A 72,089-nucleotide genomic window follows, 5' to 3' on the forward strand; every position below is an offset into this window, starting at 1 on the left:
TGAAATTATTTACCTAGGACAGTAAGGTCTGACATTGCGTAGACAAGTCTTGTCACTCACTCAGAATATGAAGTCATGGTGCAGTGGGAAAAGAATGAATATTTTGTATGACTCCCATGAGCTTGGAGGACTGCAGCCATACATCTCTGCAATGACTCAAATAACTTATTAATAAAGTCATCTGGAAGGGCAAAGGAAGCATTCTTGCAGGACTCCCGGAGTTCATCAAGAGTCTTTGAATTTATCTTCAATGCCCCCTCAATCATTTTACCCCAGACATGCTAAATAATGTTCGTATCTGGTGACTGGGCTGGCCAATCCTGGAGCACCTTGACCTTATTTGCTTTTAAAAACTTTTTATGTGGAGAGTGAGATATGAAAAGGAGTGCTATCCTGCTGAAGAATTTGCCCTCTCCTGTGGTTTGTAATGTAATGGTCAGCACAAATGTCTTAATACCTCAGGCTGTTGATGTTGCCACCCACTCTGCAGATCTCTCACATGCCCCCATACTGAATGTAACCTCTAACCATGATTTTTCCTTCACCAAACCTGACTGATTTCTGTGAGAATCTTGGGTCCATGTGGGTTCCAATAGGTCTTCTGCAGTATTTATGATGATTAGGATGCAGTTCAACAGATGATTCATCAGAAAACCTTTATCTACCTTCTACCACATTTTCAAATGATCAACTACATGTTGGTCAATGTTTTATTTATTGCTCTGGGATCAACAACTGGGATCGATGACAAGACTTTTGTCAGGCAGTGTACTCTATAATTTAATTTATTTATGTAATGGCAAAACTTAATTTTCGTTAGTTAGCTTTATACGCATATCTAACTGACTCAATAGGCAATTCTTCTGTTAATGCTTTCAATGTTCTGTTTTTTCCTTACTTTTTTGTGGAAACTTTCATTTTCATTTTCCCATAAGGGAACATACATTGATCATAAATAATCCACAAATGTGTGCCGTTTCTGTCAGTGTTTAAAAATAAAGATCCCAATTTTTGTCCATTTTCACAAGTATTCACAAAAACAGTACAACAGATTCATTTAAAAAAAGGTTTATTACAAATATGTACACTCGTATAAAAAGCTTGAAATTTACACAGGCATTGAAATGAACAGCAATAGCCCATACAGTGATGCCTAACAGTAATCCACCTCTTTTTTACTTAAGCATTGTTTTCAAATGTAAAAAAACATAAAACTTTCTGACCAAGTAATGTTTTGCTGTGTTTTGCTCAGTGCTCCTTTTAGTTTAAACAATCCATGTACAGTGTCTCATATAAATACACATGTATTGTCAGAAGAAAGCTTGAATGAAATGTTACTAGCAATAATCAGTGCAATCACAGTCAACAAAAAACCCATAAAACCAATGACAAAGCTTCTCCAACGACGCTTAGCTACCATAAAATGAGCCGAAAACAGTCAGACATTGAATATCTCCCTTTTAACCCTTTAACATCCACTCTTTTTGGTTAAATTGTGTTCTTGACACTGCTCTAAGTGAATTTTGAGTTTTAATGATAACCAACCAGGCAGTTATGATGCCTTTTAAAGGGTTAAATATAATTTAACCTGCTTATTGACTGTTGACTATCAAACAACCTGCCTTTGGCTTTATACAGCAGAGATGCATGCACATGCATCTCTAGTCCATTTTGTGTCATATTTACGTCTAATTCCTTCTCTCGTCTTCATTTATCAGACCAGAAGTTTGGTGTGGTTGTGGTTGGACTGCTCGAATCTTTGCGAGCCCTTTTGGGGCTGTAACCTGGTGAATGGATGAAGGTTGGACTGCTTGGTGGAGATGAAGATGACGAAGAAGAGGATGAATGACAGGATGAAGATGATGCTTTGAGCTGGAGCCATTTATCGCCTAACGCCTTGGCAAAATGGTCGTCTACAGACACGCTGATGGACGTGGCTCTGTGGTAGTTAATGCCGAGGCTCCTCTGGAAATGCTCTTCGACGTGGTCATAACTGTGTTTGCTTACAGCTGTGGAGATACAATCAGATAGAGGTGCGTATGAAATATTCATTCTGATGAGCAGAAATGTGCATGGACTTGTTAAAGGACAAGAGCCAAGATTATGCGCATCTTTGTACTTACCAGTTGAGTGATTGCAGCAGTCCTGCTTTGTTGACCTTGATGCAGAAGAGACGCAAGTGATGACAGATGGCCGCATCTGAAAAAGACAAGAGAAGGTAAGATCATTTTTGTGGACACATTTCATTGTATGTTAAGCAGTGATTCAGCTTGTGACTATTGTGTTTCGAATTATGGGCTGCACTTTCTGTTTGGGAAAATCTCACTTGTCAACCTCTGGATATTCATCTATATTTGCGCATTTGCACACTGTAAAACCCAACAGTCAACTTTATCAAATGAAATGAGTGTAGGTAACTCAACATTGACTGAAAGTTAATTCTACTCATTTGAAAAGAGTTTTGAACTCAGTGTGGAAGGTAATGAGTTAATTAAATTCCTCATTACTTCAACTTAATTGGAGTAAGTTCACAGTACTCATATTCAGTACTTTAACTTATTGGGTTTTACAGTACTCGGTTGGTTTGAGTTCTCTTGATTTTATTGGGTTTTACTGAGCTCAAATTGCTTCAGTTACTCAAATGGATTAAGTTTACATCACTCATTTGTTTTTCAAATTAAATGGTTTGTTGCAATCGGTTTTCTTAAATGGTTTGAGTTGCCATAACTTATTGGGTTTAACAGTGCATTGAATTTGTATGGAATCTACTTATGCAAATACTTAATTTAGCTTTTGATGTGAAACCAGGAATTAAAACAGCATTTTAAGTAAATTCGTTGTAATTTAAGTTGACTTGCCTTAATTTTTATATATTTAGTTTATGTCATAATTTTAAGACAACAGGTGTACTAATACTTACTAATTTACTATATTTTACTATATTTACTATAATTTACGAAGACTTTTTTATAGTGTAAGGTTGTGCTACAAATAATCCATATACAAAGTGAAAAATTAATTAGAGGTGCTTTGGGATATGTGCTTCTTTTTCATCATGAAAATAATGTTGTGCTTGACACTTTAATGTGACATAAGTATGTTCCTCGACATGATTTATTTGTATTTCCTACAGTACAGTAATAGTGGTCACAATAAGGTCCCATTAGTTCATTTCAGCCAATGTATTTACTAACATGAACTAATAATGAACAATACACTGTAAAACCCAAAAAATTAAGGTAACTCAAACCGTTTGAGGAAACCAATTGCTACAAACCATTTAAAGTTAAAAACTATTCTATATGAGTAATGTGAACTAACTCCAATTAAGTTGAAGTAATGAGGTATTTAATTAACTCATTACTTTCCACAGTGAGTTCAAAACTCTTTTCAAATGAGAAACTTTCAGTCAATTTTGAGTTAACTACTCTCATTTCATTTGATTAAGTCAACGACTTCTACCATTCTACCATTTATTATTCCTCGTTCAACATTTACTAAAATCCAAAGTAGTGTTTGTTAACATTATTTAATGCACTGTAAGTTAACATGGACTAACAATGAATGACTATATTTCCATTATCAACATTAACAAAGAAGAATAAATACTGTAATAAATGGATTCATTATGTTTTTATGTTAGTTAACTTATGTTAGTAACTTTATGTTAACGTTAACTTAACTCTCGCATTCAATCTGCCCAGTTGGTGGAATGAACTCCCTAACTGCATCAGAACGGCAGAGTCACTCGCTGTCTTCAAGAAACGACTTAAAAGTCAACTATTTAGTCTCCACTTTCCTTATTAATCTGCAATTTCCTCGCTGGCTCCACCACTAATTACTACAAAAAATAAAAAATGTACTAATGTTTTGCTTCTTACACTTTCTTTACATACCTGAAACTTGTCTACAGCGCTTATTCATTGTTGCTTTTATTGTTGTGTAAATTGCTTCCCTTTCCTCATTTGTAAGTCGCTTTGGATAAAAGTGTCTGCTAAATGACTAAATGTAAATGTAAACTTATGGACTCTTATTGTATAGTGTTGCAGTAATATTCAATATATGCCTGCAGTGGATAAACTCATCTCAAGTTTTGGGTCATTGATGATCTGCTAATGGAAATTCATATATGATTTAATACAGTAGTTAAAATTAGAAGTGTATCATTTCATCAAAGTTGTCTTAAAGCAATTGAACACCTATCTTGTCCTAGGACAGTTTTGAAAAACATTTTTGATTCCCTACTGTTACCTTCTAATATCAGATGGATGAACTATGAGGAGAATAATGGCACCTCTTTGTAATCAGTTTTTTTAAATACTTCACTGATTGTTTACAGTTGAACTGAAGTTACTCCCATAATTTACACAAAGCATGATGGGCAAAGAAAAAAAAAAAATTGGATAAAGGAGCTTTCGACATGGCAAATGAATAAGATGAATAAGGAGCTGGGGGTTTAAGACGATTTCTCCATCAACCCTGATGCCGCTATCAGGTCAACAACAGCACTGGTTTGGTGTGTTGAGACTTGTTGACAACATTCCTCCACCCATTGCTCACATTTTCTCCCTGAATCCGGCTGGATTGCATATCTGAGGCAGGCATAGGCCTGTCCGCAGTCTAAAGAGCCACTCTCTCAGGAACACAGAAGTGTTGTGTCTGAGATGGTAAGTGAGGAAGAACAGGCTGCTGTGGCCTGGGGACAGATTCTCAGCGGTGGACGGTTTAATACACCAAACATGTCATTCAGCACGTACTGATGAAGGAGAGGATGAGAGGACACAAATTGGTCTTTTATTATGGATTATCATGTAGCTTTAAACACTGTTTCGTAATATTTACAGATTTTGATACAATAATATTGTTAATTAATATTATTTGTAATCATATTAAATAATAATTATTTTTATTACATTCAAAACATGTACAACACAATATAATAATTATATTTAAATTGTATACTATTAAAGATAATACTGATGTTGAATATACTGATAAAATCTATCATACGTTTTAATTTTTTTGTTAGTATTGAAATGACAATAAATTAATCATATAATCTAAATTTGAAATTTATATATATATATGAGATATGTAATATCATAAAATATAATAGTAAGAGTAGTTATAATCACCTGTATTTGTGTTGTGGCTTTGTTTTGGCTCTCTGTTTTCTCTGGTTCTGGTCGTGGTTTCTTGATCAGAGCCAGAGGCTCGTCCATGACTGGGCTGGAGAACACTGGGCTGGGGATCAGGTGAGTGGGGCTCGCTGTCGGGCTCCATGTGGATGTGGGGCTTTCAGGAATACTGAACCCAGATGACCTGCGGGCACTGTTGGCCACACACTTACTGAGGGCCCTTTCTCTTCTGAAACACAAAGTTCAAGAATTCATGACCAAACTAACCTTTATTATATTTAGCATCACATGTCATAGTTTCTGGGTCTTTACACTGTAACAAATGTTGGAAGCCAATACAAAATGGTACTAATATACGCAAAAAGTGTTCGGTAACACTTTTGAAAAACATGATCATAATGTTTATATCCGTTCCTAATATCAGAATGTCAGACATGAAGTGATTCGTCTTTTATAAATGGCTACCTGTTAGTGACTCGGAAGTAGCAATTCCAGAGAGGGAACGACGGGATATTGTAAATGATTGTCTTCAATGTGTGATACATCTAAACCGTGGTCATGAATGGCTAATTAAGTTTTCTTAATTCAAATGAGTAGAGGCTTGGACCTGGAAATTGTTTTCAATATGTCAAAGCTTAACATGAAATGTTCAGATATTTTCTTTTTAGATTTTATGTGTACGGTCCATATTAAATTCCAGCTAAGTTGCTTTGCTCTCACCACTAACCAGAACATTTTGTTTTATTCTTGCTCTTCTCTAAAGGCCACCTACTGGCAGAGAGTGAATTTGCATTTTTATTCAGCATCTCTACTGTTTTTTTGGGGGGGTATATTTTAATGTAGCATATTTTTCACAAAGCATCTTTCTGCTTATGGCGTCGCAGTGGCATATTAGGTAGTGCTGTTGCCTCACAGCATGAAGGTCGCTGGTTGGCGTTTCTGTGTGGAGTTTGCATTTGCGTGGGTTTCCTCTGGGTGCTCCGGTTTCCCCCACAGTCCAAAGATATGTGGTATAGTTGAATTGGGAAGGCTAAATTGTGAGTGTGTATGGATGTTTCCCAGAGATGGGTTGCAGCTGGAAGAACATCCGCTGCGTAAAACATATGCTGGATATGTTGGCGGTTCATTCCGCTGTGGCGACCCTGAATTAATAAAGGGACTAAGCCGAAAAGAAAATGAATGAATGAATCTCTGCTTTGTTTTGAAGTTATACAATCTAATTTGATTGCAAAAACATTTTAAAAATATATCAGAAATAGGTAGCTAATTCGAATCAGTCAACTTACTAGTTCAAAAAAGTAATCTAAAAGTAAATAAATAGCGGTGCATCACTACTTCACTGCAGCATATCTGTGGTGGACGGTACACAGTGACAGGATATTAATTTACCTCTCCTCAAGCGTCCGTCCTCTGTCTGAACTGTGCTTGCGCTTCATGGGGTGTGCGGGGCGCATGCGCACTCTGTCGCTGGTCATGTGCCGAAATCTGTCTTCGCTCCTCAGATTGGGCTGTCCTGTGAAAAGATGAGCGTGTGACTTCAGTTATGATGAATGGCATCGCTTCAGGGCGCTCACACGGTCACTGCCAGTCACCAACTCGCTTGCTTGTGAAAAGGTGTGGCAAACAAGTAAACAACTAACTCTTAATCCTTGGAATTGCATCACTGCGTGTGTATCTTAATTGTGGGAAAAAACGTTGTCGGGCCACCGTTAAATGTAAACTCCGTTAAGTGGCAAAGCGAGCCCGACCGGCTCTGTCAGTATTACTGGAGAACTACCCAGCTGATTCACCGCTAACGGTAAATGTCATTCACATTTGGAAAACATACAAGGCAAAAAAAAAAAAAAAAAAAAAAAACGACGACATCAGTGAAAAAAACAAATGATGATATCGCTGGCTTGTTATTCACACTGCGTTGAGGGGCAAAACAGGCTTTGTAGGTTAAAGCATGTGGTTCACAGCATGTTTACCCAACATAACGATAGTAACAGACTAATCCAAACTGAAATACACTTTGGCATTCACATGCTAATATAGTCAACAGTGTCATGCAAAGGTTGCCATTATTGTTGTCACAGTGTATCTGTCACATGTTGAGACTGAAAACACTTATTAAGTGCTCAACTTTTAGTCTCTAAAATTATTTGCTATGTAGGATTTGATTCTTATTGAATATTCAATGATACATAAGAAAACATATTAATACTGTTTTGCAGACTAATTTACAATGTGTAAACTTTTTTGCTACTTTATGCACCCTAACTTATCCATTGTTTATTACCTCACAACATTACCTATACATAATTAGTACAATATTATACTAAAGACAATGCTTTAAAGATAATATTTAACATATATTTATGTATTGTTTAATGTTTATAATGAAATGTTAATTGTATAATTTAAATTCAAGATGCTATTAAATATTTTAAAAATATTATATTAAATGTTTTATATTTATATTTTAATATAAAACAGCTCATATTATTTATATGTCTGTATTTTAATGACTATATTTAAAAAAAAAATTATTATTATTTTTAATTATGTTAAAATTATATTTACAGTATAGGTAAAATTTTGCCAAATAATTTCACTAATATGTTGCAAATCTTGGTTTTGAAGTATTTGCAACAAACCATTTTTACCAGGCTGATTATTATTCATGTATAAAACATGTTTGCAAAATTATGACAAAAATTGTAAAAATTATGTATTTATTTGAGGTTCTTGTTTTAAGCCTGGTTTAAGTTGCCGAGTTTGAAACTTTTATGAAACATGCATGCATCTGACATCTGACATCCTGAAATTAATTTTAAATGACTAATTAATAAATGATAAACCATGGTAAAAATGCTTAATTGTCAACATTTTAATGTCGTTCTTTTTTATTAGTTATAAAATATATTTAATGTTTAAGTATAAAACGTATAAAGTGTTTATAATGACTCATTATTTGCTCTTAAGAAATTTCAAAGCATCTTTAGAAGATTTCCTAACAACAATTAACATCAGAATAAAGTTAGAAATTTGTGCAACTTCCAGTAACTCACTAATGAGTCATTCATTACCATTGTCATTGTCAGATTTTACACGTGAATGTTTGCTACACACAACTCTTAACTTTCTAAAGTAGTGCTGAAACAAGGCTCATAGTCTGTGAATATCAAATCAAACACAAATATATTCGACCAGTCAGGACCTGTGTCGATTTGATAGCTGATTAGCATCTTGAGGTATTGCAGCCTTGAATGAAGTGTAGCGGTAGGCGCTATCGGACTTCAAGCGGATAACGTTCACTAAATGCTCAAATGGCTCGGGCGATGAGGGGGCATTGTTGGCACAGCCTTCATACACACTCACAGATCTGCAGAGCGCTGGACTGTGACAAGGCAGCTTGACTCTGCATGACAGTGGATGGGGGATTGAGTGTAAACCACACCTTAAACCTTGACTGATGACTGATTTTTAGTGCCTCAGGGAGGGATATTTTTCTAGGGGAGATTAAAAACCAAAAAAAGAAGAAAAGAAAACCCACATCCTTTTCGTTATCTCTTATTATCTCTTTCATTTAAAGTCTAAAAACACACATCAAGTCCTCATCTCAACTGACATTTAAAATATGAAAATATTTGAATACTTTCAAAATTATTTAATTTATATAGACTTTACACTTCAAAATGCTGCATTGTTTTAACTCAAATTTGAGACAAACATGGTTAAAAGTTTAATTAAAAATTTAACCCAACATTTTGACTTGCTCATATTTGACCCAAAGTTGGGTTAAAACAACAAAGCATTTTTAGAGTGCACTATTTAAGCTGCATAAATAGTCATGTATAACATAATTGCCACAATACATTTTCTTCTATTGCTCTGTTCATTAATCTAATAATAATGATAATTAAACAATTATTACAGATAGCATGCACACACAATGTTCTTAAACTGGCATTAGGTAACCAAAAAAGTGATAATTACCCTCTAAGATGTATACTTTGAAACCACTGCTCATCCTGGTTATGTAGTGGAAATTAGTGACCGCCATTCCTGAATCTTCAGCGCACAATTCTTCTAAATCTGAGTTGAGTTGTGAATTGTTCCTCGCTCAGCGTTTGAATTGTCAGTGAGCTGCACTGCTCTGTGCTTTCCATCAACATGCCTCTGCGGCTTCTTATTGGCTGGCTGAAGGCCAAGCCCATCCCTCTGCTTTTGTTAGCATGAGGCGACCTTCTAACACAGGTGCCTTATGGGAGGAGGCAAACCAAAAGCTGTGAATTGCCTGTTGTCCATCAACCCCCCCCCCCGCCCCCAATATTTAAAAAAGAAATGACATCCGAATTTCATTTGAATATAAAATTAGCAAAATGAAAATGCGTGTTATATTAGTTTAATAATTTATGATCAGACACAACAAACAAATTCTAGGCGAGATGAGATTTCATAAATATATAAAGAAATGTGTATCTGTTTATGTGACCTCATAGGATTACTGTGGCAGGCAGGTTGTTCGAAATAAAACAATAAGGTCGTACATTGGACCTTTTTCTCCAAGTATCAACACGCCAGGGAGCAATGAATGGTTTCCCTGTTATGTTATGATTCTTCTTGAGAAACAGATTTCCTGGCATTACAAACTTAAAATTCCACGATTTCGATGATATTTACTGACTAATGCACTTCTATAAGGGTGATTGTATACATAATATATATAATATAATATAATATAATATAATATAATATAATATAATATAATATAATATAATATAATATAATATAATATAATATAATATAATATAATATAATATAGATATTAATGTAAAACTGATAAAAAATTATATTCAATTCAAAGGATTGGTGATTTTGCTTTAGCATATAATGACAATGTTTTTGATCATTTGAATTCAAAGCTACATTGCCACATAGCTGCCAGTACTTTAGACTTTTTAGTGTGACACAATCCTTTAGAAATGTGTCATTTACATTCAATATAGTGCATACAACTCAAGGCACTCATATGCTAATGTGTTGCACAAGAAACATTTCCTGGGCTTATTAATGAAGTGTTGTGCTGCTTCTTTTTTGGTGATGTTTTATTGAATGAAGAGTTTGAAAAGACAGATTATAATTATTTAAATTATAACATTATTTTAGTATATAAATGTCTTTATCATCATTCGTTCATTTAATGTATGCATTCTGTGATTTCCCCCCTGTCAAATATGTCAAATATAGTATTTTGAAAATATTTTGCAAGTATAAATGCAAGTAGGCATGGGCTGGTTTAAGATTGTGATAGTATGATAACCTTGCATAAAATATCATGTATTATGGTTTCACAGTACTTTGATTACTGCTCTAAAATAAGTTCTTTGTAAATGTCTGGGTACAAAACAATAACTTTTTCCACATTGAACACAGTATATTTTCTTTAAAAAAAACAATAAAAATATTTTGAACAGTAGCTTTTGATGTGAAGGGTCCTTTTCTGCTGGAGGTACTGTTGCCCTAAAAAACTAATTAAAATAGTCAAGAAAACAAAAACAAACCAAAAAAAAAAAAAAAAAGTCAGAACATAACAGAACATTCTGGCGTTTTTTTAAACCATGACATTTTCCAAAATGTGCACTTCAGTGAACTGAGCTTCTTTTATCCACTAAACTTCAATTGTAATAATGTCACATCATCATGCAGAATGTGATCATCATTTTAGTAACTTTTTTAGTACTATTTCAGTAACTTAAGAAGTGACATTATTAAAATCCACTTTTTTTTATATACATTATTCTGGCGATAAACTCATATGGAATTATAAAAATGTTAAACACTACTCAAAACCACTAGCTTTCCAAATCCTTTTGGAACTTCACCATCCCACTTTTCCTTCCCTGGATCCTTTCAGAATCCACAAACAAGTCCTGCTCTGTCTTTTGTTTCCTCTCTAGGAGTCAGCACCTGTCGACAACCCCTCCCCGGCCCTGATCTAAAATCTCACCCGACTGCATTTTTCAGAGTGTTTAGCCCACCTGAGCTGCAGTCATTCCACCCATCTTGCCCATACATGCACTTATGTTGTGTGAGTTTTCAACCTTTATGCATTGGGCCTTTTCTTTCCACAGATCTGTTTCTCCTATTTCTGTTTTGGCAGAAGGACAAAGACTTGAGAGTGTTGAAGAGAGCTTTGTACGGCGTGATCCTGCCTGAGCATGCTAAAGCCACAAATGCTTACATACATGACTGAAACACACTCCCTCTGGACACACAGTTAACCACATTTCCATTACAAGGAAATCATTTAGAGTGTTGCTGACTACACAAGGACAACCTTTGAACATATATTTTTTTAACCCCTTAAGTGTCGCGTTAACTAAATTTAATTATTCATTTTTATAACTACACATTTTGAGCCCACTTTATAAAGTATGTGATATAGCTCATAAGTGATATATGCATATTATATAAAATTTCTTCAAGGTGTATATAAAAATGAAGAATTTGAATGCAAATATTTCTAAGTGCCATCTAGAATTATGCTCTTAAATGAACAATTTGCAGGCTCTTGTGTGTAGGTTCAGTATTTTCACTGAATAGGACAATGAATAGGTTCTTTTGGTTGTCTTTACAGTGGATTCATTGAACATAAACTCGTGCTCATTTTAGAAGAAAAATTCAGATTGCACTTAAAGGTCTTTGCATTCGAACTCTTCAAATATATATTAACTGAAAAACCGTCCCACATTAGGGTGTTAAAACAGTTAAAGGGATAGTTAGATTTTTATCATCGTGCTTTAAACTCTTCTGAGATTCTTTCTCATGTTGAACACAAAATATATTATTAGAAGAATGTTGAAGACCGGTAGCCATTGATTTGAATGATTATTTTTATTTTAGCTATGGATGTCAGTTCCTGTTTATAACATTCTTCATCTTATATTTTCAGCTGAAAATTTTTAATTATTTGAAAGCGAGTAATTTTGGGTGAACTGTTTCTCAATTTCTAGAATACAGACAATATAGGTACAGCAATTTACTTAGAACCATGTGTACAGTGTGAATTCTCTTTGCTCACACTGTTTATTTTGTAACATTCTCTGTGAGTCTGCTGTGATTGATTGCCTCTCACTACCTGCGATTTAGCATTGTAATCAACTACTGTAAATATTTACTGTACTTAATCCCCATCATTATTGGATTGTCATCTGTTTTGAAACCGCATTTCCCATGATGCCACACACAACTCAATACAGACCGGTGAGAAAGTTTCTCACAATTATTCCAGTGCTGAGGTTTCCAATTTGGTTAAATGGGACACTATGGACCTCTTTGTGGAAGGCTATGTATATCTGAAGGTCAAATTGTGACTATATTTTGTGCTGAGTCTGACTGAAAGAAGTACCAAACACGCTTTCATTGTTGTTTGGCGTCACATAGGGAGTGGCGACATCTTGTGGTTGAAATTCGGCATTTTGTCACCACCATAAACTGTAAAATATAGGTCACCACCGATTTATTCATCGCGTTTAACCCAAAAAATACGGTTCACACAACGTGCTTTGCGTATATTCAATTGTCAACCAAATAAGAAAATAAGAATTTCACTCAAAACAGTTTTTTTTGGCTTGAGATTGGTGTCATGTGGGAAAATTTGGCGGGAAGTAAATGTTGCGATAGAAGCTGTTTCGGTAAAACGGAATGCATATGCTTTTTAACAGTTGAACAGGCACGTTAAATACAGCAATATTTATTTGACTACATGTCTATATAACATATAAAGCACTTTTAAATATGGCTTTTAGTCACATTGCTATATTGGCACTTGCTCTTGAAGAGGCTTGTTACATTATGTAATTTTTAGACAACAGCCCAATACAATATTGATTTAATTAAAAATATTTGAATATCAAAAATATTGGGTGGAATAACACTTAAAACAGTTGTTACCTTTAAATAAAAACGAAAGAGTTTATCAGATTAAAATGACACAATTTTACCAAAGTAGGCTACAAATATATAAAAAGTCATTTAATTGAAACTTAAAACTAAACTAAAATTTCCAATCTTTAGACACATTTAAAATGTTTTCCCAGATAAACTAGGTCTTTATACAAGAAACTGATGCCTTTTACTTTAGGATCCCCCTGATGGCGATCATATTTAGGATTTTATAATCAAAAAGAATAAAAATATAAAAATTGTTAAAACATTATGTAGCCATAAACTCATATAGACTTTGAAGAATATGTTTATTTATTTATTTAATTAAATATGCAGATAGTGGCATGCTGGCTGTTTTCATATGTATGTTAGGTGTATTTGTAAATGGTGTCTGTTGTCATGAATAACACTGACTGTCAGAGCCAGTCATGAGTTTGTTTATGAATAGTTTTTCTCATTCACTAATGGAAGAGCTTTGTGAAGCTGGGTCTAAGCTTCCTTTGTTAAATTAATGGCTCAGAATTAGGGTCAACACCAAAAATTGACACTTCAATTCATGTCATGCATACTGTATGGACAGACTTGAGCAACTGGTTCCTATTAATGTATCAACTATTTTCTGAAAGAAAGGTACATTTTCCCTGTAAAACAGCTCACTAACAATTAGAAAAAGATATAATAATAATTGAGTTTTATTGTATACCACTGCAGTTTGTACCAAAAAAAAACAAAAAAAAAAAAAAAAACAAAGAACAGCAAACACTGAAAAATCTGGAAAAAAGCAACAAAACAAATGAGACATACCAAAAGTTACAACTATTACTGTTTTAAATCAGGTTTGAGGGCAGAAAAATATAAATCTGTTTAGTGAATGAATGAATAAATGCATAAATAAAATGAATAGCAAATAAAAATAGCTGTTTAAACAAACAAACAAACAAATTAATTAATTAAGCAAAGATGTGTTAAATTGAACAAAATCATTTTAATAAATGATTAATAAAAAGCAAAATTGTATTAATATAGGAAAATTAAATACAAAATACATTACAAATATACTTAAAAAAAAAAATATATATATATATATATATATATATATATATATATATATATATATATATATATATATATATATATATATATATATATATATATATATATACAAAAAGCAAAATGTTATTTTGTATTTAAAAATAGCAAAATGGATGTGTTGCATTTATCAAAATGGTCAATTTGTGTTTCTGTTTCAAATTAATGCTATTCCTCTTAACTTTTGAAATCCAAAAAATAATAAGTTGATTAACACTACATATTTGTATTAAAGTAAATTACATATAGAAATATAGAAAATATTTGTTTTAATTTGTTCTTGTAATATGTCGGGTCACACTTTATTTTGATGGTCTGTTTGTTGAATTAAGTTACATTGCATCTACATGTCAACTAATTCTCATTAGATTTTAAGTAGACTGTTAGGTTGGGGTTAGGGGTTAGGGTTAGGGTTCGTGTAAGTTGACATGTACTATACTTGCAAAGTTTCCTATAGTCAGTTAAATGTCTGTTGAAGGAGCAGTATCAGCGGATATTAAGCAGACAGTCTCGTACTCATATGGACCAACAAAATAAGGTGTTACCATATGTTATGGTTTCATTATATATATATATATATATATATATATATATATATATATATATATATATATATATATATATATTTTTTTTTTGTAATAACATTTCAAAATATTACAGTTTTCAACATAATTCTTTTATAAGCAGATATGGAATACAGTAGGAGACCACTTTAAAAGTATTTCTCTGGATGTACCTGTATTTATTAGGTATGGATTTGAGTAAACTTTTAACATTTGTTTTAATCCATAAGTCTAAAAATATTTCTATTGTCATTATGAGCCATTGAAAATCAGGGTTATTTAATCAAATATTGATTTCTTAACTCTGCTAAAGTTCTGACCTCTATACTTTTTATCTTATTATCCAAAAATGTACTGAAATCCAATACAGCCACTTGAAATGGCTATTTAGTGTCAGAGTAAGCCAAGCTAGAACGGACTGCTAAACAAATAAATGAATAAATGTGATAATAAATTATTTGACAATAAAAAATGCAAATCAAAATAGACAACATCCTATTAGATAATTAGCCCCTTTGGTAAAATGTAACACAAAGTATGCTTTTAAGATTTTAACTAAATATATTGCATCCTCAAACAGCAAATAAATAATTTAACATTTTTAATAATGTATGACTTTGCGTTTTCCTTTAACAATTCTTTATAGTTTTCATTAGGCAAAGATTGTGTTGAGAAAGAAACATTTTTTTCCCTCGTTGCAGACACTGAGCTTGACGGTACAGGAGGGGAAAGCCATTACAGACTGCAGTCCTCCTGTAATCTCTAGTGTAAAGCAGCTCTTGGATTGTATTGTGTGCCTGAAGGTGTCTGCAGCATTTTCTGCTAATGTGGGTGTTAACTGATTCACCACTCAAGGAAAGCACAAGAACAATGCTTTGTTTATTGATAGGGTCTGCCGTCTGTGCAAGGTAATTCATTATCAAACAAACATGGTCATATCAAAAGCTATAGCACGACAAAGGCTATGAATTCGAAATAGTTGAATATTCAAATAGAGTACGAACTCTTAGAAACACAAAGGCTGTAAATGTTTTGTGTTTAACGGGTGGAGCCTCTAAACATGATGTTCCTCCAGGAAAGACAATTAAGGGCTACTTGCCACACAGGCAGTGTGACAGTATAACATTTAGGTCACTTTTGTTCCTGCACAAAATCAATCATAAGTGTCCATTTTCCGAAATTGAGACTCAAACATTACCTGAAAGCTAAATAAGCTTCCATTGGTGTATGGTTTATAAGGATTGGACAATATGTGGCCAAGATATAATTATTTGAAAATCTGGAATCTGTGGATTAAAAAAAATGAAATAAAATAAATAAACAGAAATACTGAGAAAATCACCTTTAACACTATACAACTATATTTACGGTCACCCTTAAAACTGTATATAACTACAAAATATTTGCGGTTTATGATTAATGATTTGAACATTTTATTGAATTTTCCTAATTTCAAATGCACATGAATATCAAATAAAGATAAAAGCAGAACAATACAAAATAAATAAATACAATAAAAATAGTATATAAATTATGTAAACCAAACCAACACACATACAAGGAAAAAACAAAGAAAATAAAAAAAAAGTGGGAGTGGGGGTTGTGTGTCACAATGAAATTTTAAAATTTTCCACATTTATCAAAATAGATTTAAATTCATCCCTATTTATTATCATTTTTTTTTTTTGCAGAAAAGAAAAAAGTATGATTTTGACTATGTATCTTTGCAACATAAAACTGTTTTTATGTAACAGAATCACAAATATTTAACAAATTTAAATATTAACGTCTCATCCGTCTTTTGGATGAGACGTTAAACCGAGGTCCTAACTCTCTGTGGTCATTAAAAATCCCATGGCACTTCTCGTGAAAGAGTAGGGGTGTAACCCCGGTGTCCTGGCCAAAGTCCCTCTATCGGCCCATACGATCATGGCTTCCCAATCATCCCCTGCCACCGTATTGGCTCTATCACTGTCTCTCCACTCCACCAATAGCTGGTGTGTGGTGAGCGCACTGGCGCCGTTGTCCTGTGGCTGCCGTCGCATCATCCAAGTGGATGCTGCACACTGGTGATGGTGTGGAGAGACCCCCCCTCATGATTGTGAAGCGCTTTGGGTGTATGGCCATACACAATAAATGCGCTATATAAATACACATTACATTACATTACATTACATTACAAATTAACACTTATACTCAAACACTTAATTCAAAAGTGGTCCCAAGTTACAGTAAAAAACTGTAGAAATGCTATAGTAAAAATCCCTATATCCTGGTTAACAATAAGGTTCCTTAATTCAGTCAAATCCAGAATGATTCCCCTGGGTAAGAATAATTTTGGGCTTGATTGTATCTGGTGAAGTACTGTAAATCGATTTCCCAGATTTCTTGTTTTTATTTCATCATAAGTCATGTACATTTGAGTTTTTTTACTCTAATGTACGGGCTAAAGTTGATAAATCATTTTTATTCACTTAAATTTGATGTGTGTTATCATGGTGGTATTTAGTAGTTGTGTAAATGACACTGAGTCATTAGTTTGTTTCTCTGTGTGGGAAATGTAGTTTGTAATGAACACTGGTTCATTATATCACTTTCTCATTCACACTTATGTCTGTGTTTTTGTCTTTGTAACAAAGCTATGATGTGTAGATGTTAGTACTTCAAATCACTGGTGTATTAAAACTACAAATGCTGAAGTACGGTAATTTGCCATTAAATGAGATTTAATGTGTTGTAGAAATTAGAGTAGAAATATCTTTTACAGTTTGGACCATCAATTTAACTTTTTATCTGACAACCACTGATGCCATTTTTTTACCCATTTTTTTCTCCACATTTGTTACATGATCAGTTTTTAGTAACTTATTTTTTTATACATTCAAAAAATTGATAATTGAATTTCTTTATCTTTAAGGTGATGCTACAAAAGATATTGTTAATAATAATAAAATATAGGGCAACATGGTGGCTCAGTAATTAGCATGATCGATGGTTTGAGCCTCGGCTGGGTCAGTTGGCATTCCTGTGTGGAGTTTGCATGTTCTTCCTGTGTTGGCATGGGTTTCCTCCGGGTGCTCCGATTTCCCCCACAAGTCCAAGCACATGTGGTATAGTTGAATTGAATAAGCTAAATTAGCCGTAGTGTATGTGTGTGAATGAGAGTGTATGGGTATTTCCCAGTAATGGGTTGCAGCTGCCGGTTCATTTTGCTGTGGCGACCCCTGATTAATAAAGGGACTAAGCCAAAAAGAAAATGAATGAATTTATGTCTTCTTGAAACATAATTATTTAATATAATTTTTTTGCATAAAATAGGAAATATATAAACATGTATTTCCAAACTTTTTTACGTACAGAAATTTGTGTAATTTTTTGTACAGAAATTATTGTTTTTAGATATATAGCTGGTGTTGATGTTGGTTTTAAACACTTTGTTCAAAGTAGTCCAAAGTAAGTTGCAGTAAAAAAAACAAAACAGCAAAACACAGTAAAAATCTGTAACCTGGTTGAGAGTAAATTTCTTAATTAATATATATGATGAATAAGTGTAAATTGACTTTCTTTCCCTGCGTGACACTTTGCGTTTTATGCTTTATATTTCATGCGTATGATTGTTTTTGTCTGTGTAACAAAGGTATGATGTGCAGATGTTAGTACTTAAAATAATGAAATATGATAATTTACCGTAAAAATTTGAAATATCTTTTACAGTTTGTACCATAACTTTTACTAGATAATATACTGGCAACCACATCTGTCATTTTTTTAAATTGTAAATTGTACTGATTTCTTTTACAGTGTACTATCTCAGGTTTTGCTAAACATTCAGTTCTTAATAAATCAATTTATTGTTTTATACATTTTTTAATTGATAATTGAATAGTAGAAAATTTAATAGTATTGTTTTTGGTCCCACTTTAAATTAAGTGTCCTTAACTACTATGTACTTACATCAAAAAATAAATACAATGTACTTACTGTGTTTATAATGTGTTTAAGAACACTTGTGGTGCTTTTGAGTTGGTATAGAGGTTAGGTTATGGACAGGTTAGGTGGCATGGGTAGGTTTAAGGGAGGGTTAAGGTGTAAGGGATGGTCAACAGTGTATTTACAAATGTAATTACAAAAGTTAATTACAGATGTAATTACATGTATTTAATCAAGCATAAGTACACAGTGAATACATGTATTTACACAATAAGTACATTGTAACAAACTATTAATTCCTTTGTAAGTACATATTAGTTAAGGCCACTTAAGATAGTGAGACCCAACTGATAAACCAACAGACTTGTTGTGAGCTCTGAGGCTCTTAATCAGTTGTTCATTTTTGTTGCTGCATTTTTAAGCCATCTGTTTGCATTCATTCAACTTGTTTAAAAACAATAACATAATATGTTCAGACAAATGACCCATGTTGCTGTGTAAAAAAAAACTTCCACCAATCAGTGTCACAGCAAGCAAAGCACCCTTAGAATAAATCTTCAGCTCCGCCCAAACACATGAACTAAAGTAAATGATGTTTCCAATCTTATGACACTTCTGCACATTGTAAATTAATTTGAAATATATTATTAGCAAACCAACAACTTTAAAATAATTGTTTAATATTTCTGCATCCTTGTTAAATTGGCTGTGTCCTTCAAATTGCTTCATGCAATTGTAAAAAATTCTCTCATTATAAAGCCATTAAGTGTACAGTCTTGTATGGTTTTTTGGTCTGATTTTCATTCCTTTGCTTTTAATCATCATAATATAAACCTCTCTTTATTTTGTTGATTTTGTTCTCTGCTTGTAATGTTCTAATAAAATCTTTATAGGAAAAAATGCTTCTGGACCCCACTCTGCTGAAAAATGCTGCTGGGTGTGCACTTATGCACTCTATTGTCAGAAAGCAGCATGCTTTATACAAACTCAATGACACGTACATCACCAGAGAGAAGTCTGAAATTTCTGCGGAAGGCTAAAATTCTGACATTTTCATTAAACATTACAAGCTCTACAAAAACAAAATGTCAAAAAAAAAAAAATCTATAATATGCACTTTTACCAGAGTTTTCATTCTATTCCAACTTTCGAGTATGTGCCTATAGACATTTACTCTCAACAAAATTTAGAGAAAGAGAAACTAGAAAAAAAGGTGTGACCATTAGCCCTAGACTTATATTAACATGAACATATAGATCCTCTGTCCGTGGTGCTGAAATCACAGATAGGAAGCAGCATTGCATAGTAACTGTCCAAACTACTGAAAACCCATCCTCACTTCACAGAGAATCAAAATGCTTTTAAAAAAATCAACACTAAAGGGAAAACTTAATTAATTCATTAATTTATTCATTAAATGTTATTATTATTACAGCTAGGCATGGGTCGGTATAAGATTCTTATGGTATGCTAACCTTGGACAAAAAATGTTGTGGTTTCGGAGTATTTACTGCTCTAAATATGTTCTTTTAAATGAAAAAAAACACAATGTGCTTTATTTTAAGAAACATTTCAAATATTTTGGAACAGTAAACATGTCAGGCTAAATAATTCAAATAAATCATTGACTTCTGCTATCTTTATCAGTTGCAAGGGCATCTAGAAAAAAGGGCATCTATGGATATTTTTATTTTCTTTGGATATAACGTCACTGCACTGTTCAGGTCTATAGCATGCTTGGATGTTGGTTCATAAACTATTTGTTTTTTCAAATGATTGCTGAATCATGGGCTGACCAATAGCTTTTGATGTTGTTGAGTCTTTGCTGCTGGAGAACTGTGAATGTGACTTTTCCTAACCGTAAACATTGAAACAGGTTATAGTCCCATGCCTATAGTACACATTTTAAAACTATATATTTATTTATGATTTTTGTAATGAATATCCAAATGTTGTTAAATAATAAGGTGACACTGGGGTCAATAAAAAATCTTTTCTGACACTGCTTCAATACAGGCCTGTATTGATAAAATGTAGTATATAAATGCAATTTTAATATAAATAATAATTGTTAAAATTGTATTATGTTGTAATCTATTAAAACTATATAAAATAAATGACACAAACACAATAGAAAGAAATCGACATTTGCATTATATTTTATAGAACAATCATCAATTCAAAATGCATAATCGTGAGAGGTCTACTGCAAAACTTTACCTAAATTATTTTTGTTTGTTATTTTTGTTTGTATAGTTTTTTTTGTAAAATACATGAAAGATAAAAAAAAATAAACATGTATCACATGATGTCATAACACTTTATAATGTACAAGGACAGTCCTGCGGGATTTTATGTGTGTTGCTGAAGGGCACCATGGTGACAGTTCAGCATCTTCACCTGCAGAAGCTCTTTAATCACTGACAGCACCACCCACTGTCAATGATGCTCAGTCGAAGCCCCTCGCTTCTTTAAAACCAACACGAGCTCACGCTAAAGCAGTCTTTCCTCCCCATTCATCACTAAACACCATCCCGGAGCTGTCCCGTGCGTAAAGAACGTGCGCACCAGGAGAAACAGTTGATGGGTCAGGAGAAATGACGAGGGAAAACACTGGGCGGATTACCAGGATTGGATGGCACTAGTGATGCAATCCCTGCATCCTCCGAACCCCCAACCGGATCACGGAGAACCTGGCCGGAGATTTTGCCTCACCGACTTTCATTTATGACAGTTGTACCGTCACCGAGCGAGCAGCACACTTTTAACAAGTGCCTCTTCATTAGGGTCGTGTTTGTCTCCACGCCCGTGGAATAACATCTAAACATCAACATAAATGGAAGGAGAGCCTGATACCAATTGTTGAACGAGCTTTCCGGTGATGTAAGTGAATCAAGCATAATTATTTCTCCATGCATATTTATCGTGACCGTGATTAAAGCGTTAATTTGGTTTCTTTTATGTGTTGCAGTGCAAGTGTGAAGCACGATCTTTGCTTTGAGGTGCACCCTGGAGAATTGCGTATATCGACTCTTTTTCGCGTCTCATTTTTTGAACTGAAACACACGGCTGCATCCTAGGTATTGGACAGTTTATTGGTTTCCCATTCTTCTTGGATATTTTATTCGTGGTGCAAAACCTCTAGAGGGATAATTCACCGTCGCATCCCTTTTAATCTTCACAATGAATTACCTGCGACGTCGACTATCGGACAGTAATTTCATGTCCAACTTGCCCAATGGCTACATGGGCGATCTCCAGCGGCCCGATCCGCCGCAGCAGAGCCCAGCCCCGGTGCTCTCGCCCGGCTCTCAGGAGAGGCGTCAACCCGCCCCCAGCCAGTCCACCGGCGCCGGCTTCTTCTCCTCCATTTCGAACGCCGTCAAACAGACCACCGCCGCGGCCGCCGCCACCTTCAACGAGGCCACCGAGAGAGGCATCGGCTCGGGCAATGCTAAAATCCTCCTGGTCATTGACGACCAGCAGACCGACTGGTAAGTCGCATGAATAAAGAAATATGCGCTTTTTCAGTGAGCGTAAAGCCGGTTCACGAACAGATAATTGGAGCATTAGTGGTGTTTCTTTCATGTTTCTGCCTCACACCTGAGGTGCAGCTTGTGTTAATACAGGCCAAAAGGAGTCACTACATTAATGTCGTGACTCATTAGTCTGTGGGCCTTTTTTCTGGCACGCGCGCCCGTGTAGTTGTGGGTGTGCCCGCGCGTGTGTTTGTGCGCATTTCACTATTCAGTCTGGGCCGGTTAATGGAGGTGCAGACCCTACGGCAAATTTCCATTAGCCGTATAGTCCAGATTAAAAAGGAATGCTTTGTTGGGTTCAAGAGTAGACTTGCGCTGGTTGGAAAATAAGTAGTGGTTTGAAATAATGATGTAATTGAAGCTGTTTTGGAATTCTGAAAGGTGAATACAACTAGGATCAAATGTCCTATATTATATACCCAAAGAACTATATGCATTTCAATATGTATTATGACTATCAGAATGTCCTGTATAGAAGGGTTAATGGGTTGTCAGTTTATGGGTTCCTCAGAGAACTGTCCTTTTTTCATGGATGCAACAACCTCTGTGGTCTCCAGAGGTTTTCCCTGGTACGGGGATCTGAGGAACCCCACACTCTGCCTCAAGAATCTTTACCATATTAAAGTGTGTGATGTTGCTCTCACTTTTCCCATGAGGGCTAGTGACACATTTACTGGACTATTAACTTAACTGGAAAGAACATTTCAAATGCATATGGTGGAAACATTTATATCCATCCAGATCTATCTATCTATCTATCTATCTATCTATCTATCTATCTATCTATCTATCTATCTATCTATCTATCTATCTATCTGTCTGTCTGTCTGTCTGTCTGTCTGTCTGTCTGTCTGTCTGTCTGTCTGTCTGTCTGTCTGTCTGTCTGTCTGTCTGTCTGTCTGTCTGTCTGTCTGTCTGTCTGTCTGTCTGTCTGTCTGTCTGTCTGTCTGTCGAAAAAATGAACCAACGCATTATTTTAAATATGACCACTGTTTTGACATGAATTTGTATCTCTGCACTTGTATCTCTGTAACATACTTACAAAAGAACATTTGACAATAGTTGCACATACATTATTAAGTAAAATACATTAAAGTCACATAGTTCCAGTTTGCAGACACTGAAAAGCCTCCCCTGCACAAAGAATTCCTATTTGATGAAAATTCGAAATACACAATTTTCACACCATTTCAGTGTTGCATAATCTAGTTTGGATGCAGTTTAAGTGTTTTTGTTAACCATGACTCACAAGAGTGCAAAATGATGTTCTTTCTTATGGGTCTTTCTTCTTTCAGGGCAAAGGTGTTCAAAGGCAAAAAGGTTCATGGTGATTGTGACATCAAAGTAGAACAGGTGGGAGTTTTTCTTTATTCTTCTTAACCAGCATGGATGGCATCTTAACAGCATGTTTGTGTAATGAATTAAATGTCAGCAAAACATGCACTGGATAGATAATTCTGCTGTAAGTCTGAAAGGAAATTGCAAGGGTTTTTTCTGTTTCTTCAGTGCCAATTATTTTCATGTTTGTAACATGCCCCTAGTTTAATGAAATGCAAGATGTAATCTATTCTAGATGAGGATAAAGAAAATGAATTTGCTTTGTCAATGAAAAATATCCTATAATACAATTAGTCTTGCACAAAGCAGATTTAACGACAGCTTAACAAGAAGCCCAAAGTACTTTCTACCAGAAGAAATATTTTGCTATCGAACAACTGCTTGTTTGGTTAGAGTTTTACATGTAATACTAATAAGAACACCATAATCTTAGGATTTAGAAGACTTTGGCGATATTATGAAATACCAGACACAGAAAAACAAATGTCTTTTTTAAAAATTTCATTTCATGTTTTGATTTTTTTTAATGAAATGTCAGCTAAAATCCCTATAGTAGTTTATTCACAGCCACAATGGCAACCAGCAGGCCTCAGGTGCTGTTTTAGCGTATATACTTTAATGACATCACTTTACTGACGAAATGCATTGATCCATTCATTCCATCTGGTGATTTCTATTGATTTTTAAGGCTGATTTTTCTGAGGTGAATCTGGTGGCTCATGCAACGGGAAGCTATAGTGTGGATATTGAGGCCATCCGCAGTGGCAACAAAATCACAAAGTAGGTTTAACATCTGTTTTGCAACTCTCCCAGAACGTTTTTCCCATTTCACAGATGATTAATGAATTCAGCAGCTAATTACGCAAATGTTAAAGTGAGGATAATTAAAGATTTTTTTGACAATATTACTGTATAAAATTTCAAGCAGCAACCATGATTTAATCAAAGCAAAAATATGTAATGTATATATTACTGTATGTATAGACAAATTGACAGACAGACAGACAAACAGATAGATAGATAGATAGATAGATAGATAGATAGATAGATAGATAGATAGATAGATAGATAGATAGATAGATAGATAGATGGATAGATGGATAGATAGATAAATGTAATTGACTGATCATTGTATTTGATGAATTCTCTGGTCATTTAGGTGTATCAAGCCAGATTTTGTGCTGGTGCGACAGCATGCGTTCAGTATGGCCAAGAACGGCGACCACAGGAACATTGTGATTGGACTTCAGTATGCTGGTCTGCCAAGTGTCAACTCTCTTCACTCAGTCTACAACTTCTGTGACAAACCATGGGTGGTGAGCATTACACACATCAGCAAATACTGTACAACTGAGAATGTTCTGCTATCCAATAGAATGATATAATAAATAAAAAGGGAAGAGATAGAATGGGGCAAAGGCCTTTATATGATTCACGAGATTTAAATTGGATCAGATTTTTTCAGATTTATTTGTTTCAGAATTCATACTAACAAATCCCCCTGTGTCCTTCTTTGTTTTAAAAAGCAGACGACATTCGAAGGCAATTGTCATTTTAATTTGTAAGCAAAGCTGGTTCTGTAATCAGTAGTAAATCTCCACTGTTTGGTTTCAGATGAAGCAGCATTTACTATACAGTAATTTAATTCATTCATTTTCTTTTCGGCTTAGTCCCTTTATTAATCCGGGGTCGCCACAGCAGAATGAACCACCAACTTATCCAGCTATGTTTTACGATGCTCTTCCAGCTGCAAACCACCACTGGGAAACATTTATAGACGCTCATTTACACACCCTCACTACAGCCAATTTAGCTTACCTAATTCACCTGTACCACCTGTATGTATTTGGACTTGGGGGGGAACTACAGTAGCAGGAGGAAACCCATGCGAACACAGCGAGAACTTGCAAACTCCACACAGAAACGCCAAATGACCCAGCCGAGGCTCGAACCAGCGATCTTCTTGCTGTGAGGTGAACGTGCTACCTACTGCGTCATCGCGTCGCCCCTATACAGTAATTTGTACACATATATAGTTTTTCTGATCGAAGTCACTAGCTACGTTTCCATCCAGCTATTTTTTAAGTGCATTTTGGAGATGCGAATGAAACTAATGGATGGGAACACCTAGATGCTCATCATCTTTGAAAATGCACATAAAAAACTTATGCGCATAACTGATTAGGGTACACTTTTTATTCGATAAGAAAAGATGCGCATAAACTACGATTAAAACACTTTTACTGAACAAATTCCAAAATATTAATTAAACAAGGTCATGTTATTTCGTTATAATTGTTCATGTGATGCTGAAAATGTGTGTAAATGGACAAACCAGCAGGCTGAGCACATTGTAAAACATATGAAATGTTGTTTTGGCCATTCTAAAATGCTGTAACCATTTCAGTATTAGTGTTGTTATATTATTAATGACCTCCAGAACTGTCAAGAGCTTCTGTGTCTCACGCTTTCAAACGCCACCACGCAATCATTGCATGTCGGCATCGTCTTTTGAGGTGCAAGTCAAATATTGAATAAAGAAAAGATTCACGCAGCTTCTATTACCTCAGCAAATTTAGTTTTTACTTTTGATATTTGGCACCAGTTAATCAGGAAGTGATGATTTTGTTCTCGTTGACTCGTTGGATGGAAACGCTGCTTTATTTGCACGTTTTTTTATGCGATATTCCAGTTTATCACATAAATTTATTTCACAATTTCGGATAAAAACAAAGCCAATGATTACAGGTTTTTCAGCTTTCTTTAAAATATGGTGTTTTTAACAGATAAAAGAAACGAGTAAATAAAATTTTTTGTGTGAACTATCTCTTTAAAACTGAAGATTTAAGCAGACAATAATGAAATTAAAGATAATCAATCTGTGATAAAGACAGATGTTTGCGTTGCTTCTCCATAAAATAGAACTCTGTGTTGCTGCTCATCTGAAAACATGTAAAAATACAACATTTAAAAACACGTTTTTACTCCAAGCTCTTTTCAATCTTCAGGCAAGCATTTGAAATAAATCATTCTAGGAAATGTTCTCCTTGACTATTTCAATAATACTGAATCAATGAGGCAGTAAATTTTTCTGTTCGTTCAATAATCACTGTAGGAATTTCTTGGGTTTCTTCTTCATATAATAGGGGAATTGTAATTTTGCATAATGGAGATTTACCACAGATTACAGAACTATGCTTGACAATCACAGCGTTTGCTTAATCGTAAATGTAATTCCATTTTGATTTATCATGCGGCCATAATTTTGGGAGATGATGGCAATATAACGCTTTGGGCTGCATTGCCTGTGCTTATCAGCATAAAAAATGCCTTCAACTTTCAACAAAACATTTTAAATGTCATTCGTAGTTTCACCAGTTCAGTTTCAATTCAGTCAAGTGTTTACATTTTCTCAACATTGGATGAGAAAAAAAATCACCCCTTATAATTGAAATTTAATTTAGATCGAGCTAAGTCTGATCCATAAATGTGTTAACATTAAGCCCTTTCAGTCCAATTGAGCTATCAATCCAATTACTACTGAATTATTTGATTGCATGTAAATGTTGACTATAGTTTATTGTTGCTCTTGTTTAGAGAGGAATGCATAAATCAAGTCTTTGACTTAAATGGATCGCTTTCTTTAGTCAATTCTTTCTAATGATTTGAGCCAAAAAGGTTCACAATTGATTTGCAAGTCTGTCTGAATTAAAATTTTTAACAACAGAAATTCTCATTGAAAGCATTTTAGAGGAGCATATTGGCCTTTCAAATAAAGAATGAAAAATATAACGATAAAGTTCTATGTTCTGCAAGTCCACATCACAACTGTAAAGACAACGACATACAAGGAAATCTTTTTTCTTATCTAATTAGCAATTTTAGAATTGACAGCCAATCATACTTCATATATTCTTCATCCACATTACATTAAAATGCACCAACATAATATTACATAATTGTAATAGGATGTAATAAGAAGTTTTGGAAATTTTCCAATTAAACTTTGCCTCTTGTTAACCCAATGCACAATGTAATTAGGCTCATAATTGTAGTAATCATAATTGCATTAAACTCTGTGTCATACACAGATTTTAATCACAGTAAACATGCATGCAATTAAAGATTAACCACATTATTACCATTAAGACCAAAGAGTAAGTGTTGTTTTGCAATTCCATTTTTAATACCTTTTTAAGAAGTCTTTGCTCCACTTTAAATAAAAAAATGGCAATACAAATCCATAAATATTTGCTTTGCATTTGATGTAAGAAAAGCTATGGTTAGTAATCATGGTTATGTGGATAATGGCGGTAAAATGTCCACACTTCTTAGCAAATATAGGATACTAATTTAGAATAATAAAATTTACATGTAAATGAGAGCGAAGAGGTTTGCTCATGTAAGCATCTTAGTGTGATTGAATCCTTTGATAATTGAAAATAAATGCATTATCGGTGCTGCACATATAAAACGCTGTATGCATGCTACATTAGTAATTGACGATGCTACTTTGTAAAGTAACAATACTTGCCTCTGCACATACAGTCTACCATTAATGTTTTGGCTAAACATTTTGCAATTTACAAAATTACAATGGTTTCTTTTTTAAAATCTTGAAACCTGTATTTATTTGCATTTTCAGGTTGTTGGAATATTTAATCAATTTCATACTTGTTCAATAACAAAAGGTCATGAGAGGGTTTTCTTCAAGGTTTAACATATTATCAATTTATTGGCTACAAATGATTAATTTTATTCACAGAATTCTGTTATCCTCAATGCAATGCAAGAGTTACTTTCAGCTGTATGCACAGTTTTCATCAACTTTAACTTATATAGGCAGCTTTAGTGGAATTCGTCACTTGTCAATCATTCCCCAGTCCTCTATTGGCCGCACCCATATATACCTCCTTTTTTTCTACTAATTCTTTGCACAAGACTTCTCACTGCAAATTCTTTGCTGACAGGAAGTTTCGTTGCAGAGCTCAAGTTCATTTTAGACAAGCTTCATCTACCTCTGCAAAAATGCTTCATTAGTATACAAAACATATCACACTCGAGGAGAAGTTCAGTTCATATGTCACATTTAAGCAAAACAAACACCATTGTTTAATGAAAAGAAAAAGAGAAAAAAATATGTAAAAAAATTCCTTTGTAATTATATATATATATATATATATATATATATATATATATATATATATATATATATATTTAATTATTATTTTTATCATAAAAATTTTTAAGTTTTGACTGTTTTAAAAAAAGCAGGGATAAAAAACACGTGACGGTTCATTTCGCTGTGGCGACTCCTGATCAACAAAGGGACTAAGCCGGAAAGAAAGTGAATGAATGAAATAACACATGTACTATGTAATTTTAGCAGGTTTATTGCTGCATTATTTAGATGTTCTAATGTTCAGTAATATAATATATTGTGATAGTGAACATGCTTAATATTATTATCGCACTTTAATATACCGTGAATAATTATTTTTTAAAAAATTAGAATGCCTTTTAAGAATATTCAGTGGTTATCTGTTGATTCCTAATAAAACATATAATAATTGTTTTAATAAATGCAATTGATAACAATAAGTTGTATGTATTTTTTACTATTAAACTTGTAACTGTAAAAAATATGGTTATTTCATACTGTTGATTTTAATGCATTAACTAAAGTTTATTGATCTTAGTAAAAATGTTACCTATTGTACTTTTTAAAATTATAATCCTTTTGAATAACGTTTTTTAAACTTTTGTTTACTCTGAACATTTATATACAATAAAGCAGGGATGCCCATACTAGGGCTCGCCAACCAATCAGAGAAGAGATGGAAAATGATGGGGAAAGTTGGGGCAAATCCTGCAAACTGAGATCATCATTTCTAAATTAACATAACCATTTGTTTGTTTGTTTGTTTGTTTGTTTGTTTGTTTGTTTAATTGCTGAACTACAAAAAAACCAAACTGAAATGAAAATTTTCAATTAAATGTGAATTAAATTTTTTTTTAGTTGTTGACAGAAATATATGTGAGGCAAATATTTTGGTGTGATCTTTTCTTTTTTGTTAAGAAGAGTACGAATATTGCATTGGAATAATTTTATTTTTTATTTTTTATGAGAATACAGTTGACTTCAAAATTTGGTATATTGTTAATTTGTTCATTATATATGGATTTTCTTATTCATAAATGTAAATGGACAGTAAAAAAAACAAAACTAATTTTACTCACTTTAAAATAGAAATAGGTCATTACCTATTTGTACCTATGTATGTTAAAAGAAACAAGAAATACAAAGCAAAAAGACCTGTTAATTATCTTAAAGCCTTAGACCTTTTCTTTGAAAGATTATAAATTTTTTTCTTTTTTTATACATTGTATTTATTATGATGTCAATTTGATGTTAATATTTAGTTTAATATTACCCTTGTTTTTTGTTTGTTTTAAAATTGCAATAAAAAAAGATATATGTGTGTGGCACTAAAACTCTTTTAGGGCACATTGTGATATAAATGAGATATTTATAATTTTATTCTAAGTACATTATAATATTATTAATACAATTCAAGCATTTTTTTCTGTATGTCTCAAATATTAAATTAGGAAGTTATCATGGCAACTTTAATGTAATACAGTTCGAAATATTTAGGCCCACCACCCCTCAAACAAGTTTGGGCACCCCTGCTATAAAGCAACACATACACACACTTATACTTGTTAAAGCAACTTTTTCTGCAGCTTAGATCAATAATGGAATAATACTGTATAAAAGCTTTTAGGAAAATTTGATACCATCACAAGCCTGGAATTATTTCTTAAACATGAATTCAACAGGTTGACAACATTCTCTGATGCATCTCCAGTTATAGTTGCACCTATATTATTCCTTATTGCTCTATAATATATGTCTCGATGTGATTGTTTGTTCTTTCAGTTCTCTCAGTTGTCCAGATTGTACAAGCAGTTGGGTCCAGAGGAGTTCCCACTGATCGACCAGGTTTACTACCCCAACCACAAGGAGATGGTGAGTGTTAACCATCTGTCCCTCTCCTCGCTAGTAAACCCTGAGCTATAGGACACTAGACGGTCCCTCTGGACCCAATACAAAGCCTTCATCCGTGGAAGGGACAGCGGTGCCTGGACTTCGTACACAGTAAAATCTAAAAGGTTCATGCATATACAGTGCCCCAGTGAAGTGCTGCTCCACTCAACTTAGCACAGTCCTGTCTAGACCGGAAATTTTATAACCCCCAGACTGGTATAATTGCTTGGTGCATCATAGTCCTTATAGACACAGTTCAGGTTTTATTAGGAGAGGAAGCCTTACTGCAGTGCCACCACCTCCTCCTATTTCTCCACTGCAGGCATCTTCACACATAAATGATCCCAGACACAGTCTCCGGCAGAATGTTTTCCTCTCTCACTGGCCTTTTTTTTAAGATAAAGTGCAGCAGACTCAGACACAATTCTGGAGGCTCATTTTGTGCCTGAGCGGATGAATTTAGCTCTCGCATTTCTCTTACTGCAGCAGAATTGATGCCTATCAAGCACCATTGAGGCTGCAAATACAACATGTTCTCCTGATGATAAACAGTTTAAAGACTGACAACTTGTTGTAGCTGTCATATTTGGTATAAATAATTCATTTGGATTTGATATCAAATCCAAATGAATTTTTTATATATATTTAAAATAAATATATTTAAAATTGTAGTATAAATATTTTTTACACATTATGATTATAATTTTAACCTTATTTATAGAATATTAAAATGTTTAATCATTTAATACATTTTATTAAATGCTTAATAATTAAATGTTTAAATGATTAAACATTTACCAAACGACTCAAATAAACTTTACTATACACTTGAAAAGAACAAAATAAACTGGCTGCAAAACATTTGTACACCATTAGAAATGGTTAACCAACTAATTTGCCTTCATTAAATCTAAACTTTTTATTCTAGTAATTATTATAATTTTTAGCATTGTATATTTTTAATCCTTGTTTTTTTGTTATTTATTTCTCATTTGCTGTGTATTTTATTTTTTTTATGATGTCATTATATTACATACTTTAAAGGGCCATGACACCCCCCCACTTTCGGTTAAAGTCTACTTCAGAATTTTTTCAAAAGATGCATGATTAATGGGCGTGGAGCTCCGCGAGCATCGGGCAGGAGTGGGCGTGGCCAGCAGGGGAGAAGGGGAGTGAATAACTGTTGTTGTCAGTTAGCTCACAAAATGAGACACAAAGAGGAGACGCATGAGTTTATAGTTTACAAAGTTAAAATGCAAAGAAATGAACAGTGATTTAATGCCCTGCTATATGTGTTATTCGTAATTTCATATACAGACAACCACAATTTATATCATTATAAAGATAAGTGTGTTCATGTAAACACTATAAATGAGGACTTCTCCCTCAATCCCCGTATCCAGCAGACTCAGTGCAGCAGGTCTCCTGACCTGTCTATTTTAACCATTAACCCTGCTGGTAATCTGGAGGATTTAGGCAAACACAGCAGCACGGCGATGTGTCTGAATGTGAACGAACTCCTGATAAAAGACAGCGTCCGCCATTCTCTAATTCTCGTGCTGCTTTCCCGACAAAAATGCTAGCAGCACACACACAGCTTTGCTGTATGATCGGCCCTGATAAGATCGTGGGGGAAAACATGCAACAAACCCCGTGGATCATGGAAACAAACGCATATGAGCCTTCATGAACGGCTAAATACTGTGCTGTGGTTTCTGTGTCTCTCAGCTCGGGCTTGACACTGGCAGGTCTGGCAGGTCTCATAAATAATTAAGCAGCCGGCTGTTCTCATAGGATAAGAAAACTCCGCTATGAATAATAATGAGAAACCGACGCGTCATCATTGCACTTGCAGTACTGCGCTACGTCGCCGATTTTGATCCCGCCCCTCATTTTAAACCCGGAAGCTGAAATTAGCTGACAAAAGCTCAAAATTATCCAGTTTTCCCCACAATTAAAGCTGACAGGTGCTAACATTGTCTTAACTGATGCTCAACACGCACAAATCTGTTAATATAAAAAAAAAAAAGTTCTCCGGGGTGTCCTGAACCTTTAAACATATCAAAAATGCTTCTGCAATAATGTCATGCCAATATAGCAACTTGAGAGAGAGCGAGAGAGAGGTAATAGGTGCTGTGGGTAATAAGTGTTTCAATCCGGCTTTACCACCGCAAGTATATTTCAAACCTGTGGGAAACACTGTGTGTCTCTAAATACTTTTAAAATAAATTGCTCTCTTGTCATTAGATTACTACACCTGGCTTTCCTGTGGTAGTGAAGATGGGTCATGCTCATTCTGGCATGGGAAAGGTATGAATGAAATAATTTCTTTAATGTTTATATTAACTGCTGTTTAGATATATATGACCAGTTACATTATTGATTTCATTAATTACATTTGCACATAAATCAAAGCACAAACTATCTATATTACCATATGACTAGTTCAGTCTTTTTCCTGTACAGGTCAAAGTAGACAATCAGTATGATTTCCAAGACATTGCTAGTGTTGTGGCTTTGACAAAGACGTATGCCACATCTGAGCCTTTTATTGATGCCAAGTATGACATCCGAATCCAGAAAATTGGGGAAAATTACAAGGCCTACATGTAAGAGATTTTAGCCACTATATTATTCTGGTTTCAAACATCATCTTTTGCACTTGCATTATAATTGGAACGGATTGTGAGACACTGTGTCATTCCTGCTGTTGTGTTATTGGACAGGAGGACATCCATATCTGGCAACTGGAAGACCAACACAGGATCAGCCATGCTGGAGCAGGTGGCCATGTCTGACAGGTACATACATCTTATAAAAATCTTATTCTGCCATTATGCAAAACTTCTGTAATATAACATTAGATAGGCCTTTTAGACATTTGGTTGTCTAAAAAAACATATTTAGTGTAATTTAACATTAGTAACACATACTATATGATCATTTCTCTTTTTTTTTGACATGCTTCCTCTCATGACAGCTAACTGCAGGTTAATTCTATAGCAGCATCACATTATCATTCAAAATAAAAAATGAAGTTAAAAAAATGACATGCACGCTAATAATATAGTTAATTATTACCTCATTAACGGGCTATATGCAATGTTCTATATGCATGGCGAACTGTCATGCCTTTGTAAACTCACTGCATGTAAGATCTGTTCTTTTAATGAACAATAATCCTCACTGCCTGAAAAGAAACTCTGTTTTAAGTTTTATTGTTCCACGCCATGTCCTAAAAACATGGAAATAAATTTTACTAAAGTTTTTCAATGGATTTTCTACGATTGCTTGCTAGACCTAACGACGATTGCATTTAAAAAGCCTTTCATCTTGAACAACTAAATAAATGCTCATTTCTATTTAGCTGACTATATTTTAATTAAATGACATTATGGAGGCTGTTATGACATTAAAAATAGCCACATCAACCTTTCCCTGGAAGTTTAATGGCGTCTGAAAAACACTTTTGAAAATATAGCCCATTATTCACCCAGTACTAAAATCTGCATTTGCATTTCCTGTATTGAACCAGTTGGGGTCTCGAGTGTGACTTCATACATTTCCCATTCCAAATAATGTGTCCCAAATCAGCTATTTACTATTATAAATAAGTTTAATAAGGATGCAGATTTCTGTCTTTTTAGGCAATTCAATTGGTTTTGCAATGTAATTGTATGAAACTACAATGCAATTAACTAAAGTTAATTAATTCAGTTGATTGGACATGATTTGAAAAGGCATACACTTGTCTATATAAGGTCCCAGGGTTGACAGTGCATGCCAAAGCACAAACCAAGCATGAAGACAAAGGAATTGGCTATAGACCTCCATGACAGGATTGACTTGAGGCACGAGGTTGGGAAAGTTACAGAAAAATTTCTGCTGCTCTGAAAGTTCCAATAAGCACAATGGCCTCCTTCATCTGTAAGTGTAAGATGTTTGGAACCAGGACTCTTCCTAGAGCTGGCAGGCCATCTAAGCTGAGTGATCGAGGAGAAGGGCCTTAGTCAGGGAGGTGATCAATAACCTGATGGTCACGCTGTCTGAGCTCCAGCATTCCTCTGTGGAGAGAGGAGTACCTTACAGAAGGACAACCATCTGTGCAGCAATCCACCAATCAGGCCTATATGGTAAAGTGGCCAGACGGAGGCCAATCCGAACCTGGAATTTGCCAAAAGGCATCTGAAGTACTCATAGGAAATTAAACTTTCTGGTCTGATGAGGCTAAAATTGAACTCTTTGGAGTGAATGTCAGGCGTTACGTTTGGAGAAAACCAGGCAGCGTTCATCACCAGGCTAATACTATCCCTAACTGGAACTGGAAGACTAGTCAGGATAGAGGGAAAGATAATTGCAGCAATGTACAAAGAATGAACACCTGATTTAGAGTGCTCTTGACCTCAGACTAGGGCGACGGTTCATATTCCAGCAGGGAAATGACCCAAGGCACAACATCAAAATATCAATAGACTGGTTTGACAACAACTCGTTGAATGTCCTCGATTGGCCCAGCCAGAGCCCAAACCTAAATCCTTTTGAAAATCTCTGGTGAGATCTGAAAATGACTGTACACCATCGCTTCCCATCCAACCTGATAGAGCTTGAGAGGTGCCGCAAAGAGAAATGGGCAAAAATTCCCAAAGACGGGTGTGCCACGCTTGAGGCATCATATTCAAAAGGACTTGAGGCTGTAATTGCTGCCAAAGGTGCATCAACAAAGTATTGAGCAAAGGCTGTGAATACTTATGTACATGTGAGTTTTCAGGTTTTTTATTTTTAATACATTTGCAACAATTTCAAAATATCTTTTTTCACATTGTCATTATGGGGTATTGTGTGTAGAATTTTCAAGAAATAAATTAATTTAATCTATTTTGGAATAAGGCTGTAACAAAAAATATTTTGGAAAAAGTGAAGCACCATGAATACTTTCTGGATGCATTGTATATTACGATATTAAAACTTAGATTACTTGAAAAGTTCTGTGTGGAAAGAATTTTTATTTAAAAAGATTTTATGTGGGGAGTGCAACTTTAGAAAACATACATTCTTTGTGGCAAGTCTGACAGTTTTTATGTGCATATTTAATTATCAAATGCAAAATAACACTGAACAGTCTTCTTCACTGTGTAAATTAAAAACAATTTGTCTTTGTTAAAGCTTAAATATTGGAGGGTTTAAACTTGACTGGAGAGTTTAACCTTGTAATAATGTTAAATTCTACTATGTTTAAACTCTAGAAATACTAGAATAAGTAAGAAAATTGGCACTGACACTTTAGCTTTCAAAGTGAAAGTGTGTGAAATCAAAGCAGAACTGGAACAGGTGGGTCTGTGTGGTGCATGACAGGATTTTAGTCCATATCGTGACAGAATTGTAGTCAGAGTAAAAGTGAATGTTTTCCAGCGATCTATGATCTTAGATCACTGGTTATCGTGACAGTATAGGAATAGCCCATAACTAGGTTAGTCATCAAATACACAGGAATAAGTGAACACGTAAAGTGCGTCCAGGGCCGGAGTGGGACTCCTTTTCAGCCCTGGAGTTTCAAGCCTTAGACCAGCCCACCTCAGTTCATGAGTAACTATTAAAATAACGTAATTTCCAAATCAATTTCTAATAATAATATCATGTCTTTTTCAAGGAAACAGCTGGGTTTTTCATAAATATGAGAACATTAAAGGGAAGCTAAATCTCCAACACTATTCTTTAAAACATCACAATGTCTGCATTATCTGAATATATATTCTGTGCAAAATTCTTTGTTGATATCCAGTCCTTTGTATTGGTGGTCACACACACACACACGCGCACACGCACACGCACACACACACACACACACACACACACACGCACGCACGCACGCACGCACGCACACACACACACACACACACACACACACACACACACACACACACACACACACACAAATAATATTTACACCTACATAAGTAACTCAAACAGTATTATATGTCTTAACACTAAAAATGAAAAAATAAACAAATTAGGTAATATATGAACTTGAGGCGGCGGCGTTGTAATGCAACGTGCTGACCACTGGACCACAGTGGCTTAATCAAAGCTCTTGATGTAGTGAATCCTCAGATTTTTATTGTGTGTGATATTCATTAATATTAATTATTCGAATTCTTATATTCACTAAGGTGTCTATGTTTGTTTTCGAATGATAATTACATCATCATTAACCTTTTGCTCACGGGGCTGCAAAAAAAATAAATAAAAAGAGTGGAGCTGCGGCAAAATAATGAATAAAAAGAGTGAGGCTATGGTCAAATAAATACATAAATGAAAAAAGTGCACCTGCTGAAAGTGCAAGCAGCTAGGGACACTGGCCCTCGCGGCCAAAAATAGACTGACACACCGGGAATTCTCCCGATCCTCCCGATTAGCCAATCCGGGCCTGAGTGGGTCTATTCAATCATTAGCCTAACTTTGTGCTATTCTTAGACGTCTATTAGATCTTGACTGACAGCCCCCAAAATCAGCCTTGTTTTAGCCAAGACATCCACGCTAGACGTCTATTTGATTTCTAATAAACACAAAATGAATTGTCACATCTGATGTTTTAAACAGATATATCCCACATTTAAATCAGGTCAGTTTGTTCCATGTTTAGATTACATTTAAATCTAAACAGTCAATGACCCCTAGTCAAATATTAGTGTCTTGCACTGCAGTGATCCTGATTCCCTTGTTTGCTCTGGGTAGTGTACTGTTGGTGTGGGTGGCTGCTTTTAGTGGAATACACAAGGTCATCATTTGCACTTTTTCCCCTGCAGGTATCGTATGTGGGTGGATGTGTGCTCGGAGGTCTTTGGGGGTCTCGATATATGCGCTGTTGAAGCACTGCATGGTAAAGACGGTCGAGATTACATAATAGAGGTAATGACATCTGCAAAAACAGGCAGCTTTTAAAAGAATTAAACATATGCTTAGTGCCCTAGGCAAGCGCTCATTTCTGTCTCTTTCTGTGTTTGTTTATTAGGTGGTGGGCTGCTCAATGCCTCTGATTGGAGACCAGCAGGATGAGGACCGGGCTCTCATGGCTGACCTTGTTGTGGCTAAAATGAACGAGACAGTGCCACGCACTTCAGCTCCCACTACAGTCCGTTCTCAGGTTAACACTCTCACTTCAAAACATGCTCAAACTAAGCTCACTGGATATATGTGCATTCTAAATTATATCATGTTGTTTTTTGGAACATTTTGTGATGCAAACAAAGTAAAATGCTTAATTGTAGGCTCTAAATGCAAAATTTATAAGAAAGTTTTAATGTTAAGTTTTATTAGAAACAAATGAATGTAAATCTGGAATGCTTTCTTATGTTTGTTGCACTTAAAGATACAGTCAGAAAGAACAGTCATCAATCTAAGACGCATTTAGCTCATAGCATGCCTTGATAATAAAACCAGAAACCATTTTGGACATTTTCCAGAGGTGGCAATGAGGTGGCAGTTGTCGCACTGATTGTGCCATCAGGTTCAGTGTTCCTATTCGTTTTTGGCTTGACATTTGTCATACTGCAGGAAAGTGTTTGAAAACTACTGACACTGCCAGAATTTCATTGGAGGGAAATTTGGATAATAACAGCTTTCAAATCAACGATCAAAGGCAAAAGATTTAAGCCTTAGATTATAAGAGTCTTTTAGAATTTCTAAAATTGGTCTTAGATGCCCAAATTGTGGCTAAAATCACACAATGTTAGCAATTGCTACCATAAACCTAATCAACAGTGTTGGCTATGGCAAAAAAGTGTGATTTGTCATGCCATTTAAGCTTGTTTTTACACATTTCAACTCTATTTCAAAGGCTGAAAAATTGAACAAAAAAACATAAAATCAAGATAATAAAAAATGATTCAAGCTGACAATAATTAATAGGCTATAATAATTATTACAATACTGCACTAATGGTAAATGCAAAAAAATTGAAATAATATATATTGAGCTGAATTATTATCTCCCTTAATTATTAGCCTCCCTGTTTTTTTCACCAACTTCTGTTTAAGGAAGAGAAGATTTTTTCAACACATTTCTAAACATAATAGTTCTCATTTCTCATCTACTCATTTCTAATAACTGATTTTCTTTTATCTTTGCCCTGATGACCGTAAATAATAGTTGACTAGATATTTTTAAAAACACTTCTAAACAGCTTAAAGTGTCCTTTCAAGGCTTAACTAGCTTAATTAGGTTAACTAGGCAGGTTAGGGTAATTAGGCAAGTTATTGTAAAACAATGGTTTGTTCTGTAGACTATTGAAAGGGGCTAATAATTTTGACCTTAAAATTGACCTTAAAACTGCTTATATTCTAGCCAAAATAAAACAAATAAGACTTTCTCCAGAAGAAAAAATACTATCAGACAAACTGTGAAAATTTATTTGCTCTGTTAATCATTATTTGGGAAATATATAACAAAAAAAAATTCAAAGGGGGGCTAATAATTCTGAAATCAACTAGATATTTTTATATATAATATGAATTAAGCCAAATGTATTATAAATTCAATGTATTTCTGCCTACAATATCATGATAAGTGTTAGTTGTAAATCCATGGTAAATGTAATTGATTTGTGTACTAAAATGCCTTTTAAGTGAATCAATAGCTATGTTTCCATTTTTTTTTTGCACATTTTAGAGATGTGCATAAAAATTGGTTTATGAAAACGGAAATTTGGAAAATGTACATAAATAAAGTTTGTGCATAACTGAGTAGGATAAACTTTTTATTCGATAAGAAAAAAATTGCACAAACTATGATGGAAACACTTTTACTGAACAAATTCCAGTATGCGCATTAAAGATCATGTGATTTTGCTATACGAGAGAGAACATGTGATGATAAAAATGTGTGTGAATGGACAAACCAGCAGGCTGAACACCTTGTAAAACATCTGAAATTTTGTTTTGGTTATTTTAAAACACCCTTTACCTTTTCAGTATTAGTGTTATTATATCATTAATGACCTTTAGAATAGTCAAGAGGCCTGACGCCTGAAGCCTTCAAACGCCACCACGTGTTCATTGCGTGTCAGCATTGTCTTCTGAGGCGCAAGTCATTTATTAAATAAGGAAAAGATTCACGCAGCTTCTCCTACCTCAATAAATTCCATTTTTACTGTAATTTTTGGCACCAGTTATTTAGGAATTGATGGTTTTGTTCTCTTTGACTGATTGGATGGAAATGCTGCTTTATTCGCTCTTCGTTTATTCGATATTCACGTTTTGTGCATAAATGTCATTTGCATCTTTAAATAGAATCACTGTGCACAATGCTTTTTTTTTACATCAGTTCTTTTAAGAATCTCTGCAATATTTCATCTTGCTTTGAACTAATTAAAAACACAGAGACATTTGTGCTGAGTATGTATAAAACTAAATCTGTGCCAAACAAAACACTTCTAGCTGAATCTTGCTGCACACTTTTTGGCCAAGTTAATAAATGGTCAGTGCAGTTTGAGATTCAAACGAATACCATGGTTTCATTAAGTTTTTTTTTTTTTTTTAGTGTTTAATGTTTCTCATACACTACAGAAATGTCCATGATTATCAGTAATTCGTTATAGCTCCAGCATGACCTCTAAAAAAAGTCACTCAGACAGGAAACATTTCACAAAATGTTTTATCACAAATAATACAGAAGCCATACGTATAGTGCCCATTACGTGCTAAAAAATTATGTGGTATACCGTCAAAATGTTCCAAAACATAAAAAAGAGAATTTATTAAACTACAATTTTGCCAATGATAATTTACTTGAAATGAATAATAGTTGTACAATCTTATGCGAGACTTTAAATAACCTCAGCATATCAAATGATCAAATGATCAAATTTTAATGAGCTGCTCAGTTTGAACCAGCATGTTTGGAGCTCAGAAATACTGCTATCGCTTTACAGTATATCTGAGTTTAAAACATGCATACAAAAAAACTTCAATTTTTGCTTGTGCATCATAAAATAGTGTAATGCTCTACATAATACAGTAAAGCTCTGTACTTTCTACCCACCAGTCAGTATATATTGTCCGTTTAGATGCTCAGCAGAAAAAATATATGAATGCTGAACTTACACTCATAGCATGAGTCTGAGATCCTTTTTTGATTGCAGCGCAGAGACTGACATTCTCCATTATTCCCAAAGCTGTGATTGTAATGATGCATAGTCACACAGATGGGAGAGAATTGGGAGGAGAAACTGCCTTTAATACATAAGCCAGAGAGACTCAAACATCTTCTCTCATCACTACTCTGAATCAAATCACTTATTGGTTTAATTCTCTCCGCTTTTATGCTAAACTGACTGCCTGAAGATTAATGACTATATGCGTTGTCATTTATGTTTCAAGAGTGATGTTCAGCAGTTTTGGAGGATGCAGCTGTTTAAATGTCTTATCTAAGGCAGAAATTTTCATTTTTTGAAGGAAAGCGATTAATCGTGATCTTGAAATATACTTTATTTTACACAGAAAACTTTTGGGGACAGTGTTTTATTTATTTGAGGATATTGCTTGTTAATATCAATATCTGATATTGTTTTTACTATTTTATGTCGGTTTTAGGGCCCAGCTGTTTCTCCTCAGCCCATCTCTCAGTCTAGAGTCCCACAGGCACAACAGCGCCCTCCTCCACAGGGTAAGGCATTACATTACTGCAATAATAAAGATAAAGCACACCAGGAATTATAACCCAGAAATCATTTACTTGTTTTTGTATCAGTCTAAATACGTATCACTTTCTTTCTTGTGTTTCCAAAAATGTTAAGATGTTATTGTAAATCTAGGAAAGTGATTTATACTGTCAAATTGCAAAAAAAACAAAAAACAAAAAAAACAATATATATCATATATGCACTACAGGAAAAGTATATAAAAGGCAATACAATAGATTTTTTTGTCCCCATAGCCTTTATATTTGCAAGCCACATGAAGGTTTGACATTATTAATTCAATATTATTTATATTTCAATAGGCATTTTTTGAGTAAATAAGGGCTATTTTACCTGTTAGAAGTAAGTAGTTTTGAAATAGCTTTTATTTGACTTGAGGCATTTTTATGTAAATTTGTTGAAATATGTGCATACGATTTGTCTGTTCAGATCAATGCAGAAAAGGAAATGACAGATGGGCTTATTGAAAATGCTAATTCACTCTCTGACAGTGAAGGCTGCATATTGAAAGCCAAATGACTCCAGTTACTTTTCTCTAAACAGAGTCTTCCAATTTTCCATTTCTGACAGACTTTACCGCAGAGTGAAATACAAACGCCAAGAAGTATTATTTAACTATGATGTTACCTATGATGAACCAGATGTTGCAACTTTACCTCAGAAGTGTGATGTATTTTCATTAATTTATGACCCTCATGTTGGTTAAATCCTCAGAGACATCTTTAGAACACAAATTAAGATATTTCAGATGAAATCCGAGAGCTCTTTGAGCCTCCATGGACAGTGACGATCCAGAGATGTTCAATGTTCGAGAAAATGAGCCAAATGTGTTGAATATGTTTTTCCAAACAATTGAATGTGTTTTCAGTGGTTCAACTATAATCCTCCAAAGCTCCAAGAAACTTTTTGTGCACCAAAAATCTGTTTAAATTATTTTGTTTATCTATGTCTTCTGCATCAGATCAAAGTACACATTTACTGTAGAATTACAATATACTGCCATTAAATTCAGCAGCGCAAGAAAATATCTTAATTTGTGCTTCTTAGTTAAACTACTGTCTCAGGGGTTGAAACAACATGGTGGGTGAGAAATTAATATAAGAATTTACATTTTTGAGGATGTTAGGCATTATATCACATTATTATTCTAGAGGTGAAGCAGAGTTTAAGATTTTATCTAAAGATTACAAAAACAGGACTAACTCCATCCAAGGATTCTTTTGTTTTCATATTTATTTTAATTCAGTATCATGAATCACTTGTTCTTTTACTGCACCTGTTATCTTTTCCTATTTTTACAGTGATGGAAATAAATATTCAACATCACTCTTTTTCCTCAGAAAACGTATTTCTAAAGGGGCTGTTAGCTTGAAATTTTCACCAACTGTGTGTAACAATCAAAGAAATCCTTATATGCAAAGAAAGTCTACGGAATTACTAAACTTACTATTTTACAAATTAAGTTATGTGTAATAAAATGAAATGACTCAGGGAAAAAGTATTGAACATATGAAGAAATGGAGGTGTAGAAAGTCAGTGAAGGTTCAGACAGCAGCTGAACTCTTTCAGTAGTTTTTTAGCAACCCTCTGCCCTTTCTCATTGTAAATTAATGTTTGCTGCTCCTGTCCGTCATCTACATTAGCAGGATGATCAAGATAAAACCAGAGTGGACATTTCAGCAAGAAACTCTCAAATGGCTTCAGAGAAAGAAAGTCAAGCTGTACAACTAACTGACTTGAATTTTATATAAAGTATTAAATGTGTTTCAGTAGTTCATTACTCTCTCCTTGTGTCATTTTATTGTCATCACACATTACTAATTTTTCAGATTTTTAATTTTTTTTTTTTTGTTATATTTTTATGTTTTTGTTGTTTGGAATTTAACCAGAATCTTGTTCATTTCCATGTTAACAGCTCCTTTAAAAATATTATTCCCTGGAAAAAAACATGACATGTTCAATCCGCTTGTTAAGTGTGACGTCACGCGAAGCAGCTTCCGGGTCTAAGTGCTCTATTCAACTGAATGTGGAGACTCATGAAATGGTAATAATACAAAGCGTTTTAATGCTTTCGAAAATCACGATCGCAGTACATATGTCCATGCCTAATATCCGATGTCCAGAAAGTGATAAATTTTTTTATAAATTGTAAATTTTTTGGTATTTGTTATGCAGCAAGCCCAGAGATTGTTGTGTACACTTTGGTTTTATATAAAAGTAACTTTAATGTGTGATAGGAATAAAACGTGGTCATATACGAATGATTTCTCCACTCAATGAATGGCGGCTTGGACCCGGAAACAGTATTACATACGTCACAAACACGTCACCACTTAACAAGCGGATACTTGCTACCCCCACTCTTTATTCTCTGCTGAATTGCAGAAGTCATTTGTAATATTATAAATGTCCTTATTTATCGTATATTTGACGAAAGCTGTTTACTTCACCAGCAAAATGAAGCAGATATTCCAACTATATTTTGCCCTGTAAGAATGAGCTCTTGTTTTAGGAGGCCCTCAACAAGCTGCTGCTAGCACTGCTGCTACCCGTCAAGGAGCACCACCACAGCAGCGGCCCTCTCCTCAAGGCCAGCCTCCTGCCCAATCCCAGTCTGTGACCAGCCCTATTGCTCAGAATCCACCTGCTCAACAACCGCGGCCCAATCAACCGCCCCAGCGACAGGCCAGTCAAGGTTCAGCAGCTCCACAGAGGCCTCCTGCAGCACAGATACCTGCTCAGCGTGGCTCTCCTCAGTCACAGAGGCAAGGCGGACCCCAACAAGGTGGTCCTCAAACTGGTGGTCAGAGTCCCAAACCAGCCGGTCAGCCCCAACAGAGGCCTCAGCAGCCAAGACAAGGCCAGCCAACCAGGCAGCCTACCCAGGGTGGCCCACAGCAGACCCAGGACGCCCCACAGCCAGCCCCGCAAGGCAGTCCTCGTCCTCCTACCACACAACAACCACGGCCTACTGCACCGGGACAGGGAGGCCCAGGAGGCACACGCCCTCCCTTGCAGCAGAAACCCCAACCTCCACAGAAACCCAGTCCTGATCACCCTGCCTTGAGTGGATCACCGCAGCTTAAGTAAGATGTTTTTTGTCCTCTGTGTAATCGGCTTGAAAATGATAGGTTCCACTCACTGGATGTGAAGGTTTCGATGATTCATAAGCATTTGGACATGTTTTTCTATTGATTGATGTTGTTTCGTAACCCATGCGAGTGAATACACCAGATGGTGCCCATTTTTCTCAGCTGTGCCTCAAATTGCATGACAAGATGATGGTATGATTGACAGTGGCTGTGTGAATTAGAGTAAAGCTATTAAGGTTAAATACAAACTTCAAAAATAGATGTATTCAGATTTAATTGCACTGAGCGCCTAATTTTGGGATCGGAACAACCAAAAATGTCATTTTGGGGTGGAGGAGAGATGATGTGAAATGGGACACAGAGGTCAGTTATGGCTAAATATATAGGTCTCCTCTTGTGCTAATTATTTGGATTATACCTGAACTTGGATCTCCTGACCTTGGTTAAATAAGCTTCATTTACAGTGTGGTTCACAAGCTCTCTATTTAATTTGATTTAATATTCAGTTGGTTCTAGTATCAGTTGGTAATATCCTATTTTACTCGCCTGTTTAAAGGTTAAAGCCAGTTAGACTGAAAATCTAACTCTAAAGCTGCAGCCACACTAGACTTTTCTCCCCATAGACTTCCATTCATACGCACACGAATGCAGCAGACCAAAAACGTAAGCTCATGCGACAAGTTTCGCAGTTTGCTGCATTGGATAGTTCAAGCTTGGTGAACTCTGACCTGAAATCGCATCACGTGAATGCGTGAGACCAATCAAAGATCAAAACATGACCTCTCTGTAGAGAAATTTAAAACAGACCAATCGCTCGCTTTTTTATGTCTAATCATCTTGTTTAATCTTGCCTCTTTTCGCAGCACCGTATGACAGATTTTCACACGCACAAACTCTAATGTGACCGCGGCATAAGTGAAGTTTAACAAACTGATTTCCAGAGGAGCACATGATATATATGATCGTAGCTGGTCTCCCATCCATAATCATTAACAAGCCAATCGGATTAATTCAAACTCACTCTAGCCTGTCTAGTATTTCTCCCTTATCTTGCTTTTTGAAGAATCCCCCCATCCATGCCATCTCCTCCTTTACCAGAGGGAGCTATTGAGAACTACCTGATCTTGTACTTCCTTTAGGGCTGCACGATATTGGAAAAAACTGACATTGCAATGTTTTATTTTTATGCAGTATTTATTGTGATATTCTATATAATTTCACTAGATGAAATGAATAGCTCTATTTGGAAAAAATTGACATAATTTTACATTGATTATGATGATTTTGTAGAACGGATCTGCATCAAATACAACATACCAATTAAAAAGTATTGATAAAAACAGACCAAAGATATAAATGAAAAACACCAACAGATGCTTTTTGTATCTCTCTGGAAGTCTACCAGTATTCAGGTGCACAAAATGAGTTATCAAATGTAAAATAACAGTGAAGTTTTCATTTTGTATATACATACAGTGAAATGCAAACTTTCTTAAACTTATAAACATTATAATTTCTTGTTTGTGAATGCTTTAAATGTTTACATAATCACACACCCTAAAACACAAACACCATCAACTGTGGTTCTTGGTCAACTGTAATCTTGATTCGACATTGCAGTTCCAGCGATGTGACTATTGCAGATGCGCACATTGCGATATCGATTTTTAAACAATATATTGTGCAGTCCTAACCCCTTACATGCTTATCTCAGAGCTCAGGGTTCTCTCCCGGGACAGCATGCCAAACCTGTTAATATTATATTATAAGTGAAAATTATAAAGAAAAATCTTTTGTAATATTATTAATGTACTAGCTTTCAATTTTTATCAATTTAATGCATCACAGAAGAAGAAATTAAAATTTTTTTAAGTAAAAAATTAATTTTCTTTAAAAAATCTTACCAATCCTAAACTTTTCAGTAAACAATAATTATACAGCATTAAGACTTAATAAATATTAATAATAAAAACAAATCTAGCTACACTGATTGTGCTATATGAAGTAAAAAAACAATTATGATACATTTACATCTCAATAATGTATTAGCAATGCCTGTTTTAAAGTGCAATAATAAAGCAATAAAACGGTCAAATCAATCCCAGTAAAATAACTAAAACTAATGTATAATGAATGCCAGATTAGCAGTTGGCAATGTGTCACTTTGTAAAAACCTGCATTACTTTCTTCAACTTCTTCAAATAAAGTAATTCACACAGCCATCCATCTTTTTCAAAATAGGAAACGTTCAAGCTGTAGAAATTGGATACAGCCTAATCAAATGGGACTTGGTCTGAAATAATTTGGCCATGGGTATTAAATACGAAACATCAATTGAATTGATTTACATGTCCAAAAGCTCTTGAACAGATTCTAGAAATCATACTATGGTGATCTTAATAATGATAATGACATTTGACTATAATGATGATAACAATAAATGTGGCTTATACATATAGGCAAACGTAAAATTAAAACAAAGGAGATACAGAAGTATGCACACTAGATCTGGTATTTTGCATGCCAAAGATGGCTTCCTTCAGTCCTACACCCACACCATTCATGCACTTGATTGTGGAAATTGCATTTTTTCTGAACGGAAATGTGCATTCAATCTATTTTCACCTTCAAAGCATTTGTCAGCAAGTATGAATGTGATCATCTTATTCCCACTGCTCCTCAATGAAGACTAACAGGAGAAAATGTTTCACAATACTCTAAAATTTACATCACTGAGATATGCTTACGCACTTGTTTCTTCATTTAGGAATAGTGTTCCAGAATAAATAATGACGATAAGTGCATGTATCTACATCCAGAGATGCCATTTCCCATAAGGGCTGATGTAAACATTGCACTTGAGTCATGATTGCTTCAATGATCGACACAAAAGACAGCACATGGATTTCATTCTCTCTCTTTCTCTCACAGCTTCTTTATTTTTATCTCTGCCATACCTCTATAAAGCCATCATCATCATGGGTTTGCTGCATGACTTTAATAGCCTCTTCCTCTCCTTTATTGCCACTTCTTCTCTTTGTAGCAAATCCCAGTCTCTTACCAATACATTCAACATTCCAGAAACGCCGGCCGCCCAGCACCAAAGTCCTAGTCAGGACGAAGCCAAGGCTGAGACCATCCGCAACCTTCGGAAATCCTTTGCAAGCCTCTTCTCCGTGGAATAAACACACACACACACTCACACATACACACACACACACACACACACATACACAGAGAGTCTTACTGACAAAAAACACACAAATATATTAACAAATACACAAAGAAAGGACCAATCGCACATTGCCGTGCATGTCAATTTGCAACGCAACACTGATCAAACACTGCCTGCACTGCTGAAGATTGCAATATGAAGTGAGATATCACAACATTATTGCAATAAAATCTTTTAAGACGACTTAATTCTGTAGACACATTCCCAGTTTTGGAGTCCAACTGATAGAGGGAGGTGTGAAAATGAAATAACACACACTGAACACACTCGCACACACACTTTTACACTACCTACACAGTGACTGGACACGTGCTAATACTTGCCTATTCATTCCGGTCTCCTATGATTAACTTGTCGCTGGTAATCTTAGATTCTTTTTGCAAATGAAATGTTTTTGGTGGACATTTTGTTGTAGAATCATCCCCCGCCACGCTTTCTCAGATATATAAGATATCTGAAATATGTCTGCTAACTGTCAGAAGCATGTTCTGTTACAACAAGGGGCACCATCTAATGAGTTTACCTGTCGTGTGCCACATTGTAACGTAAGCAGTTTATCGTACCCGCTTAAGATTTGGATTTTTGCAATGATTGTGACCCATTGTGTGAAAATTTGCACAAGCTTCCATCGTCAAAAACAAACCCCCGCGGCTGTAAGCTCTACTTTGAAACTGCATGTCACTTAAGGAGAACGTAGTCGCACAATGTGGGTGGTCTTGCTTTGTGTCGTGTCGTTGCGCCTAGATTAGGTAGTTGTAGTAAAAAACGTTTCATTTTCGTGAGCAAACTGTCGCTGCTTCCCCGACGTCCCTCTTCCTGACTAAATACACACCCTTTGACGTGTTGCCTTAGCCAGACAGGCAAACATAAAGAGATTGGTTTCGTGCAATCGCATATGTCTCAGGGATGTCCTGAAGAGAAAGGCGCAACTGTTTAGGCGTCATTGATCAGGTCTTCCAACCCATTACTGAAGAGAGTCATCGCCTGCGAAAGCCAGTAACGGGAGGAATCTGTCGAATGTATTCGTTTGCTACATATACATGTTTGCACACTAATACTGTAACACTTGAGAACATATGAGATGTGTGGACAGCTCAGGAAGGTTTGTTGCATTAAGAGAAGGTCTATTTTGCATGCCTGGATGAGCATGTAGGTGTTTGAAGCTGCTTGTCCATTGCGCTTGTGGCCCTATGAAACCGCAAAGCCAAACTATAAAGCCAAGGATGCAAACGTCTTCATAAAATGATCATCTTAAGTTGAGAAGATGCTCATCTTGTGTTGGGTTTTAGACTAAACCGCAGCTAGTAGTGTGATCGTAGTTACACAATGTGGTACACACTCCTGAAACTTTCGCCATACCCAAGGAGTTTAGAGCTCAATCGGCAGTGTCTTCCACAAGTGAGGATGAAACGTCCCAACACTGGTGTGTTTTAGGCAATATATTTAGTCAAGGTCATTCCAGGAGTCCCGACCCATCCCGAAACCTGCCCCGCTTCCCGCTCACCAGCCTGTTGTGTATTCACAGTGATCCTTTTGTGACAAATGGTGCGTTAATTTGTATATATATATATGTATAATGTAATGTTGTACCGTAAACTGTCTAAACCAAATAGAAGTGTTGTACAGATCTTAACTCAACAAACGATGCAAATGTCCTGTATTTGATTTTACTCCCAAAAAGGTGATTGTTGTGGATCTTGTGTGACTGGATTTTCCTCAATCAGATAAGAATTAGGTTGTGCAGTATGTCCTCTGTAAACTTAACCTAACAGGTACGTGTTCTTTATTTCATCCATTTTGTGACAATTGCAGTTGTCAATCTTCAGCGTGTCCATTGATATGATTGTAAGTGGCTTGATTGGTTCACATATGTGGTAATGTAGATGGTCCACCATGATTTTTATGTGGCTCAGGCAAACTTTCAGTGCTCTTCTATGTGGTTTATGTTTTTTAGTATAATATGTATGTTAAATGATGGCTTTAATGAATGTCTAATGAATAGCTGTTTCACTGATTTAATCAAGTTTGGAGGCAAATGAAATGTGGATGATTTATCTGAATGTTGCAGTACCTGCGGGGAACCCATGCCTGAGGTTTGTAGTTCATACTTTGATTTTTTGTGGCATTTACATTTGTGTACCTTTTTTATATACAAAGGAACAGCGTCCTTTTAATGAAAATGTGTTGAAATGAGTTATAATTTCTAAATAGGTTTATCCTGTTCTGACTGTTTGAAACTCAGTGAATTTTATTGTCTGTTTCATGCCTGCCAGTTGTATAAAGAAAGGAAGATATAAAATGAAATCACAGATCTATATATATATATAGAGAGAGAGATTAAGTCTTAAATCCTATTAAAATGAGAAATATTGTTAAACATTGTGTAGTATTACACAAACAGATGCAACTTTGATGTGATTTTCAATGTAGCTTAATAATGGTGTCAAATTACTATGCTAAAATGTGCACATAATCAATAAAGTCTATCAAATAAATATGCATCACTTTTTTGTTACAGGCTCAGTTCGGAATATTAATGAAGTTGAAAGTCAAAGTACAAAGGCAGCACATTACATTGATTGCAGTTTTAAAGGGGTGACAGTCTACAGAGTTTCATTGTGAGTCCTTTAAAAGATAAAAGACTAATGAGGATCTCTGTCTGAATATATAAATGTTAAAATTGTATATTATTGATTTCACAATTAATAATTGATATATTACGCTTCTGTTAAGCAAATAAATAATGCATGTCCATCCTTTTGGTGTATGCAATATTATTTTCTAGCAGTCAAATGCTAATATTTAAATGGTGTAGTGATGTTGTGAAAGGACACACAGGGCCCTATCATACACCTGGCACAATGTGGCGCAAGGCGCAACACAATTGTTGTTTGCTAGTTTCAGCTGGAAGCAAGAGTCTTTTTGACGATCTGCACCATACTGTTTAAATAGCAAATGCATTTGCGCTCATATGTGCTCCCATTGCATTCCTGGCACATTGCTATTTTGAGGAACTAAAATAGACTGCGCAATAGACCAGCTGAGGGGAGGTCTAAAGTCCAGTGCAGAGCGCGTTAGTTGTGTGCCTCGCTTACATATTGCTTAATAAACATGCAGGAAGTACAGCAATACACAAGTATCTTTACAAGTGAAAAAGAACTAATGGAATAAAATATTACAAAAAAATATTATTTTCTACATAAACATAAAAACCACTTCATTCATCTCGGGGGATGGGGGGCTTTTTCTGTTATTATATGCATATTTATATTTGTTTTATTAAACACAAGCACATTTACATTTAAATAAACACATTTGCCACCTGTCAGGTTTTAGACATTTATTTGTTTGCTGGAAATTAGAACTGAATTTAGAAATAGTTTTGAAACAAGTCTTTGCACTTAATAAACTAAATTAATTATGTAGGCTAATTGATGTTGGTGCATAGGTCTACAACATGTTTCCTTATCCACGAAAGAGAATGAAAGTGAAAATAAAGAATGAGGAGGCTCATTCTCTCATTCTCGCGCTGGAGATGCTCTGTTTGACTGTTTTCTCTCTAGTAAAGCATTCAGTTTTTCCACTTACAAAGTCTGCCATGTAAATAGCAAATGTGCCATGGAGCCATGCAATTGACTCTTAAAGGGAATTGGAGAGGAGACTCTGATTGGTTTATTCTCAAAACACACCTATAACACTATAAAAGAATAAGCTCAACCCTGTTAGACCATGCGCCGCAGCCCAGAGCGGATTTTTCCATCCTTAAAATAGCATGAGTGGATTCGGACACACCCTTGATGCTTTTCCGCCCTGTGCTTTGGAGTTTTTGCGCCTATCGTTAAAATAAAGCTCAAAGAATGAGGAGGCTCATTCTCTCATTCTTGTGCTGCAGATGTTCTGTTTAACTGTTTTCTCATTGGTGAAGGATTTAGTTTTTCCACTTACAAAGTCTGCCATGTAAAAAGCAAATGCGCCATGGCACGACGCAACTGACTCTTAAAGGGTATTGGAGATGAGACTGATTCGCATTTTTCCGTCCTTAAAATAGCAAACTGTATCTTTAGCGCCCTGTGCTTTTCACTTTGCGCCTATCGTTAAAATAGAGTCCATAAAGTGAGTCAAATTAGTAGCAGCTCTGATGGATTTGTGAGTTGATTCAGTTAAGGATTGATCAAACTGATTGAAAACAAGAAACTTACTTTACTTTTGTCTGATCCCATGATGAATTTCAATCAGGCTGCTTTACATACTGTTTGTTGTTTTTAAGAAAGATACCATGGACGTCAAACTGGTAGTTTACCAATCCAAAGGATACCTGGACCATGATCAATTTAGTCCCTCGACACATGGCACGCTGGTGTGCAATGACCTGAGTTAAATTCCCACCTCCTATGCTTATCCTTCCTCTCTCTCTGCTCTTCACACTTTCCTGTCTGTACTCTCTACTGTCCTATCAATAAAAGGTGAAAACCCCTAAAAATCATATTAAAAAAATACAGGGTAAATTCAGTAATGTTGATCCTGGACGATCATCATTATTGAAATACAGGGTAAATTATTGACGCCAATGGTGTAGTGGTTAGTGTATCAACACAAGACACTCTGATGTTCACTGTTATCTGAGTTCAATTTCCACCTTGAGGTTCTATGCTGATCCTTTCCTTCTCTCTGTTTTCCTGTCTCTACTGTCCTATCAATTAAAGATGAAAACCCCCCAAAAATAGTAGTTATAACTAAAAGTTTAATTTCAGCATTGTTGATCCTGGACCATCATAAACATTTAAATACAATGTAAATTTGCTAATGTTGATCCTGGACCATCATCATTTAAATACAGTGTAATTTGTTGATGCCATTGGTGTGATGGTTAGTGCGGTGACACATGGCACGCCAGTGTTCATGACAACTTGAGTTAAATTCCACTTTGAGGTCCAATGCTGATCCTTCCTCTGGTGCCCCACACTTTCCTGTCTGTACTATCTACTGTCTTATCAATAAAATGTTAAACGCTCAAAAATAAATAAATAAATAAAATAAAATAAATACATACAGTGTAAATTCACTAATGTTGATTCTGGACCATCATCATCTTTTAAATACAGTGTGAATTGTCAGCGTCTAGGCGTAGTGGTTAGTGCGTCGACACATGACACTGTGAGTTCAATTCCCACCACAAGGTCTTATGCCGATCCTTCCACTCTCTGTGCTCCCTACACTTAGCTGTCTGTACTCTCTACTGTCTTATGAATTAAATGTGAAAACCCCCAAAATAATAATTAATAAACCATACAGTGTGAATTTACTAATGTTGATCCTGGACCAGGTGACGCAGTGGTGCAGTAGGTAGTGCTGTCGCCTCACAGCAAGAAGGTCACTGGTTTGAGCCTTGGCTGGGTCAACTGGCGTTTCTGTGTGGATTTTACATGTTCTCCTTGCGTTCATGTGGGTTTTTGTCTGGGTGCTCCAGTTTACCCCACAGTCCAAAGACATGCAGTACAAGGGAATTGGGTTGGCTAAATTGTAGTGTATGAGTGTGTGTATAAAAGTTTCCCAGGGAGATGGGTTGCAGATGGAAAGACATCTGCTGCGTAAAACATATGCTGGATAAGATGGCGGTTCATTTTGCTATGTTGACCCCAGAATAATAAAAGGACTAAGCCGAAAAGAAAATGAATGATCCTGGACCATCATCACTTAAATACAGAGTAAATTCACTAGTGTTGATCCTGCACCATCATCATCACTTAAATACAGTGTAAATTCACTAGTGTTGATCCTGCACCATCATCATCATTTAAATACAGTGTGAATTACCAGAGCCAATGATGTAGTGGGTGGTGTGTTGACACATGGCATGGGGTGTACATTGAGACCTAAGAATGAGACCTGAATGATCCTGGACCATCATCACTTAAATACAGTGCAAATTCACTATTGTTGATCCTGGACGATTATCATTTAAATAAAGTGTAAATTCAGTATTGTTGACCCTGGACCATCATTATTTAAATACAGTGTAAATTCACTATTGTTGATCCTGGACCACCTTAAACAGTTAATTACAGTGTAAACTGGCTAAAGTTGATTCTAGACCATCACTATCATTTATGTACAGTGTAAATAGGCACTCCAAGTGGCATAGTGGTTAGTGTGCCAACGCTTGGCACTCTTGTATTCATGGCAACTTGAGTTTGAATCAATCTTCCAAGTCTTTTAGCGACCCTTCCACTGTTTCAGCTTTAATAACTTTCCACTCTATAGTCTCTACTCTCCTGTCAACGAAAGTCAAAAATTTAATGAAAAAATACAGTGTAAATCCACAAATTTTAATCCTGGACGATTATCATTTTAATACAGTTGAAATTCACTAATGTTGATCCTGGACCAGCGAAGCAATGGCGCAATAGGTAGTGCTGTCGCCTCACAGCAAGAAGGTCGCTGGTTCGAACCTCGGCTCAGTTGGTGTTTCTGTGTGGAGTTTGCATGTTCTCCCTGCCTTCGTGTGGGTTTCCTCCAGGTGCTCCGGTTTCCCGCACAGTCCTAAGACATGTGGTACAGGTGAATTAGGTAGGCTAAATTGTCTGTAGTGTAATTGTGTATGAGAGTGAATGTGTGTGTGGATGTTTCCCAGAAATGGGTTGTGGCTGGAAGGGCATCCGCTGCGTAAAAACTTGCTGTATAAGTTGGTGGTTCATTCTGCTGTGGCGACCCTGGATTAATTGATTAAAGGGACTAAACTGACAAGAAAATGAATGAATGATCCTTGACCATCATAAACATTTAAATACAGTGTAAATTCAATTTTGTTGATCCTGGACCATCATCATTTAAATACAGTGTAAATTCACTATTGTTGATCCTGGACCATCATAAACATTTAAATACAGTTTAAATTCCCTATTGTTTATCCTGGATCATCATGAACATTTAAATACAGAGTAAATTCACTATTGTTGATCCTGGACCATCATCATTTAAATACAGAGTAAATTCACTATTGTTGATCCTGGACCATCATCATTTAAATACAGAGTAAATTCACTATTGTTGATCCTGGACCATCATCATTTAAATACAGTGTAAATTCACTATTGTTGATCCTGGACCATCATCATCTTCATTTAAATCTAATGTAAATTCACTAATGTTGATCCTGGATCATCATCAATTAAATACAGTGTAAATTCAATAATGTTTATCCTGAACCATCATAAACATTTAAATACAATGTAAATTCACTAATGCTGATCCTGGACCATCATCATTTAAATACAGTGTAAATTCACTATTGTTTATCCTGGACCATCATCATTAAAATACAGAGTAAATTCACTAATGTTTATCCTGGACCATCATCATTTAAATGCAGTGTAAATTCACTATTGTTGATCCTGGACCATCATCATTTAATAACAGTGTAAATTCACTATTGTTAATCCTGAATAATTATCATTTAATAACAGTGTAAATTCACTATTGTTGATCCTGGACCACCTTAAACTGTTAATTACAGTATAAACTTTCTAAAGTTGATTCTAGACCATCACTACAATTTATGTACATTATAAATCGTATGTTCCAGTGGTGTAGTGGGTAGTGCGCCAATGCTTGGCGCTCTTGTATTCATGGCAACCTGGGGTTGAATCCACTTTCCAAGTCCTTTGGTGACCCTTTCTCTGCTTCAAAATCTTTCCTAACCATAGTCTCAACTCTCCTGTCAACTAAAGTAAAACAACAATTGAAATTTATTTGAAAAAATACAATGTAAATTCACTAATGTTGATCCTGGACCATCATCATAAAAATACAGAGTAAATTCACTAATGTTGATCCTGGACCATCATAAAAATTTAAATACAGAGTAAATTCGCTCTTGTTGATCCTGGACCACCATCATTTAAGTACAGTGTAAATTTACTATTGTTGATCCTGGACTATCATCATTTAAATACAGTGTAAATTCACTAATGTTGAACCTGGACCATCATCATTTAAATACAGTGTAAATTCACTAATGTTGATCCTGGACCATCATCATTTAAATACAGTGTAAATTCACTATTGTTGATCCTGGACGATCATCATTTAAATACAGTGTAAATTCTTTAATGTTGATCCTGGACCATCATCATTTAAATACAGTGTAAATTCACTTTTGTTGATTCTGGACCATCATCATTTAATTACAGTGTAAATTCACTATTGTTGATCCTGGACCATCATCATTTAAATGCAGTTTAAATTCACTATTGTTGATCCCGGACGATCATCATTTAAATACAGTGTAATTTCACTATTGTTAATCCTGGACCATCATCATTTAAATACAGTGTAATTTCACTATTGTTAATCCTGGACCATCATCATTTAAATACAGTGTAATTTCACTATTGTTGATGCTGGACCACCATCATTTAAATACAGTGTAAATTCACTATTGTTGATCCTGGACGATCATCATTTAAATACAGTGTAATTTCACTATTGTTGATGCTGGACCACCATCATTTAAATACAGTGTAAATTCACTAATGTTGATCCTGGACCATCATCATTTAAATACAGTGTAAATTCACTATTGTTGATCCCGGATGATCATCATTTAAATACAGTGTAATTTCACTATTGTTAATCCTGGACCATCATCATTTAAATACTGTGTAATTTCACTATTGTTGATGCTGGACCACCATCATTTAAATACAGTGTAAATTCACTATCGTTGATCCTGGACCACCTTAAACTGTTAATTACAGTATAAACTTTCTAAAGTTGATTCTGGACCATCACTACAATTTATGTACTTAACAAATCGTATGTTTCAGTGGTGTAGTGGTTAGTGCGCCAACGCTTGTCGCTCTTGTGTTCATGCCAACATGGGTTTGAATCCACTTACTAAATCCTTTGGTGACCCTTCCTCTATCTCTGCTTCAAAATCTTTCCTCACCATAGTCTCAACTCTCAACTAAAGTAAAAAACAATCGAAATTTAATTGAAAGAATACAAATGTAAATTTACTAATGTTGATCCTGAACCATCACCATTTAAATACAGTGTAAATTCAATATTGTTGATCCTGGACCATCATTATTTAAATACAGTGTAAGTTCACTAGTGTTGATCCTGGACCATCTTCATTTAAATACGGTGTAAATTCATTATTGTTGATACTGGACCATCATAAAAATTTAAATGCAGAGTAAATTCGCTCTTGTTGATCCTGGACCACCATCATTTAAATACAGTGTAAACTCACCAATGTTGATCCTGAACCATCATCATTAAAATACAGAGTAAATTCACTATTGTTGATCCTGGACGAAAATCATTTCAAGAGTTCACACTTAGCTGATGATTAATTATAAAGCTTGTTTGGCATGCTGTCCCGGGAGAGAGCCCTGAGCTCATGAGATCCTCGAGCCCAGGGTTCCCTCCCGTTGCAAAGCGGGAGGGGAGTTTGAGCTCAGGTAGATCTCGAGAACTCCCCTGCTGTAGCAAGTGAATACTCTTGAAACTAATTACTAGCTAGGAGCTGGTCTATGTTGACAATTTGGATTGTTCAATTGACTTAATTGCATGTTTTTAGGCGGTGGGAGGAAACCGGGTAACCCGGGAGAAACCCACGTGAGCACGGGGAGAAGTGCAAAACTCCGCACTGAAATGTCTGCTAGTTTTGGTAAAGCCAGGAACCAGAGACATTCTTGCTGGCGACAGTGCTACGCACTGGGCCACCGTGTCACCCGTCTAAGAAGGAGGCGTAGGGGAGAAAGGGGGGACTCTTCAAAACGAAGATAGCAATGGAATAAACCCCAGGGTATTTATAGTAGTTTAGGAGTCATCTGATTGGATCGTAGTGAATTGGATAATGCGGGTCAGCTGCTAGCAATCATAAGCACGTGATCCTCTCGAAATTTGTTTATACATAAACTTCACTTCAAGAGTTCACACTTAGCTGATGATTAATTATAAAGCTTGTTTGGCATGCTGTCCCGGGAGAGAGCCCTGAGCTCATGAGATCCTCGAGCCCAGGGCTCCCTCCCGTTGCAAAGCGGGAGGGGAGTTTGAGCTCAGGTAGATCTCGAGAACTCCCCAAAATGCCTTTGTATAGCTCGGGACAGCAGCCGCGTATTGAAGAGCCCCCCAAAAAGCAGGTGTAACAAAGCCATATCCGGCTACTGGATATAGCGTTGATAGCTTAGGAAGAGAAGCTCCTACGGGAGCAGAGCAAAGTAGACTGCTAGAGCCTAGGCGGGGTGAGGGCAGGGCTGGATTGACTCCGCGGGAGTCAAGGCTCAAACATATACACCCCTGCAGGGGTGGGAGCTGGGGTTAGATTGCTCAAGCAAGAGTCGGGAAGATTTGGGCGGTGGAGACTCTTGCATGAGAGGGTGGGAGGTGGCTAGGGCCTGAACTCCTGCGGGAGTTGAAGCTCGTTTTAGTCGCCCCTGTGGGAGCTAGAGCTGAGGATTGAGGGCCTAAGCGAAAGGAAGAACATAGCGAAAGATTGACGCTGAAAGAAAGACAGTTAGCGGAGAACTCAACGCTGGAAAAGAAATTGAGGAAATAGGAGGGTAAGGAGATAAGGGGGGAGATCAGAGAAGGGTAAAAGTAGCGGGAGCACTCACGCTGTAAGGAAGAAAGAAGGGGCAGATAATTGCCAGGCGGAGAATCTCGACGCCTGAAAGAAGAAAAGGAGAATATAGGAGTATATATGCATATATAAATATATATATGAATATATATGGTTATTATATGGTAAGGGCCGGGCATGGGCAGTGATTGACTCTTGCGAGAGTCGAAGCTCGGGGCGACCCCTGCAGGGGTCAGAGCTGCTTGTGGGCATTTCTCCTGCTGAAGTCTGGGAAAGGGAGGGTGCGGTGGAGACTGCAGCAGGAGGTGGCCGAGGCGGGACTCTTGCGAGAGTCGAAGCTCGTTTTAGTCACTCCTGCAGGAGTTAGAGCTGAGGATTGATGGCCTATGAGAAAGGAAGAAAAGAGAGGGCGGAGGAACTCGACGCCAAAGGAAGAAAAGGAGAGAGGGAATAACCTGCGTGCGTGAGCATGCACGTGCGTCTATTCCTGTTTCGGCATGTGCATGAACACGCATCGGAACAGGTATACATCGGATGTATGCGTATAACATGCGTGTACATACCATTTCTAAAGGCCTGGCGCAACTGGTGACTCTTGCGAGAGTCGAAGCTCAGCGCGACCCCTGCGGGGGTCAGAGCTATGGGTGGGGGGGGGGGGGGGGCAGTAAGAGTCGGGAAGAGGGAGGGGGTAGTGCTTGGATTGGACCCCTGTGGGGGTCAGAGCATGGTGAGGGAAGGAGCATAGTAGGTTTGAAAGGGAAGTTAAGAGCATACATGCAACCTGCACAACATGTAATGCCCCTAGGCTCACATACTCATTTGCTTGCACGTGCATATGCATACCTAGATGTACGCCCACACCCATATACATATCCACGTGCAAATAAGCATGTATACGTGTGCAAACGCACGCTGTATCTGCGCGAGCAACCACACACATTCCCATGCGCACCCATACACAAGCACACACACACGCGTACTCCAGCCTACTTAGGGTCGAGCTCGTACCCCTAGTTGGAGTTTGGAATTTAGCTGATTAGGGCTAGCTGGGCTGTCTTGAGGTGGGATCGGCTGAGGCGAATGTAAGCTTTGAAGGCATCGGAGGACCAGCGGCCTAGGGTCTGGATTTGGTGCGAGGATAGACCTTTGTGAGCTGCTGTGGTGGCTGCGCCAATTCTAAATGAATGGCTGGAATACAATTCGGGGGAAACGAATTCGGGATACAATTCGGGAGACTTCTTTCAGATGTTTTTGAAACCAAAAACGGGTTACTGGACGGTTAGCGTCATCAGTAAAAAGTGGGGCATGTGGGTCGGACTCCTTTGCTCTCCTTGAATGGAGAAAAGCTAGGAGAGTTTGGAATGGCTGTGTGGGGGAAAAAAAAATGTAATGTAAATAAAATGCCCTTTGCTTGTCTGATCTGTTTTGCTTTGCTTAATGAAAGAGGCGAGTGTTTCAGCATTCAGCAGTGTTAGATCAGATATAGTGGGGTGTATTGCGGGATTGAAATTGGATGTGATAGCCATTTCTGAACACCTCAGGAAGCCAAAAAAAGCCAGGGTAAACATGGCGTCTAGTGTACGGGCTGTGTGCAGTGAGAGGTATCCTTTGCGCAGTGTGCGTATGCACTTTGCTAAAATATTGAGTGTAATGGGTAGTCTAGTGTCAGTAAGGGGGGGGGGGGTGATTTCTGGATACCTTTAATGAGGAGGGAAGTTTGAGCGTTAGAAATGGCTTCTGAGGTGGCCCCGTAAATCAATTTATGAAAAAATTGGACCCCACTAAGGTAGCTTTTAATGGAGCTTGCCTGGATATTTTTGGCTGTATGGAGTTGGGAAATAGATGAGGTGATGGTAAGCAATGAAAAATCTGGGAACTGTATTTGATACAGGGTATGGAAATATTTATAAGATTTCCATGCTGTGAGATACGACTCAAGGGTCCTTGGTGCGACAGCGTGAAGGATCAGAGAAATGGAAGTTTTATGGCAATATAATTTGTGAATAGAGTGGAACAGGTGTTGGATGCTGGTCTGCTTCCGGTACCAAGAGCCGAAATTTCTGGAAAAGAAAGCGAGAGAGAGAATCAGCAATTTGATTTTTGCAAACTGGAACATGTCTAGCAGTCATAATGAATTGCTTTTTGGCTGCCGTCCAAACGAGGCATCTTAGTAAGGGCATAATTGGAAGTGTGTGCGAGCGTCCTTTATTAACGCAATAAACGGTGGCTTCATTGTCGCAATGAACGAGAATGCTAGAGGCGGACCATTCATCTCCCCATAAAAGCCCTGCTGCGACTATGGGGTAGAGTTCGAAAGTGCAGATGATTGCTGATTTCTGGGTAGACTAAACATCTGCGGGGGCCACGTTGAAGCAAACCAGTGACCTTGGTAAAAGCTGCCGAACCCGACTGAGGGGGCAGCGTCAGTGAATAAATTAATATGCACCGGGGAAGAAATTAGGTTGCTATAGAAAAAGGAACAGCCGTTCCATTGCTTAAGGAAGGAGATCCATAAGCTGAGTTCATTGCGACTGGGTTTAGAAAGATATATGGTATCTTCTAAACCGGGGACAGAGGAGGAGAGCTGAAGGAGGTGAGTAATAAACGGGCGACCTTGGGGAATTATGTGCATCGCGAAATTGAAATGCCCGAGAATAGATAGCAGTTCGCGTTTGGTGCATGATTGTTTCTCAAGGAAAATTTGAGATAAAGAGATTATACGGTCGATCTTTTCTTTGGTAAGGGAAGCTTGAAATTTATTTGAATCTAAGTTGATGCCCAGAAATTCTATGGAAGTGCTGGGACCGGCTGTTTCTCCTCTGCGAGGGGGATGCCTAGATTTTCGAAAACCTTTTGGGTGTTCGATAGGTGTTTAGCTGGAGGTGAAGAAGGTGGGGAAATGAGGAGAAAATCATCGAAGAGATGGATTATGCGGGATTTCGTAGTTATTAGATAAAATCCAGCATAATGCTTCTTAAGCATATCTAAAATTTTAGGACTACTTTTGCAGCCGAAAGTTTATCGGACTGCAAAGTAAAATTGTGAGCGCAAATGAATGCCAAAAAGGTGCCAGAAGTCTGGGTGAATTGGCATGATTTTAAAGGTGGATGAAATGTCGATTTTTGCAAGCCAAGCATTGCGACCGGCTAAACTGATGATCGAAATTGCTTGGTCTATATCATGATAATTCAACGAGTATTCGTCTGATGGAATGGTGCTGTTAATGCTAGGAATATAGAATTGTGAGGAGCGGAGACCAATAATCAAGGGTTTTTGCTAGAGAATTCTCAAGTCGCAATGTCAATAGGACTAATATAAGAACGCTGAACAGTGGGGCAAGAATGGTACTATCATGAATTTATTATCGATTCTTTTTTTTTTTTTTTTGATTAACGAATTCACTGTTGCAGGTTCAGTAGTCGCAGATTGTAGATTGGAGCAGAATAAGGTTAAGGAAGGAAGAGCTGAAACGCCCGGGTTAGATCCTTGGGTTAGACCTGAAATCAGAAATCAGAAGTTAGTATCAGGGTGACAACGCAATTCAAAGCAATTTGAAAAATATGGCATCGAGGATGTGAGCTATGTGAGTGGAAATGCATCTTTTATGTAAAGTGTGATTGTATTTGAAGAGCATATAAAATGTAATGGGTTGGATGAGGGTCAGGTTCTGCAGCCAAATGTCATGGTCTTTTTATTAATGGATGGCCTGATAGCTTGATGTCGCTACGTGCAAGGATGGTAGAGGTGAGCATTCATCTCCCCTCAGAATGGCAAATGGATGGAGAGCTGAGGATAAGGGGTATGCTCTGTCTGGTGGTCCTGGAAGTGTTTATTGAAGATCCGTTGTCAGAAATGTCCTCCTATTCATAGCAGCCAATCAAGAAGTTTGTTTTGTTTCACATCCAACTGACTTGCCATTATAAGCTTACATAAGACACTAGTGTATGAATAAATGAGTCACTGGTCTAGTGTAATTGGACCTCAGTGCTCTGTGTATAATTTATTTATTTATTTTATTATTATTTTCTTATTATTATTATCAAATTTTTTTTTTTTTAATTGCTAACATCAAACTCTGAACTCTATAAGACTTCAAGGGCGATGTCACCACTTAGTAAAACTGTGAATGGAATGTTAGTAATTGGCTTTACTTTAATCCATGAACAACATTTGTTGGTAACTTAACTTCATTCACAAGCGTGTCTGGCCCAAATTCATTAATAAGACTTGCAACAGAGTCAAGAGAGAGGGCGGGACCTTCTCCAGAGAGCTTATTGGATGGTGACGCTTTTCCTTACAGCTATTGGCTTAAAGGAGAGCCAGTCAAGCGTGCCAAAGGTGAAAAAGCCCAGCGGCCATTTTGTTGATCAAGTTCACCATTGTTTATGACTTGAGCTGTTGCTCTGCTGGGGTCCGTTCTTCGTACCTCGCTTAAATGATCTAAGATGATTTGGCAGATCCTGGATCTTTTAATCTTGATAACTGATCTCTCGCTAATTTGGTTCTTCAAACGAGTTTGCGAATCAGATTAGAATGTCTGGATAAACTGATCTGAGATCGCTGAAGGACAGATCTATCGATCCTCGAAATCATGATCAGCAATGCAACGATTGGCTGACGGCACAGCAGCGTAATGACATCATCTGATTAATATTCAATTATCCATGTGAGCAAAATGACATCAAATTAGCAGTAAACGGCTTGTTAAATATGACACGCAATAACCTTCCACATTTGTTGTGAGCTGCAATTTCCACTTTCATGTGTCAAGTGTATTCATCATGTATTTCAATGCAAATCAATGTATTTAGTTCCACATTTAGAAAATATTTTCTTTATTATAATAGCCGTTTTTTAATCGGCGTAAAGAATAACTGGTTGTTTACAAAAGTATTTTCATATTGGTAAAGGCAGCTGCAACTTTTGTGAAGCATCAAATCACCAGCATATTAACTTTCAAGTTTATGACTGCATAAATGTATTATTGCTTTAAAAAGTCACATATTGTGCATTTTTATTATACACAATTTGTACTAAAGCGATCTAAAAAGTTCATATCAATAAGTTTTCTCTTTGCACCACCAGGTGGCAGTTGTACTTTCATTTCGAGGGTGCAGATTGCATACGTTTAATTAATATGTATAACTTAATTTATTTTATTAATGACTATAACTTTATATATATAGTTTAAAAAATATGTACCATTTTCCCAAGCGTATATAACTACTACTGTAAGAAAATATCAGAATTCGGAACATACTTTCTGTATTATCTTTGCTTGAACCGAGCCGATCTAATCCTGTTTATATGATTTGAACCTGCTCCCGATCAGGTTTGACCTAGCAGAACTGTTGCTATGACAACAACTCTCGGATCAGCTTCTAAGAACGAAACGATCCTGGATCGTGTCAAATCGTCAACATCCAAATCCAGCTAATTGAGTAATCCACGTACGAAGAACGGACCCCTGAACATTCCAGCAAACAAGCTGTTAAATGTTATGGATCAGTGGACGGGCAAGAGGCAAGTATCTTTAGTTAAAATCATTGTTTACGCTAGTCTTGTTATTCAAAAGATTTATAATTGTTTTAGTCTAAATGTTTGGTAAGGTTATTTTGCAAAGCTTCCCTTCATGTGCATAGCATGTGCACCGCTAGGAAAAAGGTAATGGTTCAGTTTCATTGCAATGGCTTTGGAGTTTTGGCTTTCATTTGCTGGAGAATATGGTTGAAGACACAGCAGATGCGTTGAAGTGGAAGGTTTGATGTTTTGTTGTTGAAGTTGTTGATGCAATTGTTGGAGTTGTTTTGAAGTGGTAATAGTAGTAGTTGTTGTTGTTGTTGCTGCATTTGTTGTTGCTGCTGCTGTATATTGTAGCTTGTAAATTAAAGCTAGTAGCTTGTAGATTATAGCTGGTAATTTGTAGATGGTAGCTGGTAGATTGTAGATTGTAGATTGTAGCTGGTAGCTGGTAGCTGGTAGCTGGTAGCTGGTAGCTGCTTTGGTTGTCCATGTTGGTTCAGAGTAGGTTCTTCAACGGAGCTAGCTATGGTGAAGCTGCCTCTTCAAAACGAAGATAGTAATGGAATAAACCCCAGGGTATTTATAGTAGTTTAGGAGTCATCTGATTGGATCGTAGTGAATTGGATAATGCGGGTCAGCTGCTAGCAATCATAAGCACGTGATCCTCTCGAAATTTGTTTATACATAAACTTCACTTAAATACAGTGTAAATTCACTATCGTTGATCCTGGACCATCGTCATTTAAATACAGTGTAAATTCACTGATGTTGTTCCTAGACCATCATCATTTAAATACAGTGTAAATTCACTATTGTTGTTCCTGGACCATCATCATTTAAATACAGTGTAGATTCACTATTGTTGTTCCTGGACCATCATCATTTAAATACAGTGTAAATTCACTATTGTTGTTCCTGGACCATCATCATTTAAATACAGTGTAAATTCACTATTGTTGATCCTGGACCATCATCAATTAAATATAGTGTAAATTCACTATTGTTGATCCTGGACCATTGTCTTTTAAATACAGTGTAAATTCACTATTGTTGATCCTGGACGATTATCATTTAAATAAAGTGTAAATTCAGTATTGTTGACCCTGGACCATCATTATTTAAATACAGTGTAAATTCACTATCGTTGATCCTGGACCATCGTCATTTAAATACAGTGTAAATTCACTAATGTTGATCCTGGACCATCATTATTTAAATACAGTGTAAATTCACTATTGTTGATCCTGGACCATTATAAACATTTAAATAAAGTGTAAATTCACTAATGTTGATCCTGGACCATCATCATTTAAATACAGTGTAAATTCACTATTGTTGATCCTGGACCACCTTAAACAGTTAATTACAGTGTAAACTGGCTAAAGTTGATTCTAGACCATCACTATCATTTATGTACAGTGTAAATAGGCACTCCAAGTGGCATAGTGGTTAGTGTGCCAACGCTTGGCACTCTTGTATTCATGGCAACTTGAGTTTGAATCAATCTTCCAAGTCTTTTAGCGACCCTTCCACTGTTTCAGCTTTAATAACTTTCCACTCTATAGTCTCTACTCTCCTGTCAACGAAAGTCAAAAATGTTATGAAAAAATACAGTGTAAATCCACTAATTTTAATCCTGGACGATTATCATTTTAATACAGTTGAAATTCACTAATGTTGATCCTGGACCAGCGAGGCAATGGCGCAAGAGGTAGTGCTGTCGCCTCACAGCAAGAAGGTCGCTGGGTTGCTGGTTTGAACCTCGGCTCAGTTGGTGTTTCTGTGTGGAGTTTGCATGTTCTCCCTGCCTTCGTGTGGGTTTCCTCCAGGTGCTCTGGTTTCCCGCACAGTCCAAAGACATGTGGTACAGGTGAATTAGGTAGGCTAAATTGTCTGTAGTGTAAATGTGTATGAGAGTGAATGTGTGTGTGGATGTTTCCCAGAAATGGGTTGTGGCTGGAAGGGCATCTGCTGCGTAAAAACTTGCTGGATAAATTGGTGGTTCATTCTGCTGTGGCGACCCTGGATTAATTGATTAAAGGGACTAAACTGACAAGAAAATGAATAAATGATCCTTGACCATCATAAACATTTAAATACAGTGTAAATTCAATTTTGTTGATCCTGGACCATCATAATTTAAATACAGTGTAAATTCACTATTGTTGATCCTGGACCATCATAAACATTTAAATACAGAGTAAATTCACTATTGTTGATCCTGAACCATCATCATCTTTATTTAAATCTAATGTAAATTCACTATTGTTGATCCTGGACCATCATCATTTAAATACAGTGTAAATTCAATAATGTTTATCCTGAACCATCATAAACATTTAAATACAATGTAAATTCACTAATGCTGATCCTGGACCATCATTATTTAAATACAGTGTAAATTCACAATTGTTGATCCTGGACCATCATCTTTTAAATACAGTTTAAATTCACTTTTGTTAATCCTGGACCATCATCATTTAAATACAGTGTAAATTCACTATTGTTTATCCTGGACCATCATGATTTAAATACAGTGTAAATTTACTATTGTTTATCCTGGACCATCATCATTAAAATACAGAGTAAATTCACTAATGTTGATCCTGGACCATCATCATTTAAATACAGTGTAAATTGACTCATGTTCATCCTGGAACATCATCATTTAAATACAGTGTAAATTCAATAATGTTTATCCTGAACCATTATCATTTAATAACAGTGTAAATTCACTAATGTTGATCCTGGACCATCAAAAACATTTAAATACAGTGTAAATTCACAATTGTTGATCCTGGACCATCATCATTTAAATACAGTGTAAATTCACTATTGTTGATCCTGGACGATCATCATTTAAATACAGTTTAATTTCACTATTGTTGATCCTGGATCATCATCATTTAAATACAGTGGAAATTCACTATTGTTGATCCTGGACCATCATCGTTTAAATACAGTGTAAATTCACTATTGTTGATCCTGGACCACCTTAAACTGTTAATTACAGTATAAACTTTCTAAAGTTGATTCTGGACCATCACTACAATTTATGTACTTAACAAATCGTATGTTCCAGTGGTGTAGTGGTTAGTGCGCCAACGCTTGTCGCTCTTGTGTTCTTGCCAACATGGGTTAGAATCCACTTACTAAATCCTTTGGTGACCCTTCCTCTATCTCTGCTTCAAAATCTTTCCTCACCATAGTCTCAACTCTCAACTAAAGTAAAAAACAATTGAAATTTAATTGAAAGAATACAAATGTAAATTTACTAATGTTGATCCTGGACCATCATTATTTAAATACAGTGTAAGTTCACTAGTGTTGATCCTGGACCACCATCATTTAAATACAGTGTAAACTCACCAATGTTGATCCTGAACCATCTTCATTAAAATACAGTGTAAATTCACTATTGTTGATCCTGGACCATCATCATTTAAATACAGTGTAAATTCACTATTGTTGATCCTGGACCATCGTCATTTAAATACAGTGTAAATTCACTATTGTTGATCCTGGACCATCGTCATTTAAATACAGTGTAAATTCACAATTGTTGATCCTGGACCATCATCTTTTAAATACAGTTTAAATTCACTATATTGTTAATCCTGAACCATTATCATTTAATAACAGTGTAAATTCACTATTGTTGATCCTGGATCACCTTAAACTGTTAATTACAGTATAAACTTTCTAAAGTTGATTCTAGACCATCACTACAATTTATGTACATTATAAATCGTATGTTCCAGTGGTGTAGTGGGTAGTGCGCCAATGCTTGGCGCTCTTGTATTCATGGCAACCTGGGGTTGAATCCACTTTTCAAGTCCTTTGGTGACCCTTCCTCTATCTCTGCTTCAAAATCTTTCCTAACCATAGTCTCAACTCTCCTGTCAACTAAAGTAAAACAACAATTGAAATTTAATTGAAAAAATACAATGTAAATTCACTATTGTTAATCCTGGACCATCATCATTTAAATACAGTGTAAGTTCACTAATGTTGATCCTGGACCATCATCATTTAAATACAGTGTAAGCTCACTAATGTTGATCCTGGACCATCATAAAAATTTAAATACAGAGTAAATTCGCTCTTGTTGATCCTGGACCACCATCATTTAAGTACAGTGTAATTTCACTATTGTTGATGCTGGACCATCATCATTTAAATACAGTGTAAATTCACTATCGTTGATCCTGGACCATCGTCATTTAAATACAGTGTAAATTCACTATTGTTGATCCTGGACCATCATCATTTAAATACAGTGTAAATTCACTATTGTTGATCCTGGACCATTATCAATTAAATGCAGTGTAAATTCACTAATGTTGATCCTGGACCATCATCATTAAAATACAGTGTAAATTCACTAATGTTGATCCTGGACCATCATCATTTAAATACAGTGTAAATTCACTATTGTTGATCCTGGACCATCATCATTTAAATACAGTGTAAATTCACTATTGTTGATCCTGGACCATTATCAATTAAATGCAGTGTAAATTCACTAATGTTGATCCTGGACCATCATCATTTAAATACAGTGTAAGCTCACTAATGTTGATCCTGGACCATCATAAAAATTTAAATACAGAGTAAATTCGCTCTTGTTGATCCTGGACCACCATCATTTAAGTACAGTGTAATTTCACTATTGTTGATGCTGGACCATCATCATTTAAATACAGTGTAAATTCACTATCGTTGATCCTGGACCATCGTCATTTAAATACAGTGTAAATTCACTATTGTTGATCCTGGACCATCATCATTTAAATACAGTGTAAATTCACTAATGTTGATCCTGGACCATCATCATTTAAATACAGTGTAAATTCACTATTGTTGATCCTGGACCATTATCAATTAAATGCAGTGTAAATTCACTAATGTTGATCCTGGACCATCATCATTTAAATACAGTGTAAATTCACTATTGTTGATCCTGGACCATCATCATTTAAATACAGTTTAAATTCACTAATGTTGATCCTGAATGATTATCATTTAAATACAGTGTAAATTCACTAATGTTGATCCTCATTATTTAAATACAGTGTAAACAGTGTAAACTCACTAATGTTGATCCTGGACCATCATCATTTTAATACTGTGTAAATTCACTATTGTTGATCCTGGACCATCATCATTTAAATACAGAGTAAATTCACTAATGTTGATCCTGGACCATCATCATTTAAATACAGTGTAAATTCACTATTGTTGATGCTTAATCATCATCATTTATATACAGTGTAAATTCACAAAAGTTGATTCTTGACCATCATCATTTAAATACAGAGTAAATTCACTAATGTTGATCCTGGACCATCATCATTTAAATACAGTGTAAATTCACTATTGTTGATCCTGGACCATCATCATTTAAATACAGTGTAAATTCACTTTATTGTTGATCCTGGACCATCATCGTTTAAATACAGTGTAAATTCACTATTGTTGATCCTGGACCATCATCGTTTAAATACAGTGTAAATTCACTATTGTTGATCCTGGACCATCATCATTTAAATACAGTGTAAATTCACTAATGTTGATCCTGGACCATCATAAAAATTTAAATACAGAGTAAATTCGCTCTTGTTGATCCTGGACCACCATCATTTAAGTACAGTGTAATTTCACTATTGTTGATGCTGGACCATCATCATTTAAATACAGTGTAAATTCACTATCGTTGATCCTGGACCATCGTCATTTAAATACAGTGTAAATTCACTATTGTTGATCCTGGACCATCATCATTTAAATACAGTGTAAATTCACTATTGTTGATCCTGGACCATTATCAATTAAATGCAGTGTAAATTCACTAATGTTGATCCTGGACCATCATCATTAAAATACAGTGTAAATTCACTAATGTTGATCCTGGACCATCATCATTTAAATACAGTGTAAATTCACTATTGTTGATCCTGGACCATCATCATTTAAATACAGTGTAAATTCACTATTGTTGATCCTGGACCATTATCAATTAAATGCAGTGTAAATTCACTAATGTTGATCCTGGACCATCATCATTTAAATACAGTGTAAGCTCACTAATGTTGATCCTGGACCATCATAAAAATTTAAATACAGAGTAAATTCGCTCTCGTTGATCCTCGACCACCATCATTTAAGTACAGTGTAATTTTACTATTGTTGATCCTGGACCATCATTATTTAAATACAGTGTAAATTCACTATTGTTGATCCTGGACCATCATCATTTAAATACAGTGTAAATTCACTATTGTTGATCCTGGACCATCATCATTTAAATACAGTTTAAATTCACTAATGTTGATCCTGAATGATTATCATTTAAATACAGTGTAAATTCACTAATGTTGATCCTCATTATTTAAATACAGTGTAAACAGTGTAAACTCACTAATGTTGATCCTGGACCATCATCATTTTAATACTGTGTAAATTCACTATTGTTGATCCTGGACCATCATCATTTAAATACAGAGTAAATTCACTAATGTTGATCCTGGACCATCATCATTTAAATACAGTGTAAATTCACTATTGTTGATGCTTAATCATCATCATTTATATACAGTGTAAATTCACAAAAGTTGATTCTGTACCATCATCATTTAAATACAGAGTAAATTCACTAATGTTGATCCTGGACCATCATCATTTAAATACAGTGTAAATTCACTATTGTTGATCCTGGACCATCATCATTTAAATACAGTGTAAATTCACTATATTGTTGATCCTGGACCATCATCGTTTAAATACAGTGTAAATTCACTATTGTTGATCCTGGACCATCATCATTTAAATACAGTGTAAATTCACTAATGTTGATCCTGGACCATCATTAACATTTAAATACAGTGTAAATTCACTAATGTTGATCCTGGACCATCATCATTGAAATACAGTGTAAATTCACTATTGTTGATCCTGGACTATCATTATTTAAATACAGTGTAAGTTCACTAATGTTGATTCTGGATCATTATCATTTTAATACAGCGTAAGTTAAATTATGTTGATCCTGAACCGTCCTGAACATTTAATTACAGTGTAAATTCACTAATGTTGATCCTGGACCATCATCATTTTAATACAGTGTAAATTCACTATTGTTGATCCTGGATCATCATCATTTAAATACAGTGTAAATTCACTAATGTTGATCCTGGACCATCATCATTTACATACAGTATAAATTCACTAATGTTGATCCTGGACCATCATCATTTAAATACAGTGTAAATTCACTAATGTTGATCCTAGACCATCATAAACATTTAAATACAGTGTAAATTTACTAATGTTGATCCTGGACCATCATCATTTTAATACTGTGTAAATTCGCTATTGTTGAACCTGGACCATCATCATTTAAATACAGTGTAAATTCACTAATGTTGATCCTGGACCATCATCATTTAAATACAGTGTAAATTCACTATTGTTGATGCTTAATCATCATCATTTATATACAGTGTAAATTCACAAAAGTTGATCCTGGACCATCATTATTTAAATACAGTGTAAATTCACTATTGTTGATCCTGGACCAACATAAACATTTAAATACAGAGTAAATTCACTAATGTTGATCCTGGACCATCATCATTTAAATACAGTGTAAATTCACTATTGTTGATCCTGGACCATCATCATTTAAATATAGTGTAAATTCACTATTGTTGATCCTGGACCATCATCAATTAAATACAGTGTAAATTCACTATATTGTTGATCCTGGACCATCATCGTTTAAATACAGTGTAAATTCACTATTGTTGATCCTGGACCATCATCATTTAAATACAGTGTAAATTCACTATTGTTGTTCCTGGACCATCATTAACATTTAAATACAGTGTAAATTCACTAATGTTGATCCTGGACCATCATCATTGAAATACAGTGTAAATTCACTATTGTTGATCCTGGACTATCATTATTTAAATACAGTGTAAGTTCACTAATGTTGATTCTGGATCATTATCATTTTAATACAGCGTAAGTTAACTTATGTTGATCCTGAACCGTCCTGAACATTTAATTACAGTGTAAATTCACTAATGTTGATCCTGGACCATCATCATTTTAATACAGTGTAAATTCACTATTGTTGATCCTGGACCATCATCATTTAAATACAGTGTAAATTCACTAATGTTGATCCTGGACCATCATAAACATTTAAATACAGTGTAAATTTACTAATGTTGATCCTGGAGAATTATCATTTAAATACAGTGTAAGTTCACTAATGTTTATTCTGAATCATTATTGTTTTAATACAGTGTAAATTCGCTTTTGTTGATCCTGGACCATCATAAGCATTTAAATACAGTGTAAAT

General features: G+C 35.7%; 2 protein-coding genes across 3 annotated transcripts; one reads left to right on the forward strand and one right to left on the reverse strand.

Annotated features, from left to right (window-relative positions):
- Positions 1–1,052: 1,052 nt before the first annotated feature.
- Positions 1,053–9,266, reverse strand: vgll4l (vestigial like 4 like). The gene is given in 5 exon segments (NM_001079998.1): positions 1,053–2,009; positions 2,124–2,199; positions 5,136–5,367; positions 6,528–6,651; positions 9,120–9,266. Coding segments are annotated over 5 exon segments (801 nt in total). The 5' UTR covers positions 9,187–9,266; the 3' UTR covers positions 1,053–1,707.
- A 12,061-nt stretch (positions 9,267–21,327) lies between these two features.
- syn1 (synapsin I) lies at positions 21,328–50,098 on the forward strand. 2 transcript variants are annotated; one of them, NM_001126437.2, is made up of 14 exons: positions 21,328–21,538; positions 21,627–22,149; positions 23,490–23,547; positions 24,221–24,312; positions 24,692–24,848; positions 30,476–30,565; positions 32,831–32,893; positions 33,050–33,192; positions 33,310–33,384; positions 37,387–37,489; positions 37,593–37,724; positions 41,170–41,242; positions 43,789–44,362; positions 47,412–50,098. In NM_001126437.2, the coding sequence occupies exons 2-14, from the start codon at positions 21,839–21,841 to the stop codon at positions 47,551–47,553; spliced, it is 2,013 nt and encodes a 670-aa protein (NP_001119909.1). In that variant the 5' UTR covers positions 21,328–21,538; positions 21,627–21,838; the 3' UTR covers positions 47,554–50,098. The 2 variants fall into 2 exon arrangements, with proteins under 2 accessions (NP_001119909.1, XP_087119885.1); XM_087263759.1 differs by having other exon boundaries at positions 21,385–21,538; positions 47,450–50,098.
- The last annotated feature ends 21,991 nt before the right edge of the window (positions 50,099–72,089 follow it).

Source organism: Danio rerio, chromosome 8 (genome assembly GCF_052040795.2).
Source record: "Danio rerio strain M-AB ecotype USA chromosome 8, GRCz13ab, whole genome shotgun sequence".
NCBI lineage: Eukaryota > Metazoa > Chordata > Actinopteri > Cypriniformes > Danionidae > Danio > Danio rerio.

What these genes read in the sequence shown, in the direction of transcription:
- syn1 (NM_001126437.2), top strand. Translation starts at nt 21,839, where the DNA reads ATGAATTACCTGCGACGTCGACTATCGGACAGTAATTTCATGTCCAAC. An exon ending in AGTGGCAACAAAATCACAAA is followed by an intron (nt 24,313 to 24,691) that starts GTAGGTTTAACA and finishes CTGGTCATTTAG; the next exon opens with GTGTATCAAGCCAGATTTTG. An exon ending in GTCGAGATTACATAATAGAG is followed by an intron (nt 37,490 to 37,592) that starts GTAATGACATCT and finishes TTTGTTTATTAG; the next exon opens with GTGGTGGGCTGCTCAATGCC.